Source organism: Somniosus microcephalus, unplaced genomic scaffold, assembly GCF_052327205.1.
Source record: "Somniosus microcephalus isolate GS21.2 unplaced genomic scaffold, FLI_Smic_1.0 unresolved_chr1, whole genome shotgun sequence".
NCBI lineage: Eukaryota > Metazoa > Chordata > Chondrichthyes > Squaliformes > Somniosidae > Somniosus > Somniosus microcephalus.
This window is the reverse complement of record NW_028225179.1, coordinates 130,907,765-130,978,339: the sequence shown is the minus strand read 5'-3', so window position 1 is coordinate 130,978,339 and position 70,575 is coordinate 130,907,765. Positions and strand designations below refer to the sequence as shown.

The following is a 70,575-nucleotide window of genomic DNA, read 5'->3' as shown; positions in this document are numbered from 1 at the left end:
GGTAACTGGGGAGGGGCTGAGTAACTACGGATGGGCTGGGTCACGGGCGGGGTTGGGTAACTAGGGGAGGGGCTGGGTAATTAGGGGAGGGGCTGGGTAACTGGGGAGGGTTGGGTAACTAGGGGAGGGGCTGGGTAACTAGGGGAGGGGCTGGGTAACTGGGGAGGGTTGGGTAACTTGTGTGGGGTTGGGTAACTAGGGGAGGGGCTACATAACCAGGGGAGGGGCTGGGTAACTAGGGGAGGGGCTGGGTAACTGGGGGAGGGGCTACATAACTAGGGGAGGGGCTGGGTAACTGGGGGAGAGGCTGAAGTTCTGGCACAGTGTTGTTCCCAGTACCCTGATACCCTAAGTGTTGCCAAATTCTAGCCTCATGTTCCAACTTGTTATATCCGTGTATCTTAATGTTGTGTCCTTCAATAATCAGACAACAGACTGCAGGGAACAATTCAACAGGTGTTTACTGAATGAGGGTTACTCTAGAACTAACTATACAGATCGCTACTCAGGGTTTATATACAGGTGTGGTCACTGCCGGTACTACAGTATACAGGAGCTGTAAAAAGTAGTTCTCTCCCTTAAGGTATATATACATTACATACATTACAATTCCTCCCCTTTTAGATTAACAGCACCATAATACTCATTTAACAATTAACATTTTTAATATACAATGTTATATGAAAATAGTCCATTCATATATTCAGTCTCTGGGAAGGCTTCCTGATTCTTTCTGGATAGCGCCTTTCCCGAGTGTCTCGCTCTTGGTGCGGAGGCGATTCTAGCACCTTGTCGTCAGTTGATTCATCAGCTTCCAATGCTATTGTTTCTGAGGTAGATGCGACCTGTACGTCGGGTTCCTCACCAGGTACGTATGGCCGAGACATGGGGTTGACTCGTTCCTGTGACTCTAGGATCTAGTCAGCATGGCATCTCACAATGTTCTCCCCAACATCCACTGCGTACATTAGTGGCCCCTGCCGTGTGCATATCGTTCCTGGTTGCCATTTCTCTGTTCGGTAGTCACGGGCCAAGACTGGTTGCCCTACATTGAAGCTCCTTGTCGGCTTCTCATTGATGTGCTGGAATTGCTTACTCTCAACATCTCTTCGTACATTTGGTCTGAGCAAATCCAGACGAGATCTCAACCTTCGGTTAAAGAACATCATGGCCGGGGCCTGGTTGGTGACTGCATGTGTCGCATTTCTGTAGGCTAACAGGAAATTGTCCACCTTATGCTGCAGTGGAATGTCGTCATCGCACATGGCCTTTACTGCTTTTTTAAAGGTTTGTACGAACCTCTCAGCCAATCCATTTGTGGCTGGATGATACGGGGCGGATGTGTAATGCCTTACCCCATTCCTTTTCATAAATCTTCGAAACTCTTCGGACACAAACTGTGGTCCGTTATCAGAGCAAATCTGCTCTGGCAAGCCGTTCCTGGCAAATATGGTCCATAGGACTGCAATAGTTTTCTCCGTGGTGGTGGAGGACATTTTGATCACCTCAGGCCATTTCGAGTGCGCATCCACGGCTATTAAAAACATTGAGTCCATGAATGGACCAGCATAATCAATATGCACCCATTGCCATGGAGTGGGACTAGGGACAGGGTCACTGGCAAGGCTTAGAAGCTAAGCAGAGCCAGGCCTGGTTAGTACCTAGAGGGGTGACCATCAGGGAAGACCAGGTGCAGAAGTGGCACGGAAGGAGCCCCGAGGAGGGGCGGTTGGTGAGAAGGTCACGGAAGGAGGAGCGGCTGGTGAGCAGGCCCGGGCGTTGGGCTGAAGATTGTCGGACAGGAGGAATGGTGGAAATGGAATGGCGGCGCGCACCGACGCAGCGGCTTTGCTTCTCCCAGTCATGGGAGCTTGCAAGATCACATTTCGTTGTTCATGTACTTGTGCAATGGCAATAAAGTTGAATTATTATTATTATGAGGGCCACTCCCATGGGTGTAGAGGGGCATGTGGTGGTGCATTTTGGACCTTCTGGCATCCTGAGCAGCTCTTTGTCAGGTCCTCGATTTGCTGATCGATCCCCGGCCACCACACATAAGCCCTAGCAAGGCTTTTCATTTTCACCCCTCCCAGATGACCTTCGTGAAGCTCATTGAGCACTCTCTCCCTTAACTTGGGTGGAATTACCACTCGGGATCCACACATCAAGGTCCCCTGGCATACTGACAGCTGTTCTCTTCTGGATGAGAATGCTGGCAACAGTGAGTCGCCATGTGCTGGCCATCCCTTCACCGTTAAATCATATACCCGAGACAGTGTCGGGTCATTTCGGGTCTCCTTCTCTATACCAGCGTTAGTTACTCGCAAGCATTCAATTATAGTCGAATGAAATATTTCAACAGGATCCACTGCTGGTGCTTCCTCCGCAGTAGGCAGTGGCAGGCGTGATAGCCCATCAACGTTTCCATGCTGTTTCGTGCCCTTATACTCGATTTCATATTGGTGCACCCCTAGAAAAAGGGACCATCTTTGTAGCCGTTGCGCAGTCATCACCGGAACGCCCTTCTTTGGATTAAAGATGGAGACAAGTGGTTGGTGGTCAGTCAGCAAGGTGAACTTCTGCCCGTGCAGATAGTGATTGAACTTTTTCACTCCCCACACTAGGCTGAGGGCCTCCCTGTCAATCTGGGCATAGTTACGCTCGGCTGAGGTTAGTGACCGAGACGCAAAGGCTACTGGCCTCTCCAAGACGTCTGGGAATTTGTGCGACAGCACCGCTCCAATGCCATAGGGTGATGCATCACACGCCAACCAAATTGGTAGTGCTGGGTTGAAATGAGCCAACACCTCTTTTGATGTGATCAATGCTTTGCTCTTCTGGAAAGCTCGTTTACATTCGTCACTCCACTTCCATGGTACCCCCGTTTGCAGTAGGGTGTTCAGTGGGTGTAGTACGGTAGACAAATTCGGCAAGAACTTATGGTAGTAGTTCACCAGCCCGAGGAACGACCTCAGTTGTGACACATTTTCCGGTGCTGGAGCCTTGACTACTGCCTCAATCTTTTCAGGGAACTTATGTAACCCCTCTTTATCAATAACGTGGCCACAATACGAGATCTGCTTCTGGAAAAACTCGCATTTGTGGCGATTAGCTCGGAGCCCATATTCCTTCAACCTAGTGAGCACCTGCTCCAGGTTGGCGAGGTGATCACTGTCATTTTTGCCCGTGACCAGGATGTCGTCCAAATAACACTGGGTCCCTGGAATCCCTTGCAGGACTTGTTCCATTGCCCTTTGCCAAATAGCCGGAGCTGATGCTACCCCGAACACCAGCCGGTTATATTGGTAGAGACCTTTATGAGTGTTGATCGTGAGGTACTGTTTCGAGGCTTCTTCTACCTCCATTTGCAGGTACGCCTGGGCCAGATCAATCTTAGTGAAACGTTTCCCACCAGATAGTGAGGCGAAAATATCTTCAATCCGCGGAAGCGGATATTGTACAGTGTGAAGGACTGGGTTCACTGTCACCTTAAAGTCCCCACAGATGCGAACCTTCTTTGGTTCCCCAGGCGTATTACTCAATGACCTCTTCATTACAGGAACGATGGGTGTAGCCCACTCGCTCCAGTCCACTTTGGACAGTACTCCTGAACGTTCCAAACCTTCCAGCTCTGCTTCGACGGCTGGGCGGATCGCATAAGGTACCGGTCTGGCCTTAAAAAACTTTGGGCTTGCATTTTCCTCTATTTTGATCATCGCTGTTATGCCTTTTAGTGTTCTGAGTCCCTGCTGGAACACTTCTTATGCGTCAGTTAGCATTTTTGACAGTCGTCCAGGTGTGACATCGTCATCCTTTTTGGCATCTACAGTCAGTGTTTGTATGGAATGCCAATCTAGCTGTATCTTCCGGATCCATTCACGTCCTAGTAGTGGTGGTCCTCCATCTGGCAATACATATAGGTCATTTTTGGTGTTTCCTTGCCATTATATATAACGTTCACCCTTATTTTTCCTATGGGGTAGACTTTTTGCCCCATGTATGTCTTCAAGACAATCTTTGTATCTCTCAAGGGTATATGTGAGAATAGCCGCTTGTAGTCCCTTCGGTTTATGACTGTTAGGGCTGATCCTGTGTCCAATTCCATTTTCACTTGGACTCCTGCTATCTTGAGCGTGACCCAGATAGTTTGGTGATCCTCCGTTTTGATCACATTATGTAGTTTCAGGCAACCCAGCTCCTTGCTTCCGGAGTCTGTATCACTCTTCTGTTCGTCTGAACTACTCTCCGCCACCTTATGTACCTTCTTGTACTCCTCCTGTGGAGATTTCTTGCTGCTGGTTTTCTTTCCCCACCTGCAGACTCTTGCTATGTGTCCTACTTTTCCACACTGTCTGCACACTTTGTCCTTGAACCAGCAATCATTATGGTTGTGTGTTCTGCCACAGCGATAGCACTTCACTGTTCCATATGACATTTCATTTGTGCCATATTCTTGCGGTCTCCGTTGTATCTCTGCAGCGCCCCGTGCTGCTGCTTCGTGTGATACTGCAATGCTGAATGCCTTGTCCAGCGTAAGATCCTTTTCTGATAGAAGCCGTTTCTGGGTTCCTTCACTTTGAAGCCCACACACAAACTTGTCCCTTAAAGTATCTGCTAGTCCCGTTCCAAACTGGCAGTGTTTCGATAGCTTGCGCAGTTCCATTAAATACTCAGCATTACTTTCTTCTTTATGCTGGTTCCTTTTGTGAAACTTAAATCTTTCTGCTATCAGCAGCAGTGTGGGGTTTAAGTGGTCCTGTAGGATTGACACTATGTTTTCAAAATCCTTTTCTACTGGCTTCTCTGGGGTTACTAGGTTTCGTAGTAAGCCATACGTTTTTGCACCCATTGAATTCAACAATACCAGCGCTTTCTTGTCATCTGGCACTTAATTCGCCTTGCAGTATACTTCTATGCGTTCGACATATGTCGTCCAATCTTCGACTTCATTGTCGAACGCTGTGATACTGACACTCTTCGGCATTTTTGGGTGTGGTTAGACTGGCTTAAAATGGCGTCTCCCGCGCTTTCCTTTCTTCCCCGCTGCGGCTTAAAATGGCGTCTCCCGCGCTGCTGCCAACGCCGCTCTCGGCGGTCCTCGTGGCAAATGGCGACGCCCTGTGGGTTTCGTGCGCTGCTCCTGCACTGCTGCCAACGCTGCTCTCTGCGGTCCTCGTGGCAATGGCAGCGCCTCGCGTTTTCCTGCGCGCCTCTCTCCCCCGTTGACGCTGCTCGGCCCTTGAACACCGGCTGCGCTCTGCTCTCTCTCGCCTCTCTCCCCCGTTGACGCCGCTCGGTCCTGAACACCGGCTGCACCCTGCGCGCTCTGCCCTCTCTCTCTCCCCCGTCGACGCTGCTCGACCTTTTTCTGTGCCGCTCGGTCGGGCTCTAGCCCACCGCTGTCCGGGAAGGGTCTGCGCAGTACCTGTTGCCAGCCCGTTTCGCTGGACCACCGTGACTGGAAAGCCAAGCCTGGCTCTCGACAGCCTCCCCTGCGATGCTCAAATCTCCGCTGGATGACTGGGCGGTTGCCCATGGTCGACGCCTGTGCTTCTGGACTCGACCTTCTTCCACTGTTCTCCAGGAGCGAATCCCTGGGAGGTGATGCAGAGTTGCAGGTAGGTTCGAATCTGCCTCGTCGCCAATGTTATATCCGTGTATCTTAATGTTGTGTCCTTCAATAATCAGACAACCGACTGCAGGGAACGATTCAACAGGTGTTTACTGAATGAGGGTTACTCTAGAACTAACTGTACAGATCACTACTCAGGGTTTATATACAGGTGTGGTCACTGCCGGTACTACACTATACAGGAGCTGTAAAAAGTAGTTCTCTCCCTTAAGGTATATATACATTACATACATTACACAACTGTCCTAAATCTCTTGGCCTAGAAATTGAGTGGGGTTAGCGCCCATTTTGAGGCGCTAGAGGGCCTAGCGCCGCAAGTACAGCCGATTGAGAAATTCACTTGGGCGCTGCCATCGGCGTTAGCCGGTTGCGCTGTGCCGGCACCGATGACGTCATCGGTGTGTGCAGCGTCCCGGTTGCCGTGGCAACGCGCCCGAACGCCGAAATTGAGTTGCGGCTGCCTCGCCCGTGGCAGCTGCAACCAACGATTTTTCAAAAGTTCGCTACGGGTCTTAGCGCCGGCGCATTAAGGTCGCGCGGCGGCCGGCCGCTTTCCCGGCGGCCGCCTGCCCGCACCTCCCTCCCCGGACTCCTCCAACACCCCCCCGCGGCACAGATGCGTGTGGGCCGCGAGCCCGGCACTTCTCCGAGGTGCCGGGCTCATTTTTCTCCACAGATCAACGGCCAGCGGTCGGGTGCAGGCAGCTCCTCCTTAACGGAAGGAGGAGGCCTGCACTTCCCCAGCCTGCCGCACCGCATTGGGTGCCGCAGCGGCGGATTAGCGCCGCAATGTGGCAGTCAGCGCCCATTGCGAGGCGCTGACACCCTCCAGTAGCGCCGGCAGCCGTCTGGGCGCGGCGCTACTGAATTTTTGGCGCGCGCAGGGGGACTTAGCGCCGGCGCTAAATTTCCGGCGCTAAAGCCCTGGCCCGGCGCCAACTCAATTTCTAGGCCCTTATGTTTAATCTTATATCTGTGTCCCCTCATCCACTGGAAACAGTCTGTTTCTATTTACCCTGTCCCACCTCTTCATATCTTTTAAGCACCTCTATCAAATCTTCCCGTTACCTCCTCTGTTCTTACAAAAACAGCCCAAATTTTTCTTCATAGTTGTATCACATCCTACCAGGCGCCATACCGAGTCACTCTGTACCCTCTCTATTGTCTCAAAATCCTTCCTATAGTGTGGAGCCCGTAACTGCACGCAGTACTCTGACTGTGGTCTTACTAAGGTTTGACATAGTTCACCATTAAATCTCAGTTTTTACCTTCTATACCTCTTGCCATAAAACCCAGAATTCTGAGCATTTTTTAAATGGCCTCAGCAACAGAGCGGTGGAGGTGTTGCGGTGGGGCGGCGGGGGAGCGGCAGTGGTGGGGAGAGGTAGTAAGCCAGAGTCGGACAAGGTTCAGTAGTTTTGGTGACGGATCAAGCATGGGAGTGGAAGCTGAACTCAGCGGCGAGCAGTATGTCAAGGATCGGCGTCTGAGTCAGAATGCTGGGCAAATGATTTCGCCTGATGATGACGCAGTGCAGTGCTGAGGGAGCGCTGCATCGCCGGAGGTGCCATTCTTCCAGATGAGACGTTAAACCGAGGCCCCGTCTGCCCCCTCAGGTGGACGTGAAAGACCCCGCGGCATTAGGCCAAGCATAGCGGGGGGGGACCTCTCCTGGTCCAACGTTCCTCTTTCAACCAACGCTGACAAAAATAGATTGGCCTGGTCATTTATCTCCGCACTGTCTGTGGGATCCTGCTGTGCACAAACTGGCTGCTGTGTTTGCCTATGCAGAGGAGGAAAATCAATAGCCGTGGACGGGATCCTCATTGAAGGGCATTTGTGAACCAGTCAGGGTGTTTTTTTCACAAAAATCCAGGATTTTATTTTGCTGGTTCAAGTCCACAATGACCAGATTTGTTGGATTCAGGTTGCCGCAACTTGTCCTGGCGGGTTTCGAATTCACAACTGGTGCGTTGGCTGGTCCAGTACTACGACCGTAACATGGTGTACCAGCCGTGGCGCAGTGGGTAGCACTCCTGGCTTTGAGTCAAAAGGTCAAGTCCCACTCCAAACACACGAGCACAAAGATCTAGGCTGACGCGCCCAGTGCAGTGCTGAGGGAGTGCTGCGCTGTCGGAGGTGCTGTCTTTCAGATGAGACGTTAAACCGAGGCCCCGCCTGCTCTCCCAGGTGGACGTAAAAGATCCCAGGGCACTATTTTAAATAGAGGTATTGAGCACAAAAGTAGAGAGGTTATGCTGAACCTTTATAAAGCGCTGGTTAGGCCACAACTGGAGTATTGCATCCAGTTCTGGTCACCACACTTTAGGAAGGATGTGAAGGCCCTTGAGAGCGTGCAGAGGAGATTTACCAGAATGGTTCTGGGGATGGGGAATCTTAGAGTCATAGAGTTATACAGCACAGAAAGAGGCCCATCGTGTCCGCACCGGCCATCAAGCCCCGTCTATTCTAATCCCATTTTCCAGCACTTGGTCCGTAGCCTTGTATGCTAAGCATTTCAAGTGCTCATCTAAATGCTTCTTGAATGTTGTGAGGGTTCCTGCCTCTACCACCCTTTCAGGCAGTGAGTTCCAGATTCCAACCACCCTCTGGGTGAAAAAGTTTTCCCTCAAATCCCCTCTAAACCTCCTGCCCCTTACCTTGAAACTATGTCCCCTGGTTATTGACCCCTCTACTAAGGGGAAAAGTTCCTTTCTATCTACCCTCATAATTTTGTACATTTCAATCAGGTCCCCTGCTCTAAGGAAAACAACCCCAGCCTGTCCAGTCTCTCTTCATACGATAAGGGGTAGGCCATTTAGGACAGAAATGAGGAGGAATTTCTTCACCCAGAGAGTGGTGAACCTGTGGAATTCTCTACCACAGAAGGCAGTAGAGGCCAATTCATTAAATATATTCAAGAAGGAGTTGGATATATTTCCTAAGGCTAAAGGGATCAAGGGATATGGGGAGAAAGCAGGGACAGGGTACTGAATTTGGATGATCAGCCATGATCGCATTGAATGGCGGAGCAGGCTCGAGGGGCCAAATGGCCTACTCCTGCTCCTATCTTCTATGTTTCTATGTTTCTATAGCTGAAGCGCTCCAGCCCAGGTAACATCCTGGTGAATCTCCTCTGCACCCTCTCCAATGCAATCACATCCCTCCTATAGTGTGGCGACCAGAACTGCAAACAGTATTCCAGCTGTGGTCTAACCAGCGTTTTGTACAGCTCCATCATAACCTCCCTGCTCTTATATTCTATACCTCAGCTAATGAAGGCAAGTATCTTAGCTACGAGGACAGGTTGGAGAAGCTGGACTTGTTTTCATTAGAGCAAAGGAGGTTGCGGGGTGATTTGATAGAGGTGTACAAGATTATGACAGGTTTAGATAGGCTAGACAGGGAAAGGCTGTTCCCACTAGTTGATGGTACAAGGACCAGGGAACACAGGTTTAAGGTTTTGGGGATGAGATACAGGGGGGATGTGAGGAAAAACTTTTTTACGCAGCGAGTGGTGAGGACCTGGAACTCGCTGCCGACGGAAGTGGTGGAAGCGGAGACACTCAATGTTTTCAAGGGGAAACTGGATAGGCACTTGAGGGAAATAAACTTGCAGGGCTACGGGGATAGAGCGGGGGATGGGACTGACTGGATTGCGCTGCAGAGCGCCAGCACGGACTGGATGGGCCGAATGGCCTCCTTCTGTGCCATTATGACTCTATGACTCTATGACTAAGAGCAGGGGGATTCTCCCCGGTGTCCTGGGCCAATATTTAATCCCTCAATCAACGTCACTAAAGAAACAGATTCTGGTCACTATCATATTGTTGTTTGTGGGATCTCACTGTGCACAAATTGGCTGCCGCGTTTCCTACAGACTGATACCTGGGATGGCAGGAATTACATATGAGGAGAGATTGGGTCGATTAGGCTTATATTCGCTGGAGTTTAGAAGAATGAGAGGGGATCTCATTGAAACTTATAAAATTCTAACAGGACTAGACAGACTAGATGCAGGAAGGATGTTCCCGATGGTGGGGTGTCCAGAACCAGGGGTCACAGTCTAAGGATAAGGGGTAAGCCATTTAGGACAGAGATGGGGAGGAATTTCTTCACCCAGAGAGTGGTGAACCTGTGGAATTCTCTACCACAGAAGGCGGTGGAGGCCAATTCATTAAATATATTCAAGAAGGAGTTAGATATATTTCTTAAGGCTAAAGGGATCAAGGGATATGGGGAGAAAGCAGGGACAGGGTACTGAATTTGGATGATCAGCCATGATCTCATTGAATGGCGGAGCAGGCTCGAGGGGCCGAATGGCCTACTCCTGCTCCTATCTTCTAAGTTTCTATGTTTACATTAGAACAGTGACTACACGTCAAAAAGTATTTAATTGGCTGTAAAGCGCTTTGGGACGTCCGGTGGTTGTGAAAGGCGCTGTATAAATGCAAGTTCTTTCTTTCAATGTCAAAACTTGCTGTGGCAGATTTCGAACTCGCAACTTGTGCGTTACTGTTCCAGTACCGCGACCGTAACACCGTGTCAGCCATGGCTCAGTGGGTAGCGCTCCTGCCTCTGAGCCAGAAGGTCGTGCGTTCAGAGTCCCCACTCCAGGGACTTGAGCACAAAATCCAGGCTGACTCTCCCAATGCAGTGCTGAGGGAGCGCTGCACTGTCGGGAGGTGCCGCCTTTCGGATGAGACATTAAGCCGAGGTCCCCGTCTGCCCTCTCGGGTGGACGTAAAAGATCCCATGGCCACTATATCGAAGAAGTGCAGGGGAGTTCTCCCCCGGGGTGTCCAGGGCCAATATTAATCCCTCAACCGACGTCGCTAAAACAGATTATCCAGTCATTTTATTCGTTTATGGGATGTGGGTGTCGCTGGCAAGGCCAGCATTTATTGCCCATCCCTAATTGCCCTCGAGAAGGTGGTGGTGAGCCACCTTCTTGAACCGCTGCAGTCCATGTGGTGAAGGTGCTCCCACCGTGCTGTTAGGGAGGGAGTTCTAGGATTTTGACCCAGCGACGATGAAGGATCGGCCGATATACTTCTAAGTCAGGATGGTGTGTGACTTGGAGGGGAACTGGGAGGTGGTGGTGTTCCCATGCGCCTGCTGCCCTTGTCCTTCTCGGTGGAAGAGGTCGCGGGTTTGGGAGGTGCTGCCAAAGAAGTCGTGGCGAGTTGCTGCAGTGCATCTTGTAGATGGTACACACTGCAGCCACAGTACGTCGGTGGTGGAGGGAGTGAATGTTTAAGGTGGTGGATGGGGTGCCAATCAAGCGGGCTGCTTTGTCCAGGATGGTGTCGAGCTTCTTGAGTGTTGTTGGAGCTGCACTCATCCAGGCAAGTGGAGAGTATTCCATCACACTCCTTACTTGTGCCTTGTAGATGGTGGAAAGGCTTTGGGGAGTCAGGAGGTGAGACACTCGCAGCAGAATACCCAGCCTCTGACCTGCTCTTGTTGACACAGTATTTATGTGGTTGCTTGTGGGAGCTTGCTGTGCGTTTCCCTATATTACAACAGTGAGGACACTTCAAAAAAGCACAGGATGTGAAGCGCTTTGGGACGTCCTGAGGTGGTGAAAGGCGCTATAGAAATGCAAGACTCTCTTTTTCCCCATACCCAGTGGCTGGGTTTGAATTTCCAGGGTACTTCTGCAGGTAAATTCACCGACCCTTGCGCTCTCAAGAGTTAAGAGCTACAAGCTTGTGAGGCTGATTCTCCCAGTGATTCATTGGCAGGTCGAACTCCGAGCGTGGGATTGGCGTATTTCCCCTTTGTAAATGCCGATTGTGGGGAGGGGTGTCATGCTGGAGTGTGGGTGTTTCGGGAAGCCTGTCAGTTTCAGGTTATATTTCCCTTAAAAGCGTGAGTCGCATCGCAGGAATAGAAAGTGAAAGTGAAACTTAACATCCAAGGCTGAGCTTCTGAAACCAGTGTTCCCTCCCACCGCCACCATCATCATCACGTATCGACAGCGAGACAACACATTAGCTGTAAGCCGGTCGGTCCGTCAAGCCCTATGGCATCGTCCTCTCGCTTCAAGTCCGACCTGACCTGCTCCGTGTGCCTGGACTACTTCGAGGACCCGGTGCTGACCCGCTGCGAGCACACCTTCTGCCGCCGCTGCCTGCTGGAGTTCTGGCGTCAGCAGCAGAGGAACATCTGCCCCATCTGCCGCAAGATCTGCCCCTCCGACAACCTGCCCAGGAACCGGGCCCTGGCCGGTGTCATCGAGTCCCTCCGGGGCCAGGAGGACGTGCAGGTCTGCCCCCAGCACCAGCAGAAGCGGGCCTTGTACTGCAAGGATGACCAGGCGCTCATCTGCTGTCAGTGCCGAGACTCCCAGCAGCACCGCAGCCACAGAATAATCGGCATGGAGGAAGCCATGGCTGAGTACAAGGTGAGGAGAAACCACGGTTTTAATTCAATTCCAAACACCATCAATATGAAATAAGCCACCAAGAAGTCCAGCAAGGAATTCAGGAGAAACTTCTTTACCCAGAGAGTGGCGAGAATGTGGAACTGGCTACCAGATGGAGCGGTTGAGACAAATAGTGTCGTGTATTTAAGGAGAAGCGGGGTCAGTAGGAACATAGGAACAGGTAAAGGCCGTTTAGCCCCTCAAATATCTTAACTCCATCTACCCGCCTTGGTTCTGTAACCCTTAATACTCCTATCTAACAAAAATCTATCAATCTCAGTTTTGAAATTTTCAATTGACCCGCTGCCACCTCAGTGGCTTTTTGGGGAGAGAGTTTCACAGATTTCCACTATTTCTGTGAAGAAATGCTTCCTGACATCACCCTGAACCTAATTTTTAAGGTTATGCCCCCCCCTCTCTCCGTTCTGGACTCTTTCCCCCCTGCCGAGGAAATAGTTTCTCCCTGTACCCTATCAAATCCTTAAATCATCTTAAACACCTCAATCAGATCACCACTTAATCTTCTATACTCGAGGGAATACAAGCCTAGTCTAAGCAACCTGTTCTCATAATTTAATCATTTTAGCCCCGGTATCATTCTGGTGAATTTTAAGTATATGAGGGAAAAAAGAAAGGCTTGCATTTATATAGCGCCTTCCACGACCACCAGATGTCTCAAAGCGTTTTGCAGCCAATGAAGTACTTTTGAAGTGGAGTCACTGTTGTAATGTGGGAAACGCGGCAGCCAGTTTGCACACAGCAAGCTCCCACAAACAGCAATGTGATGATGACCAGATAATCTGTTTTGGTTTTGTTGATTGAGGGATAAATATTGCCCAGGACACCGGGGAGAACTCCCTTGCTCTTCTTCGAAATAGTGCCATGGGATCTTTTACACCCACCTGAGAGAGCAGAGAAAGGAATAGAAGGATATGCTGATAGAGTGAGATGTAGTAGAGAGGGAGGAGGCTCGTGTGGAGCATGAACACCGGCACGGACCAGTTGGGCCGAATGGCCTGTTTATGTGCTGCAGATTCAACACAATTTAATTTGATCTAAGTTAATTTAATGTCATTTATTTTCTATTTTAACATTAGAGTTCAGGCCATTCAGGGGTTAAAAAAAAACAGGCATCACTTTTTCCACACAAGGGGAAGTGGAAATCTGGAACTCTCTCCACCAATATAATTAAACGGCAGGACAGGCTGAGGGGCTGAATGGCCTGCTTCTGTTCCTATAGATATGCTGGCGTTGCTCACAGGTAGCCTGGGGTCTGCTTAGTTATTTCACCGTTAGTGTAGGTTTAACCTGGTCTATTCCTTCAAGCCCACGGTTCATGTGGTCTTAACTTCAGCTGGGTGCAGACTTTAAATTAAACCAGTGGACCAGTTGCTTCCTTCTCTCCTACTCCACTACCCCCCCCCCCCCCCCCGTCTTTCTGTCTATGTGTAACTCGCTCTGTCTCCATGTTTGTCTGCTGTATCTTTATCTCTCTACCTGCCTGCATGTATACCACCCTGTCTTTCACTCTCTCTTATTGTATGTGTATTCATCTTAGTCTTCAGAATTGGCGTCTTATGAGAATTCCTCCCAGTAAGAAAGACTTGCATTTATATAGCGTCATTCACAACTTCAGGACGTCCCAAAGCCCTTCACAGCCAATGAAGTACGTTTTTTTTTAAAGAAATGTAGTCACTGTTGTAACATAGGACTGTACAGTAATAACACAATAATGGACAGTGCGAGGGTTGAACACAGAGCTCAGTGTTTGATATTGACACTGAACAGAGCCATTAGGGTGTGGGCTTGTACTCCACACTTCCAACTCTTGCATGAACCTCTCTCGCTCTCTGTCTCGCTCTCTGTCTCTCTGCCCCCTACCCCTCTGTGCTTTTTCCAACCCTTTCTCTAAATTCCTCTGCCGCCCTACTCCTCTCCCTCCAACAGCCTCTCTGACTGTGGCTCAGTGGGTGGAACTCTCGCCTCTAGTGTGACCAGCTTCGTGATAGTTCAACGAAGGAATGCTCTGCTTTATAAGGGAAGAAGAATAAACCTGAAAGAGTATTCCAGATATAGACTAAAAGAGCACTATAAGGCCTTGTGGATTTATTATTTGGAAAAGAATTTAAGGATAGCATTTTTTTGACCGGTTTTATATGTCATGGGTGACAAATTGAACTATAATTTCTGAAGTTAGTAAATGGTTTAAGGAAAGACTGTACAGTATAACAGAATAATGATTAATGTCTTTAATGATGACTTTAATTGCTGTGTCTAAAAACTGATAAAGGAATGATCACGGTGTTGTAAATGTGTTTAATGTTGAATAGATCCAATAATTTTTTTAAAGCACTCTCGCCTCTGAGTCAGCAGAGAGTCGCTGGAGAGACATGAGCACATAATCTAGGCTGACGCTCCAGTGCAGTACTGAGGGAGTGCTGCACTGTCGGAGGTGCCGTCTTTTCTGGACGTAAAAGATGCCATGGCACTATTTCGAAGAAAAGGCCAGGTGTCCTGGCCAACATCTATCCCTCCGCCAACATCACAGATGAACTGTCCCACTACCTCCTTTTTGCCTGGCACTATCCTCCCTTTTGTCAGTCAATCTCTCCTGTCTTCCATCCTATCACAGACCTTCCCTTTGTTCTTTCCTCCCCTCCTCTCTGCCTCTGCTTAAAAATCTCTCCTCCCTAACCTTTTCCAGTTCTGACGAAGGGTTCGACCCGGACGTTGACTCTGTTTGTTCTCTCCTCCATGCTGCCCGACCTGTTGAGTGTTTCCAGCACTTTCTGTTGTTATCACAGATGAACTGCTCATTGTCACATTGCTGTTTGTGGGAGCTTGCTGTGCGCAAATTGGCCGCCGCGTTTCCTACAACAGTGACTACACTTCAAAACTACCTCATTGGCCGTAAAGCGCTTTGGGACATCCTGAGGTTGGGAAAGGCGCTGTAGAGATGCAAGTCCTTTCTTCCCTTGTGCTTTCAGTCGTCTCCCCTGACTTCTGTCCCGCTACTTGTTCAGTGCCTGCCGCGGTCCTGGTTAAAGACCCTTGGGATGTTTCATGGGGTGAGGGAGCACTGTGCGAATGCATGGTGCTGTTGAAAGGGTGAGTGACAAAACCCGATTTTTAAACCAAACTGGAAGGCATCAGGGAGCTGAGGCACTCGGCAGCACTGACCCTGAAAGTGCCCCAGTTTATTTCACAGTTACTACAGGATATTTTAACGTGGAATATTGTGAGGGCAGTGGGATGGAGCTCCACCTGTGCTGCTCAGTGCCTCAGCTTTCTGATGCCTTCTAGTTTTTTTCAGGCGCTTCTCTCCTGAGTGGCGCCGAATCTCGCTGGGGTACAGTTCTGCAGGTACCGGCCGCACGCCAGCATCTGCACTGTTGTTCTTTGTGTGTGAGCCCAGAGTGAGAGTTAGCTGCCATTCCACTGTGGGAGGCATCGCAGAAATGCCGATCTTGTCCACACACAAGGTTAACTCTCCCATCAAAGTCCGTCTCTCTAATACATTAACTCTCTCATCGAACCCTGTCCCTCTAGTACATGAACTTTTCCATTGAAGCCCATTCCTCTAGCACATTAACACTCCCTTCTAAATATTGCACTGAGAAAATGGCGGCTGTGGTGAAAGGAACATTAAGTGCGCTGACCTGTTTACGCGGTGTCCCCAGGCACTTTCTAGCAGGTAAGAATGATACTGGGGCTAAAAGGTGTTAAATTATGAAGACAGGTTGCACAGACTGGGCTTGTATTCCCTTGAGTATAGAAGATTAAGGGGCGATCTAATTGATTAAGGGAGTTGATAGGGTAGATAAAGACAAACTATTTCCTCCATGGGGGAGTCCAGAACGAGGGGGCATAACTTTAAAATTAGAGCAATGCCGTTCCAGGGTGATGTCAGGAAGCACTTCTTCACACAAAGGGCAGTGGAAATCGGGAACTCTCTTCCCCCAAAGAGCTGTTGAGGCTGGGGGTCAATTGGAAAATATTCAAACTGAGATTGATAGATTTTTGTTAGGTAAGGGATAGGGAACCAACGGGCGAAGAACCAGACTTCACCAATAATCAGGGAAACAATTACATTTTCGGGAATAACCACTTTGACATCCCTTCCCTTCCATACAGGCATAACTGCGACAAGCAGTCAAATACCAACGGAAAACAGCTACTACAGCTCTGTCGAAACCTGGGTCTGTACATTGTCAATGGTAGGTTCATAGGAGACCTCCTAGGAAGATCGACCTATTGCTCACCTCTTGGCTGCAGCACAGTAGACTATATGATTACAGACTTAGACCCATCCTCTTTCAGAGCATTCACAGTCAAACCACAAACAACACTGTCAGATCACAGTCAAATTACTATGTTCCTCAAAAAGACAGAAACAAACAACATAGAAACACAACCCAGTAAACTGTACAACACCAAAAAATCGTACAGATGGGCCAAAAACGACACGGAAAAATACCAGAAAACAATTAGCAATGCATCAACTCAAGCTCTCTTGGACACCTTTCTGGATAACATATACACTCACAATAAAGAAGGCGTAAACCGGGCAGTTAGTAAACTAAACAATATTTTTGATAATTTGGCAACAAATGCAAACTTGAAAGCTCGCAAGAACAAACCCAAAACAAAAAACTATGAAAAATGGTTTGACCGAGATTGCCATAACATGAGGAAAAAACTTAGAAAAATATCAAACCAAAAACACAGACATCCAGAAAACGAGGAACTACGCCTTACTTATTGTCAGACACTAACACAATACAGAAACACACTCAGAACCAAAAAAGAGCAATATATTAAGAATACACTCAGCTCCATGGAGGAATCCATTGATTCCAATTGTTTCTGGGAAAACTTGAAAACACTACACAAAAAACAACACGACGATTTGGCCATTCAAAATGGGGACACATGGGTAAACCACTTTGAAAAATTATACCAGAAAAACACACTAAGACCAGAGCAACACCAAATATGCAAAAAACTGGAAAAGCTAGAAATGGCCATAAAAGATAACCAAAACCCGCTGGACGCCATAATAACAGAAAAAGAACTTCTTGAAAAACTCAAGGACCTGCGACCAGGAAAAGCCTGCGGGACAGACGGCATACTAAACGAGATGATTAAACACACAGACAACAAAATGAAACTGGCTATCCTAAAACTCTTCAACTTGGTTCTGAGTGTCGGTTATTTCCCTGATATCTGGAACAAAGGACTCATAACGCCCATATACAAAAGTGGGGACAAAATCGACCCAAACAACTATCGAGGCATCTGTGTAAACAGTAACCTGGGGAAGGTATTCTGTAGCATCATAAACAGAAGACTTATAAACTTCCTTGAGGAGCACAATGTCTTGAGTAAAAGCCAAATTGGATTCCTGCCAAACTATAGAACATCCGATCATATCTTCACCCTACAGACCCTAATTGACAAACACGTTCACCATAGCAAAAGCAAAATCTACGCATGCTTTGTAGATTTCCAGAAGGCTTTCGACTCCATCTGGCATGACGGTTTATTCCTGAAACTTATCGAAAGTGGGGTAGGAGGGAAAACATATGATGTAATTAAATCAATGTATACAAACAACAAATGTGCAGTTAAAATTGGAGACAAACAAACAAAATACTTCCCACAGGGGCGGGGGGTGACGCAGGGCTCGCCAATCTCACCGACACTCTTTAATATTTACATAAATGGATTGGCAAAACTACTTGAACAATCTACAGCACCCGGCCTCACCCTATATGAATCCAAGGTTAAATTCCTCCTCTATGCAGACGACCTGGTTCTGCTGTCACCTACTAAAGAGGGGCTACAGCAAAACCTGGACCTGCTGGAGTCGTACTGCCAGACTTGGGCCCTGACAATAAATCCCCAAAAAACCAAAGTCCTTGTGTTCCAGCAAAGATCCAAACATCAGGGACCCAAAATAAATTTCACAGTAGGAACAACCAAAATTGAACAAACCACTAACTACACATACTTGGGCTTAAAAATCAGTTCTACGGGAAACTTCAAACTGGCTGTGAATGAACTGAAAGAGAAAGCAAGAAGGGCTTTCTATGCCATCAAAAAATCAATCCAAATAGAAATCCCAATTAGCATTTGGCTCAAAATTTTCAAATCAGTAATTGAACCAATTGCACTCTATGGCAGTGAGGTATGGGGACCGCTAACTCAACAAGAATTTGCAAAATGGGACAAACACCCAATTGAGATCCTACATGCAGAATTCTGTAAAAGTATCCTCCGGACTCAAAGGAAAACAGTAAACAATGCATGCAGGGCGGAACTAGGCCAATATCCATTAATAATCACTATCCAAAAAAGAGCCACCAAATTTTGGAATCACCTACAAATGAGCAATCCCCAATGCTATCACTACGACGCCCTGAAATGCCAAGAGCTGACCATAAAGAAGAATACCCTCAGTCAACTAGTCCTGGGACTCAGTGAAGTAACTACTAACAATACTAACAATAACCAGCCCCAGGACAGTGACAGGGTAACACAAAGAATTCGACCCAACACAATCGTCGCTAAGCAAAAGGAAAAATATCTGACATATTGGGCAGAAACAACAAAAACCCAAAGCAAACTCAATTGCTACTTGGCCCTAAACAGACAATACAACATAGCTGATTACCTGACCATGGTGAAGGATAACAAACTGAGAAGAACCTTGACAAGGTACAGACTTAGCGAACATAGCCTAGCGATCGAAAAAGGCAGACACAGGCAGACCAGGCTGCCAAGAGAGGACAGGATATGCTCTCACTGCAGTCAGGGAGTGGTGGAGACAGAGATGCACTTCCTCACAGCTTGTGGAAAATACCAGGGCATCAGGGAGAATTTCTACCAAAAATTCTCACAAATATGCCCTGATTTCAGAAATCTGAATGACAACCAAAAACTCCCATTCCTACTGGGAGAGGAGAGAAGCTGTATAACACTGGCGGCACACTATGTTACAGCTTGCCATGAACAGAGGGACAACCAGTAAACTAAGAAAAGAATATATATAAACAATGCGAATGTATATTTATACACTCAGGGATATACCTGTTTATACAATGTATGAATAGAACTGCGTTTATGTGCTAAACCATAAATGTATTTTGATGCTTTGGCAACATAAGATGTAACTTATCATGCCAATAAAGCGATTTGAATTGTGAATTGTGAATTGGGTAGATGGAGTTAAGATATAGATCAGCCATGATCTAATTAAATGGCAGAACAGGCTCGAGGGGCTGACCACCTCCTGTTCCGATGGTATGGGTTTCTGGACAGTGATCGGGAGGGGGAACATTAAGTGATTTTTTTTTCCCCTATTCCAAATCAAGGGGCCCTGTAGACAATTGCTGCAGCTCATCCGCCTGAGAATGTTCAAACACATCTTATATGGGTAAAAAGGCAATATCTGACCTACTGCACCACCCAGTCCCAGAGGGGGAAAGGACAGTGTCTGACCCGCTGCACCATCCAATCCCAGAGGGGGAAAGGACAGTGTCTGACCCACCGCACCACCCAGTCCCAGAGGGGGAAAGGACAGTGCCTGACCCACCGCACCACCCAGTCCCAGAGGGGGAAAGGACAGTGTCTGACCCACTGCACCGCCCAATCCCAGAGAGGGGGAAAGGACAGTGTCTGACCCACCGCACCACCCGGTCCCAGAGGGGGAAAGGACAGTGTCTGACCCACTGCACCACCCAGTCCCAGAGGGGGAAAGGACAGTGTCTGACCCACTACACCATCCAATCCCAGAGGGGGAAGGGACAGTGTCTGACCCACTACACCATCCAATCCAAGAGGGGGAAAGGACAGTGGCTGACCCACTACACCATCCAATCCAAGAGGGGGAAAGGACAGTGTCTGACCCACTACACCATCCAATCCCAGAGGGGGAAGGGACAGTGTCTGACCCACTGCACCACCCAGTCCCAGAGGGGGAAAGGACAATGTCTGACCCACTGCACCACCCAGTCCCAGAGGGGGAAAGGACAATGTCTGACCAAATCCTTGTTTTCAGTTATTTTGAGCCATCACATGCAATGATACCCGGAGATAAAACAAGCTCTTTCTCTGTTTGTTTAGGAAGAAATAGAAAACACCCTGAGGTCCCTCCAGGACAGAAGAACCAAGTGCGACGCACTGAAAACAAAATCGGAGAAGTACTTGACAAGATTACAGGTAACAGAATGTGTGATGCAGTGAGGCGCCAGCAGAGGGAGTCCTCTCCCTGGGGAGTCTGCAGTTCTTAAAGTGCATGGGACGATCCAATTACTTGTATGCATCTGCTTAATTAACCCGACCATTTAATGAGCAGAATGCTAATTACATACTTTCCATTTAATGAAACCATTTTTCACAAATTGCCACTCACTGCTGAATACAGTAACGCCAAGCTGGAAAGTGTGTAATAAATCTTGAAGAGTAATCGCACATGATCAGCTTTAATTAATTGTTCATTATTGCTCCACTCTCACCTTTTTCCCCCCCCCTCCTTTCACTGAAGGTGCTGACTCCCGTCGGGCTCCAGTTCCACGAGTGTCACTCGCCCTCCGCTACCTCGCCTAACTGGCCCTGATTCTTTGTGGGCCCCGGCAGGATATTTGGCTGTGGGGGGCATCGCAGCCAATCCCCGAACACATGTAGTTTCCTGCAGTGTCACCGGATGGCGATCATAGGGAGCACTGGCTGATTTCTCCCCTTTCAGAGGGAAGTTGAGGCTGGTGCCAGTTGTGGCAGCTCTACCGCTTGAATGAGAGAGAGAGAGAGAGAGAGAGAGAGAGAGACTTGAGCACAAAATCCAGGCTGACGCACCTGGTGTGGTACTGAGGGAGTGCTGCACTGTCGCAGGTGCCATTTTTCAGATGATCCATTGAACTGAGGCCCCATCTGCCCTCTCAGGTGGATGTAACAGATCCTGCAGGACAGGTAGATAAGGTGGTTAAAAAGGAATATGGGATACTTGCCTACATTAGCCGAGGCATAGAATATAAGAGCAGGGAGGTTATGATGGAGCTGAACAAAATGCTAGTTAGGCCACAGCTGGAATACTGTGTGCAGTTCTGGTCGCCACACTATAGGAAGGATGTGATTGCATTGGAGAGGGTGCAGAGGAGATTCACCAGGATGTTACCTGGGCTGGAGTGCTTCAGCTATGAAGAGACTGGACAGGCTGGGGTTGTTTCCCTTAGATCAGAGAAGGCTGAGAGGGGACCTGATTGAGGTGTACAAAATTATGAGGGGCATAGATAGGGTAGATCGAAAGGAACTTTTCCCCTTTAGTAGAGGGGTCAATAACCAGGGGGCATAGTTTCAAGGTAAGGGGCAGGAGGTTTAGAGGGGATTTGAGGGAAAACTTTTTCACCCAGAGGGTGGTTGGAATCTGGAACTCACTGCCTGAAAGGGTGGTAGAGGCAGGAACCCTCACAACATTCAAGAAGCATTTAGATGAGCACTTGAAACGCTATAGCATACAAGGCTATGGACCAAGAGCTGGAAAATGGGATTAGAATAGACAGGGCTTGATGGCCGGCGCGGACATGATGGGCCGAAGGGCCTTTTTCTGTGCTGTATAACTCCATGACTACTTTGAAGAAGAGTAGGGGGCAGAAGTTTCCCCCCCCCACTGTCCTGGCCAATATTTATCCCATAACCAACATCATTAAAAAAACATTATCTGGTCATTATCACATTGCTGTTTGTGGGAGCTTACTGTGCGCAAATTGGCTGCCGCGTTCCTTGCGTTACAGCAGTGACGTCACTTCAAAAGTACCTCGTCGGCCCTGAAAGGCACGATAGAAATGCAAGTCCGTTCGTTCTTACCCCAGCTCAGATCAGCTAACTTTACCCAACTAGGGGATGGAATATGGGACTTGAGATTTGAAAACAAGTGTGAAAGAGCTGTTCAATTAGTTCCACTCGGGGACTCGGGGGGGGGAGCCAGTGAAAATCGGCAAGGACTGGGGGTGATGCTGGATATGGGTGAAGGGGCTCTCCTGCGTTGGAGTTGATTGTAGCCCGGTGCCCGCGTAGTGGGCAAGCAGAGTGCTGGAGAAGTCAAGCCTGGAGTGACCCAGGGCGTAAATGAGGGTTTCTGCAGTGGCGGAGGTGAGGTAGGGGTGGAGACGGAGGTGGAGTCTGGGCCATCGATAGGACGTGGGTGTGAAGCTCGGCTGGGGGAGTCGAGCAGGGCACCCCAGGGTGGGCACCGTCTGGAGCGAGCGGGCGGATGGGATCGAATTGGGGGGACCACAGGCACCATTTGTGGAAGAAGATAAACAGTGCATCTTTGGTGATGCCAATGTTAAGTGGGAGAAGCCGCTGGTTCATCCACAACAGGTGGCCAGGCGGTGGAAAGATACAGCAATGGACAGGGAGTTGAGGGTGGTGGAAGAGAGGTGCCTGAGGGTTGGGGGGGCGGAATAGATAACAACAATAAGTGAGGGGCAAGTAGATGAGGGACACAGAATATTCCAGGGCACATGAGGGTGAGAGAATAACGCTGGGTGTATAGAAAGAGAGAACGGGGTGTGCCAATACCATAAGATACATGAGGGGGTTGAGAGAATAGCGGGAAGTACACAGGAGTAAGAGAATAACAGCAGGTACTTGGGGTGCAGTAGATAATGTGGGGTACGTGAGGGGCAGAGAAAAACATCGGCGACATGAGAGTTAGGGAATAACATGGGGTGCACAAGGAGCTGAGTGAAATAATATGGGGTACACGGGACACCAAGGTGATGATATGAGGGGCCGAGGGAATAACACGAGGGGGCTCATTCTAACCTTGGGTGAGAGTGTAAAGTGGGCGATGGGGAATTGGCTTTAATATCAATTTAATTTCGAACTGACTTCAGTGGAAAGGAAATGCTGCGGCTAATGGATTTCCATGCAGGCAAATGTGAGGTCATCCACGTTCGACCTAAAAAGGATAGAACAGGGCACTTTCTAAATGGTGAAAAGCTAAAAACAGTGAAGGTCCAAAGAGATTTGAGGGGTCCAGGTACATTAAAATGTCATGAACAGGTACGGAAAATAATCAAAAAGGCTAATGGGATGCTGGCCTTCATACAGGTACACTATCCCTTATCCGAAAGCCTTGGGACCAGCTGAGTTTCGCTTTTCGGAATTTTGCGGATTTCAGAAGGTATTATTATAAGACTGGGAAATTTGTATTTAATATAAATTTTAAAAGTTCAGGCTACCTCTTGCGACTGTTCCGTGTCTCATTCCCCTTCCTGCTTCTCTGGAAAGCCGGATATCGGCTGACTCCTACTAAGCTGGCCCGCAAATCAGGTCGGGGGTCGGGTGGGGGCGGGGGGAGAAAAGAATATTGGACGGGCCGCGGTTCAGGTCGGGGGTGGGGGGGTCGTCGGGGGTCGGTGGGGGGGAGAAAAGAATATCGGACGGGCCGCGGTTCGGTTCGGGTCGGGGTGGGGGGGGGGGGGAGAAAAGAATATCGGACGGGCCGCAGGTCGGGTCGGGGGCGGGGGGAGAAAAGAATATCGGACGGGCCGCGGTTCGGGTCGGGTCGGCGGCGGGGGGGGAGAAAAGAATATCGGACGGGCCGCTGCAGCTATCGGGCGGGCCGCTGTATTGTTGGGTTCACTCTCCCGGTACCTCCTTCACACTGCCCGGCTCGGCCTGCAATCTCCTACCCAGGAGGGAACTCTGTGACCCTCTGCCCTGCTCAGCGTAAGTCGTGCGCCACTCTGGTCATGTCGTGCGCACGACTTACGCTGAACGAAAAAACTTTCGGTTTTTAGAGGTTTTCGGAAGTTCGGATAAAGGATAGTCTACCTGTATCAAGAGGACTAGAATACAAGGGGGTAGAAGTGATGCTGCAACTATACAAAACCCTGGTTAGACCACACCTGGAGTCTTGTGAGCAGTTCTGGGCACCACACCTTCGGAAGGATACATTGGCCTTGGAGGGAGTGCAGCGTAGATTTACCAGAATGATATGCAAACTCCAAGGGTTAAATTACAAGGAGAGATTACACAAACTAGGGTTGTATTCCCTAGAATTTAGAAGGTTAAGGGGTGATCTAATCTAAGTTTTCAAGATATTAAGGGGAACTGTTGGGGTAGATAGAGAGAAACTATTTTCGCTGGTTGGGGATTCTTGGACTAGGGGACATAGTCTAAAAATTAGAGCCAGACCTTTCAGGAGTGAAATTAGGAAACACTTCTACACACAAAGGGTGGTAGAAGTTTGGAATTCTCTTCCGCAAACAGCAATTGATGCTCGATCAATTGTTAATTTTATATCGGAGATTGATAGATTTTTGTTAACCAAAGGTATTGAGGGACATGGGCCAAAGGCGGGTGTATGGAGTTAGATCACAGATCAGCCATGATCTCAATGAATGGCGGAGCAGGCTCGAGGGGCTAAACGGCCTCCTCCTGTTCCTATATTACTAAATGCGGCTGTTGTGTATGACGGGCAGTTAATTCCATACTGCCCATTTTACACCGTTGTCCCTGAGAGGTTGCCAGGAAGAACATGGGCGCCTGAGAGAGTCTAGAAATTAATATAGGGTACATGGCGGGAGATAAAGGGTGGTCTAGCGAACTCCTGACTCCCCATTCTGTAAACAGTTGCCCAGCTGTTGGCAATGCACTAATTCGTTGCGCCACTTTGTGTGATGTCTACTGCAGGACTGGGCGCGGCAGACGGAGTCTCAGATCAAGAACTCGTTCCGTAAGCTCCACGTCTACCTGAACGATGAGGAGAGCTGCCTGATCCAGCAGATCCGGCAGGAGGAACGGGAGTCCAGCCGCAAGCTCCAGAGCATGACCGAGGATCTGTTCCAGGAGTTGACTGCCCTGCGGAATAACATCCAAGAAATCGAGAGGCAGATGAAGGACAGTGTTCTCAATCTGAAGGTGAGGTTGGCCTGGTGTTAATAAGGGAACTCCGCAATGGTTGGGCTCCTTCAGCCTCCAAATTGCGTACATTTACGGACCCTGCCTTTGCTCATCTGCCGCTGAAACCCCTCATCCAGGCCTTTTTTACCTCGAGACTCGACTGTTCCAACGCTCTCCTGGCTGATCTCCCACCTTGCAGCCTCCGTAAACTTACGGTCAATCCAAAACTCGGCTTCCCGTATCCCAACTCACGTCAACTCCCATTTCCCCCATCACCCCGTGCTCGCTAACCTACACTGGCTCCCGGTCCGGCAACGCCTCGATTTTTAAAATTCTCATCCTTGTTTTCAAATCCCTTCCATGGCCTCGTCACCTCATTATCTGTAGGACCTCCTCCAACCCTCCGAGATATTTCCGCTCCTCCACTTCTAGCCTCCTGAGCATCCCCGATTTTAATCGCTCCACCATTGGCGGCCGTGCCTTCAGCTGCCTGGGCCCTAAGCTCTGGGATTCCCTGCCTAAACCTCTCCGCCTCTCTCTCCTACTTTTAAGACGCTCCTTAAAACCGAAGTGTCAGCTGTGGCTCATTGGGTAGCACACTTGCCTCTGAGTCAGAAGGTTGTGGGTTCAAGTCCCACGCCAGGGACTTGAGCACATAAATCTACGCTGACACACTCCAGTGCAGTGCTGAGGGAGTGCTGCAGTGTCAGAGGTGCCGTCTTTTGAATGAGACGTTAAACCGAGCTCTCTCAGGTGGACGTGGCATATTTCAAAGACGAGCAGGGGAGTTCTTCCCAGTGGCCTGGCCAATATTTATCCCTCAATCGACAACAAAACAACAGATTATCTGGTCATTATCACAATGCTCTTTGTGGGAGCTTGCTGTGCGCAAATTGGCTGCTGCGTTTCCCACATTACAACAGTGACTACACTCCAAAAAGTACTTCATTGGCTGTAAAGCACTTTGAGATGTCCGGTGAAGGGCTTTCTTGCCTCTTTGACCAAGCTTTTGGTCACCTGTCCTAATATCTACTTATGTGGCTCGGTGTCAAATTTTGTTTGATCGTTTGATAATGAAGCATTTTGGGATGTTTTACTACGTTAAAGGTGCTATATAAATGCAAGTTGTTGTTGTGCACGGTCACATGCAAGGTTTTGGTCTTCATGAGTCTTGTAGGCGCGCGCCTTGAAACCACAGCAGCGGGAGGGTAGGGGAATAATTGTAAAACTCCCGGCATGATTAAAGAAATGGGCGAACATAGGGAGAAGGCAAAAGAGAGTGAAGAAATTAAGTAGGAGCCAAAGTTGCTGGAGATTAGGGGGCAAGAATTTCTGCAGGGATCTCCCAATCTCCTGCCATATTTTTCAGCCGGAAGATTGGCAGAATCTCTGAGAAAATGGGGTAAATGAGCCCTTTACGGCATTTCTCCGGGGCTGAGGGGGTGGAGTTCTGCCAATGTTATGGCACGAGATCAGGAGAATTCCCCCTTCCACATCTCCCCCTCCCCAAAATTCCAAGTGAGGGATTGCAACAAATATGTATTTATCAAAAGGTGAAAAGTTTCTCTAAATATACGCAGGGCGTGACAAAGGAAACAGATGGGCCTTGAGTGGGACGTGACAACAAAAGGCCCAGCCATTGCAGACATCCTTAATAACTTCCTCGCACCAGTGATTGCAAATTAATCTGAGGATTGCACGCCACCCCCGCCCCCCCTGGCCTCGCGTACAGGGTTACAATTTAAAGGGCAAGAGGAACAAAAGACATAAGGCATGGGTTGCCAGCGGAAAAGATCGAGGAATTTCAAGCGCAAGTTACGCCCCGCGCAGCTCGAGCTTCCGTGATCAATTACGCTGGTTTAAGCAACCTCGCGCTACAAAACTGGCCACGCCCCGAGATCCAATTAATCAACGTGATGAGTTTCCGCTAAAAAGAACCAGAGGCGACATTGAGAGGAAGAAAATTTATGCAGCGAGTTGTTATGATCTGGAATGCGCTGCCTGAAAGGGCGGTGGGAGCAGATTCAATAGTAACTTTCGAAAGGGAGTTGGATAAATACCTGAAGGGGAATAAATTTGCATGGCCCTTCGAGGGGGCTCTAAAAATTCAGCATTTTTTTTTAAAGGCGCAAAGGCACTATTAGGCACTTTAAAAGAAAAAGTTTTTAAATATTAAAAAATATTGGCCCAGAATTTGCGGTGGGGAATGATGATGAGCTCTCCGCATTGGCCGTCGTTATCCCTCCGAAACTGACCGCAACGTCAGGATTTGGCGCACGCGCATCTAAACGAGGAAGTCCCGATGTTGCGGTCAGTCATTCACTGCTCCGACACGGGCTGCGCTGTGGACCCTCCCCGCCTCCACCAGCCCATAGCCGGTAATCAGTGAGATCAGTAAAACTGACAAAAACTTGGGCTTTTCCACGCTAATATCACTGTAGAATACCCCAGTCAATGTTCAGCCTTGTTGGAATAAGTGTAACTGGGGTTTTAACTGCGTACTGACTGCGAAACTACCGTTCTAAGAACATAAAAAATAGGAGTGGGAATAGACCACTTGGCCCCTCGAGCCTGCTTCGTCATTCAATGAGATAATGGCTGATCTTGGGCTCAAAGCCACTTCCCAGCCCGCTCCCCATAACCCTTCACTCCCTTATCTTGCAAAAATCTGTCTCTCTCCACCTTAAATGTATTTAATGACCCAGCCTCCACGGGTCTCTGGGGCAGAGAATTCCACAGATTTACGATCCTCTGAGAGAAGAAATTCCTCCTCATCTCAGTTCTAAAAGGGCGACCCTTTATTCTGAGACTGTGCCCCCGAGTTCTAGATTTCCCCATGAGGGGAAACATCCTCCCTGCATCTACCTTGTCGAGCCCCCTCAGTATCTTATATGTTTCGATAAGATCACCTCTCATTCTTCTAAATTCCAATGAGTATAGGCCCAGCCTGCTCAACCTTTCCTCATAAGTCAATCCCCTCATCTCTGGAATTAACCTAGTGAATCGTCTCTGAACTGCCTCCAATGCAAGTATATCCTTCCTTAAATAAGGAGACCAAAACTGTACGCAGTACTCCAGGTGTGGTCTCACCAATACCCTGTACAGTTGTAGCAGGACTTCCCTGCTTTTATACTTTAACCTTTTATACTTCTGACCCTGAAAAGCTAATTTTTATATCTGTGGAGTGTCAAATTTCTCCTTTTTTTTAAAAAAAAAAAATTTTTTTTAATTTAAAAGTTTGTTCATGATATTTCAGCTTCTACCTTAATCCCCATGTGAAAGTCCCAATCTTTATTTCGCTCTCTGTAACATTTTTAAAAATTCCAGATAAAAGCAGTTTCTCTTTGCCTGGTTTGCTGGCTGAGAATTCTTCAGTGTGATTGGCTGCTTCGACAGCTTGTTGATGTCACTGCAGCTCTTCGCTGGGAATCCCCTGTTCACAGCACTGCGATCAATTGCACATCGAAAAGGGCAAACTTCTCACCACAGAGATCGCCGCTGACTGCAAATGACGTGCCATTTAATTTACTCAGAAACCAGTGTTATTAGTAAATTAGTAAATGGTTCTATCAAGTCCATGTTCAGTTATTTAAAATCGGGTTACTCACCGGTAGTGGGCTGACATTCTTGATAAAAATGCTGATTTTTTTGTGATAAACTCATTTTCAGCTGTATTAATAAAATTGCGCCAGGTTATCACTCTTAAACACATCAAGGAATATTCATTATTGCAAGGGGGAAAAATAAACAATTACATTCTAAAACGCTGCCCGATTGCGTTGGTTCATGGAACATAAGAATTAGGAGCAGGAGTCGGCCATTCAGCCCCTCAAGCCTGCTCCGCCATTCAATAAGATCATGGCTGATCTTCTACCTCATCTCCACTTTCCTGCACTATCCCCATATCCCTTGATTCCCTTAATATCCAAAAATCTATCGATCTCTGTCTTGAATATACTCAACGACTGAGCCTCCACAGCTCTCTGGGGTGGAGAATTCCAAAGATTCACCACCCTCTGAGTGAAGAAATTTCTCCTCATCTCAGTCCTAAATGGCCAACCCCTTATTCTGAGACTGTGACCCCTGGTTCTAGACTACCCAGCCAGGGGGAAACATCCTCCCTGCATCTACCCCAATGAGCCCTGTAAGAATTGTGTGTTTCAACGAGAATGGAAGATTTTACGTTTGTGATTAAGCAAATGAGTTTGAGCGTAAACTTGGACCATAACTTCACTTCGGAAAACTAGGGCAATTTCGAGCCCAATTTGCGCCCAGATTGCCGATTGCGCCCAAAGTGGACGCTCTACCCCATAGAAATGGCCTACAAAGTTCTGATAAGTGGCCATAGGATACTGAAGGGAGCAAGACCCTGTCAGACATCATAATGGAGTATTAAAGGAGGTGGCAAACTGAAATTGGGGAGTGGGCCAAGGGACTAGACGTTGGAGAGCCAATTTATAAAACCCACCAAACCATAGACCTGTGAGTTTGACATCAGTGGGTGGGTAAAATAATAGAAAGCATCGAGAGAGAGAGAGAAAATAGTGAGACTTGAAAGTGGTGGTCTCTACATTGGGGAGACCAAACGCAGATTGGGTGACCGCTTTGCGGAACACCTCCGTTCAGTCCGTAAGGGTGACCCCGAGTTTCCGGTCCCCTGTCACTTTAATTCTCCGCTCCACTCCGAATCTGATCTCTCTGTCCTCGGCCTCTTACACTGTTCCAATGAAGCTCAACGTAAGCTCGAGGAACAGCACCTCGTCTTTCGATGAGGCACTTTACAGACTTCTGAATTCAACATCGAGTTCAACAATTTCAGACAATAACCCCCACCTCCCCCATTTTTTCAGGCGGCTGTTGATGATTCTGCCATCCCCATTTGCAACATTTTCTCCCTCCTGAGTTCAATCCTAGCACAGGCTGGGCCTTCAGTTCCTTCCCCCCCCCCCCCGCCCCCTTTCCCTGCCTCTGCACCTGCTTCAAACCTGTTACATCTCCAACTTTTACCAGTTCTGACCAAGGGTCCCAGACCTGAAACGTTAACTCTGTTTCTCTCGCCACGGATGCTGGCCTGCTGAGTGTTTCCAGCATTTTCTGTTGTTATTTTGGATTGATAGGTGGCAGGTCTTGCTTGACAAATCTCTTTGGGCATATAACTGAGTTAGTCAACAAGGGAGCTTAGTAGGTTTAATCTACCTAAGATTTTAGCAAAATCTTTATTGGAAGATTGAAGTGGGTAACTGGTTGAGTCAGGATGAAATGGGTAGTTAATGAGAGAACGAAAGAAAGACTTCCATCTTTATAGCATCTTTCACGACCACTGGACGTCCCAAAGCGCTTTACAGCCAATGAAGTACTCTTTTTTTTTTTAAGTGTAGTCGCTGTTGTAAATGTAGGAAACGCGGGCAGCCAATATGCGCACAGCAAGCTCCCACAAACAGCAATGTGATAATGACCAGATAATCTGCTATAGTGATGTTGGTTGAGGGATAAATATTGGCCAGAACACCGGGGAGAACTCCTCTGTTCTTCTTCGAAATAGTGCCGTGGGATCTTTTACGTCCATCTGAGAATTCAGACAGGGCCTCGGTTTAACATCTCATCTGAAAGACGGTACCTCCGACAGTGCAGCGCTCCCTCAGCACTGCACTGGGAGTGTCAGCCTATACTTTTGCGCTCAAGTCTCAGGAGTGGGACTTGAACCCACAACCTTCTGACTCCGAGGCGAGGGTGTTACTCACTGAGCCACTGACTGACCTGAGGGAGCAGTATCTACTTGGAAAGAGCTGACTTATGGGGTATCTCTCAGGGGTTGGTTCTGAGGCCATTGTTGTTTCGATGCATATTAATGTATTGGAGGCGGGGATGGTTACAAAGCTCTCCAAGTTGGCCGGTGATACCAACTTGGGAAGGGTCGTAAATAGTACGAAAACATCCGTAGAGGGATTGGGAGATTGGTCCAGAAAGTGGGAGATGCTGTGCACTGTAAAGAATTGCAAACTCTTCATGGAACATGAAGAACAGTCTGCAGGAAATGGCACAGGAGGGGGATTGGGTTGGCAGGCGGTGCAGGAGGTGTGGGTGCGAAGGGCTTCAGTAGCAAGCCCTCATAAACCATCAGCAAAATGTGCAGCGGTGGTGAAAAAGGCAAATGGGATCTTTGGATGCGTAGCTCAAGGGGTAGAGTGCAGGTCCCAGGGCGTTTGTGCAAGGCATTGCTCCAGCCCAGCTTGAGTGTTGTGTGCAGGCCTGGGCACTGTACCCCAGGGCGACATCCCGGCCTTGGCGAGAGTACAAGGAAGGGTGACCAAGTTGATGAATGGGAATGGGCACTTGAGTTTTTTTTAATTCATTTTTATGGGATGTGGGCGTTGCTGCAAGGCCAGCATTTGTTGCCCATCCCTAATTGCCCTCGAGAAGGTGCCGGTGAGCCGCATTCTTGAACCGCTGCAGTCCGTGTGGTGAAGGTACTCCCACAGTGCTGTTAGGGAGGGAGTTCCAGGATTTTGACCCAGTGATGATGAAGGATCGGCGATATACTTCTAAGTCAGGATGGTGTGTGACTTGCAGGGGAACTTGGAGGTGGTGGTGTTCCCACGCGCCTGCTGCCCTTGTCCTTCTAGGTGGAAGAGGTTGCGGGTTTGGGAAGTGCTGCTGAAGAAGCCTTGGCGAGTTGCTGCAGTGCATCTTGTAGATGGTACACACTGCAGCCACGGTGCGCCGGTGGTGGAGGGAGTGAATGTTTAAGGTGGTGGATGGGGTGCCAATCAAGTGGGCTGCTTTGTCCTGGATGGTGTCGAGCTTCTTGCGTGTTGTTGGAGCTGCACTCATCCAGGCAAGTGGAGAGTATTCCGTCACACTCCTTACTTGTGCCTTGTAGATGGTGGAAAGGCTTTCGGGAGTTAGGAGGCGAGACACTTGTCGCAGAATACCCAGCCTCTGACCTGCTCTTGTTACCACAGTATTTATGTGGCTGGTCCAGTTAAGTCTCTGGTCAATGGTGATCTCCAGGATGTTGATGGAAGGAAAGACTATGGGGTGGACTTTAGTCTTCACTGCCTGGGCAGGATTGCGGTAGAGCAGATCGCCCGTCCGTTTTAGAGCCTGCCTGATTTTAATTCTATGGATTTCGATGGAGTAAAAATCAGACGGGTTCTATGCAGGCCAGATAGTCCACTGCACGAGAGCGGCACTCAGGCAATGAAGTCGAAAATTTACCCCTTTTGGTACCAGGGATGTTTAAACAAAGGCAGATTGGGGGTGGTCCTATTGAGGTGTTTTAGATCTTCTGGGCAGTAGATAAACTGGATCCCAGAGAGCTGTTCAATAATAGGACATGCGTTCAAACGTAAACGAGAAAAGATGGATGCACAACTAACGTAAAACAGCCTAAATTTTCCAGTAGGCACTTATTTTGTTGCCGGTGTTAAAATGTAACCCTGGTTCCCTGACCTGTACCCCCAGCCCCAGCAAGCGTGGCTCCCCACTCTGGAGCCCTGATTTTAACCCAACGCGTCCGGCAGGAACGGGCCAAGTTCGGGTGAGAGGCCCGGTTTACATCCTGTTGAAGTCAGCGGAGCGTGAAATCGGACCGGGAGTAAAACGGTTGTCCGCCCCATGAGGCTAAAATCGGGCCTCCCCAGTGGGGAGCCAGGCTTGCCTGGAGGGTGGGTTTGGGGATTCAACCTGAATGTGTAAATATTCGCAGTGCCCGTGTTTTATCCATGACATTACCCTGTACAACTTCTAAACTTGTCCCCTCTCCCATTCCCTCTCTCTCCCCTCTCCCATTCCCTCGCTCTCCCCCCTCCGATTCCCTTGCTCTTTGACTCGGTGATCCTGTGCTCCCCGGCACTAACTGAGGTCTTTTGTTTCTTTTACAGGGCCTAAAGGACATACAAGTAAGGTAAGTACGCCCTGGCAGATGAAGAGAAGTGTGAAGTGATGCATTTTGATCGGAAGAATGAGGAGAGTCAATACGAACTAAATGCTGCAATTTTAAAAGGGGTGCAGGAACAGAGGGACCTGGGGGTGTACGTACACAAGTCGTTTAAGATGGCAGGACAAGTTGCGAAGGCTGTTAAAAAAGCCTATGGGATCCTTGGCTTTATTAATACAGGCATAGAGTACAGAAGCAAGGAAGTTGTGCTAAACTTTATAAAACACTGGTTAGTCCTCAGCTGGAGCACTGTGTCCAATTCTGGGCACCACACTTTAGGAAGGATGTCAAGGCCTTACAGAGGCTGCAGAAGAGATTTACTAGAATGGTACCAGGGATGAAGGACTTCAGTTATGTGGAGAGACTGGAGAAGCTGGTGTTGCTCTCCTTAGAACAGAGAGGATGAAAGGAGATTTGACAGAGGTGTTCAAAATCATGAAGGGTTTTGATGGAGTAAATCTGGAGAAACTGTTCCCAGTGGCAGAAGGGTCGGTAACCAGGGGACACAGATTTAAGGTGATTGGCTAAAGAACCAGAGGCGACATTGAGAGGAAGAAAATTTACGCAGCGAGTTGTTGTGATCTGAAATGCGCTGCCTGAAAGGGCGGTGGAAGCAGATTCAATAGTAACTTTCAAAAAGGAGTTGGATAACTACTTGAAGGGGAATAAATTTGCAGGGCTATGGGGAAATCTGCTGCCGTGAGTGGGACTAATAGGATGGGATTTTCAAAGAGCCGGCACAGGCACGGTGGGCTGAATGGCCTCCTTCTGTGCTGTGGTTCTATGATTGTGTGCGGCTCTGTATTCCCTCCCCAATACTCCATTGAGAAACCCAGATACAGAGAGAATGCCGACAGTGCATGAATCCTCCGAGGTTGGAAAGAGTGGGAGGGGTGGGGAAGATGAGGTAAATCCAGCTCAACATTGGGCGTGGGGGTAGATGAAAGCATCTCCTTGGGTCATGTCCTCAAACTCTGCTCCCTCGTCTCCAGGCCACTGTCTCAGCTACAACTAGAGTCTTCACAACCTCAGTGTCTTGTTTGACCCGCGCCTCGTATCTTCTCCATCATCAAGACCTCCACCTCTGTGATGTTGCCCAGCTCCGTCCCAACTTCAGTCCCTCGTACCTGTCTCCCATCACCTCCAGACTTGACTACTCCAATCCTCTCCTTGCCGGCCTTCCTCCTTCCGCCCTCCATAAACTCCAATTTGTCCACGACTCCGCTGCAAGCCTAGTCCCACACTAAACCCTGATTGTAACCATCACTCAGGCCCCTGCGCCGAAGAGAACAAGGCATGTGGGGTGGGTGGGGGGTAGGTGCGGGGTGATACGCTTATCAATTACTCCATAAAAGGCGATGAATTAGGAAGGTAATGAAAAGGCTTTTATTAACTAAAGAACCGAGCATGCCTCTCGTGGACGACTGGTTCCAAGAAGGAAGTGGGTTGCCGAAACACCCACCTTTATACCTGGTCATGTGGGCGGAGCCAGCTGAGGCATGCATTGGTACACAGCGCCAACCAGAGGTAACAATATGCAATAACAGTGGTTTACCACACGGGGAAAGAGCGGGGGGGTGGGGGGGACTAATGGGATAGCTCTACCAAAGAGCCGGCACTGGCACAATGGGCTGAATGGCCTCCTGTGCTGTATCATTCCATGATTGTGTGTGGCCCTCTATCCCTCCCCAATACTACATGGTGAAACTCAGATACAGAGAGAATGTCGAAAGTGCATGAATCCACCAATGTTGGAAAGAGATGGGGGGAGGAGAGAAGCTCCCTCCAGCCTCCGCTCCACCGCTGACTCTTGCTCTCCTTTTCCTCTCTCTCTGGGCCGTCAACAACTCTTGTCCTTTCTTGCTCAGTTCTGGCATCTTTGTCTCCCCACCCCCCTGCTCCGCTGCCCCTTGAGGCTCCTGCCACGTGCGCCATTTCAACAGGCCCACTCTGTGCAGCGTGCTGGGCCCTCTAGGTGGTGGAAGTCGCGGGTTTGGGAGGTGTTGTCGAAGAAGCCATGGCGAGTTACTGCAGTGCATGCTGTGGATAGGACCCACCATAGGAGTAAGGATGAAATAGAGATGAGTGGAGCTGTGACAGACAGATCGAAGGTTAGAGGTCAGCGAGGGTTCACTCATCAGATGACTGGACGTTTCGCATCTAAGAGTGCAAGCGAGATGTGAGAACAGCCTCTCGAGATACAGGAGCAGGGAATGTTCCACCAGACTGCAGCTGAAGAAAACAATGTGACATTTGACGGGTTCAGAAGATTGAGAGACTTTTGTTAGGTGAGGGCATCAAGGGATATGGAGCAAAGGCGGGTAAGTGGGATTGAGGTGCAGATCAGCCATGATCTAATTGAATGGCTGAACAGGCTCGAGGGGCTGAATGGCCTCCTCCTGTTCCTACGTTCCTAGAATTGTGGCATTACACTTAACCCATCCGGTTGCCAACTTGCCATTTAGGACTGAGATGAGGAGACATTTCTTCACTCAGAGGGTGGTGAATCTTTGGAATTCTCTACCCCAGAGGGCTGTGGAGGCTCAGCCGTTGAGTATATTCCAGATCGAGATGGATAGATTTTTGAATATTAAGGAAATCAAGTGATATGGGTGACGGAAGAAAACTTGGTCTAAGCGTTAAACAAAGCTTTAATCAACTGTTTTACAACATGGAGGTCTAGTTGTGTCCTTCACTAGTCCCTGTTAAGAATGTCCTGCACAAGCTGGGCCCGTGCCCGAGTATTTATACTCTCCCTGGACAGTGCCACCTGCAGGCCGCTCAGTTGATTCATGTCAATGGGGATAGAGCAGGAAAGTGGAGATGAGGTAGAAGATCAGCCATGATCTTATTGAATGGCGGAGCAGGCTCGAATTCTTATGTTCTTATGTTGTCTTGCAGACTGGCCTGCACTCTGCCCACCCCGGTACTGATCATGCACAAGGTGCCGTTTGGGAAGTTTTCGGGACCCATGGAATACAGGGTGTGGAAAAAGCTGAGGAGGCTCCTGGATACAGGTGGGTGATGCGTGAGCGGAGCGGCAGAGTGAGTGACAGGGCTTCGTAGCCTCCCTTCCTTTAGAGAGGTGACAATTGGCAGTCTGATTGCGAGATTGTTCCCAACCGACTGGTTTTGTTGAATAGCCAGGGGCTTTGCTTTGGCAACACGTTTGGTATGTTGCATTAAAAGAAGGCAGAGTTAATCAGGATAAAGATCCTGTTGAATAGTGCAGCGGTAAATTGCCACAGGGCTCTGACAATGGCCAGGAACAAAGCTGAGGAAATGTGATACAAAAGGCTGCACCCAGTGCCTCACTCGGGTCGACACACTGCCCAGTGTGGTAATGAACCAGAAAGAGCAGGAAAATCCCAGGGTTCTGTGCTCGGTTAAGCTGGTCCCAGCTGAGGGCAGCATTACCGGCACAAAGTTCCCCTGAAAAGGGAATATCAGCCAGAGCTTCTGTATCAGTGTTGGCCGTGGCTTGGTGAGCAGCACTGTCACCTGAGTCAGAAGGTCGTGGGTTCAAGTCCCACTCCAGAGACTTGAGCACAAAAATCTGGGCTGACACTCCAGTACAGTGCTGAGGGAGCGCCGCACTCACAGAATCACAGAAACCCCACAATGCAGATAGAGGCCATTTCGGCCCATCGAGCCTGCACCGACACATATCCCACCCGATCCCCGTAACCCCTACACCAACACATATCCCACCCTATCCCCGTAACCCCACGTATTTAATCCCCCTAACACTAAGGGTCAATTTATCATAGCCAATCAACCTAACCCGCACATCTTTGGACTGTGGGAGGAAACCGGAGCACCCGGAGGAAACCCACGCAAACACGGAGAGAATGTGCAAACTCCACACAGACAGTCACCCGAGGCCAGATTCGAACCCGGGTCCCTGGTGCTGTGAGGCAACAGTGCTAACCACTATGCCACTGTGCTGCTCCTGTCGGAGGTGCTGTCTTTCAGAGGAGACGATAAACTGTCTGCTCTCTCATGTGGATGTAAAAGATTCCTTAACACTCTTGCGGTAGAAGAGCAGGGGGGTTCTCCCCGGTGTCCTGGCCAATATTTATCCCTCAACGTGTTTGCGTGGGTTTCCTCCGGGTGCTCCGGTTTCCTCCCACAGTCCAAAGATGTGCGGGTTAGGTTGATTGGCTATGATAAATTGACCCTTAGTGTTAGGGGGATTAAATACGTGGGGTTACGGGGATAGGGTGGGATATGTGTTGGTGTAGGGGTTACAGGGATTGGGTGGGATATGTGTCGGTGCAGGCTCGATGGGCCGAAATGGCCTCTATCTGCACTGTGGGGTTTCTGTGATTCTGTGAACCAACAGCATTAAAAAACAGATATAACCACAGAAAATGCTGGAAAAACTCAGCAGGTCAGGCAACATCCGTGGAGAGAAATTTGAGTTGACGTTTCGGGTCGAAACCCTTCTTCAAAACTGAAAAGAAAAGAAAATAGATCGAAGGCAAGACTGCGATCGAACAGAAGAAGAAAAAGAGACAATAAAAGGTATTCCTTTTTCACCATGGACGTACAATCCCTCTACACCTCCACCCCCCACCAGGATGGCCTGAGGGCGCTCCGCTTCTTCCTTGAACAGAGGCCCGTCCAGTCCCCATCCACCACCACCCTCCTCCGCCTGGCTGAACTTGTTCTCACATTGAACAACTTCTCCTTTAACTCCACTCATTTCCTCCAAATCGAAGGTGTTGCTATGGGTACGCGCATGGGTCCTAGCTATGCCTGCCTTTTCGTGGGCTATGTGGAACAATTTTTGTTCCAGTCCTACTCAGGTCCCCTCCCTCACCTCTTTTTCCGATACATTGATGACTGTATCGGTGCCGTTTCCTGCTCTCGCCCTGAACTAGACAATTTCATTCACTTTCCCTCCAATTTCCACCTTCACATGGTCCATCTCTGACTCTTCCCTTCCCTTCCTCGACTTCTCCGTCTCCATCTCTGGGGATAGGCTATCGACCAATATTCACTACAAGCCCACTGACTCCCACAGCTACCTGGACTACACTTCCTCCCACCCCGCCTCCTGTAAGGACTCTATTCCATTCTCCCAGTTTCTCCGTCTCCGCCGTATCTGCTCCGACGATGCCACCTTCCACACCAGTGCTTCCGACATGTCTTCCTTTTTCCGCAACCGAGGATTCCCCTCTACCGTGGTCGACACGGCCCTCGACCGTGTCCGTTCTATCTCCCGCACTTCTGCCCTCACCCCTGCCCCTCCCTCCCGGAACCACGATAGGGTTCCCCTTGTCCTCACCTTTCACCCCACCAGCCTCCACAATCAACGGATGATCCTCCGCCATTTCCGCTACCTCCAAAGTGATCCCACCACCAAACACATTTTCCCCTCCCCTCCCCTTTCAGCATTCCGTAGGGACCGCTCCCTCCGAGACACCCTAATCCACTCCTCTATCACCCCAAACAGTCCTTCCCTTTCGCCTGGCACCTTCCCGTGCAAGCGCAGGAGATGTAACACCTGCCCCTAGACCTCCCCCCTTCCCACTGTCCAGGGCCCCAAACACCCCTTCCAGGTGAAACAGCGATTTACTTGTACTTCTCGCAATTTAGTATACTGTATTCGCTGCTCACGATGCGGTCTCCTCTACATTGGGGAGACCAAACGCAGATTGGGTGACCGCTTTGCGGAACACCTCCGTTCAGTCCGTAAGGGTGACCCCGAGCTTCCGGTGGCCTGTCATTTTAATTCACCGCTCCATTCCCACTCGGACCTCACCGTCCTTGGCCTCTTGTATTGTTCCACGGAAGCTCAACGTAAACTTGAGGAACAGCACCTCATCTTCTGATTAGGCACTCTGCAGCCTTCCGGACTCAATATCGAATTCAACAATTTCAGATCATAACCTCGGCCCCTATTACTTTTTTACTTATAACTTTTTCCACCCCTTTGTTTTGGTTCCTCCTTTTCCCCCCCCCCCCGCCCCCCATCCTTTCCTTTTGTTTCTCTCTCCCACCTGGCAGCTGTCTCTTACCTACCAGTACACTTCACACCTAATCTCAGCTGCCTTTTGTCTCCACGGGCCTATTACCATCTCGCCTGGCTTCGAATACCTTTTATTGTCTCTTTTTTACTTCTTTTGTTCGATCGCAGTCTTGCCTTCGATCTATTTTATTTTCTTTCCAGTTTTGAAGAAGGGTTTTGACCCGAAACGTCAACTCAAATTTCTCTCCACGGATGTTGCCTGACCTGCTGAGTTTTTCCAGCATTTACTGTTGTTATTTCGGATTTCCAGCATCTGCAGTATTTTGTTATCGCATTAAAAAAAAGATTATGTGGTTATTATCACATTGCTATTTGTGGGACCTTGCTGTGCGCAAATTGGCTGCTGCGTTTCCAACATTACAACACCCCAAAAAAGTACTTCATTGGGGTGGCCTGAGGTGGTCAAAGTGGCTATATAAATGCAGGTTCTTGCTTGCGTTCTTTCTTTCAAATCACTTGACTCCCATTGGGAAGTGCATGTGTTCAGGATCCAGATGTTGGATGTTGGGCAGGATCAGGCACTGATGCCCTCACAGCTGATAAGCCACCTGACACTTAGGCCTTGATATTTGTGGGAAGCCAGGGAGCGAGCGGAGGCGACATCAGCGGCCGAGAAAGACGGAGGTCCTGTTCAACTTAAAGGAAGTTTTTTGTTTTTTCAAGTATATATCCAATTCTCTTCAAGTCTCTCAGACCAGGGGGCTGCAGGGGGGGTCACTCTCACAGTCCGGGGGGGAGGGGGTCACTCTCACAGTCCGGGGGGGGGGGAGGGGTCACTCTCACAGTCCGGGGGGAGGGGTCACTCTCACAGTCCGGGGGGGGGAGGGGTCACTCTCACAGTCCGGGGGGGAGGGGTCACTCTCACAGTCCGGGGGGGGTGGGAGGGTCAATCTCTCAGTCCGGGGGGGGGAGGGGTCACTCTCACTCTCTCCGGGGGGGGGGGAGGGGTCACTCTCACAGTCCGGGGCATGGGGAGGGGTCACTCTCACAGTCCGGGGCGTGGGGAGGGGTCACTCTCACAGTCTGGGGGGGGGGGGGAGGGGTCACTCTCACAGTCCGGGGGGGGAGGAGTCACACTCTCTTGGGGGGGGGGGGGGGGAGGGGTCACTCTCACAGTCCGGATGGGGGGGAGGGGTCACTCTCACAGTCCGGGGGGTGAGGGGTCACTCTCACTCTCCGGGGTTGGAAGGGTCACGCTCATAGCCTGGAGGGGGGAGGGGTCACCCTCACTCTCCGGGGGGGAGGGGGTCACTCTCCGGGGTGGGGGGGGGGAGAGGGGTCACTCTCTCTCCGGGAGGAGGGGTCACTCACAGTCCGGTGGGGGGGGAGGGGTCACTCTCACAGTCCGGGGGGGGGGGGAGGGGTCACTCTCACAGTCCGAGGGGGGGGGGGGGGAGGGGTCACTCTCACAGTCCGGGGGGGGTGCGGAGAGGGGTCACTTTCACTTTCCGGGGGGGGGAGGGGTCACTCTCTCCGGGGGTGAGGGAGGGGTCACTCTCACTCTCCTGGGCGCGGGAGGGGTCACTTTCACAGTCCGGGGGTGGAGCGGTCACTCTCTCAGTCCGGGGGGGGGAGGGGTCACTCTCTCAGTCCGGGGGGGGGCGTGGTCAATCTCACAGTCCGGGGGGGAGGTGTCACTCTCACAGTCCGGGGGGGGGAGGGGTCACTCTCACTCTCCGGTGGGGGAAGGGTCACTTTCACAGTCCGGGGGGGGGAAGGGTCACTCTCACTCTCCGGGTGTGGGAGGGGTCACTCTCACAGTCCGGGGGGGGAGGGGAGGGGTCACTCTCCGGTGGGGGGAGGGGTCACTCTCTCAGGCCGGTGTGGGGGGGGGGGAGGGGTCACTCTCACAGTCCAGGGGGGGAGGGGTCACTCTCACTCTCCGGGGGGGGGGAGGGGTCACTCTCCCTCTCCCGGGGGGGGAGGGGTCACTCTCACAGTCCGGGGTGGGGGAGGGGTCACTCTCGCAGTCCGGTGGGGGAGGGGTCACTCCGGGGGTGGGGGAGGGGTCACTCTCTCACAGGCCGGGGGGGGGGGGGGGAAGGGGTCACTCTCGCAGTCCGGTGGGGGAGGGGTCACTCTCCGGGGGGGGAGGGGGTCACTCTCACAGTCCGGGGGGGGGGGCGGAGGGGTCACTCTCACAGCCCGGTGGGGGGGGAGGGGTCACTCTCTCAGTTCGGGGGGGGAGGGGTCACTCTCACGGTCCGGTGGGTGGGGGGGGGGAAGGGGTCAATCTCACTCTCCGGGGGGGGAGGGGTCACTCTCTCAGTCCGGGGGGGGGGGAGGGGTCACTCTCACTCTCCGGGTGGGGGGGAGGGGTCACTCTCACAGTCCGGTGGGGAGGGGTCACTCTCACACTCCGGGGTGGGGAGGGGTCACTCTCACAGTCCGGGGGGGGAGGCAGAGAGAGAGAGGGAGGCGGCGGCGGAGAGAGCTAGCGAGAGGGAGGCGGCGGCGGAGAGAGCGAGCGAGAGGGAGGCGGAGAGAGCGAGCGAGAGGGAGGCAGAGGCAGAGCGAGCGAGAGGGAGGCGGAGGCAGAGAGGGTGAGCGAGAGGGAGGCGGAGGCAGAGAGAGCGAGCGAGAGGGAGGCGGAGGCAGAGAGAGAGAGCAAGCGAGAGGGAGGCGGAGGCAGAGAGGGTGAGCGAGAGGGAGGCGGAGGCAGAGAGAGCGAGCGAGAGGGAGGCGGAGGCAGAGAGAGCGAGGGAGGCGGAGGCAGAGAGAGCGAGAGGGAGGCAGAGGCAGAGGGGGGAGGCAGAGGCAGCGAGAGGGGTGGAGGCAGAGGCAGCGAGGGGGTGGAGGCAGAGGCAGCGAGGGAGGGAGGCAGAGGCAGCGAGGGGGGGAGGCAGAGGCAGCGAGGGGGGGAGGCAGAGGCAGCGAGGGGGGGAGGCAGAGGCAGCGAGGGGGGGGAGGCAGAGAGAGGGGGGGAGGCAGAGGCAGAGCGAGGGTGGGGGAGGCAGAGGCAGCGAGGGGGGGAGGCAGAGGCAGCGAGAGGGGGGGAGGCAGAGGCAGCGAGAGGGGGGGAGGCAGAGGCAGCGAGGGGGGGAGGCAGAGGCAGCGAGAGGGGGGGAGGCAGAGGCAGCGAGGGGGGGAGGCAGAGGCAGCGAGGGGGGGAGGCAGAGGCAGCGAGGGGGGGAGGCAGAGGCAGCGAGAGCGGGGGAGGCAGAGGCAGCGAGGGGGGGGAGGCAGAGGCAGCGAGGGGGGGGGGAGGCAGAGGCAGCGAGGGGGGGGAGGCAGAGGCAGCGAGGGGGTGAGGCAGAGGCAGCGAGGGGGGGAGGCAGAGGCAGCGAGAGGGGGGGAGGCAGCGAGGGGGGGGAGGCAGAGAGGGGGGGGAGGCAGAGAGGGGGGGGAGGCAGAGAGAGGGGGGGAGGCAGAGGCAGAGCGAGGGTGGGGGAGGCAGAGGCAGAGCGAGGGTGGGAGGCAGAGCGAGGGTGGGAGGCAGAGGCAGCGAGGGGGGGAGGCAGAGGCAGCGAGGGGGGGAGGCAGAGGCAGCGAGAGGGGGGGAGGCAGAGGCAGCGAGAGAGGGGGGAGGCAGAGGCAGCGAGGGGGGGAGGCAGAGGCAGCGAGGGGGGGGAGGCAGAGGCAGCGAGGGGGGCGGAGGCAGAGGCAGCGAGGGGGGGAGGCAGAGGCAGCGAGGGGGGGAGGCAGAGGCAGCGAGAGGGGGGGAGGCAGCGAGAGGGGGGAGGCAGAGAGAGGGGAGGGGGGAGGCAGAGAGAGGGGGGGAGGCAGAGGCAGAGCGAGGGTGGGGGAGGCAGAGGCAGAGCGAGGGTGGGGGAGGCAGAGGCAGCGAGGGGGGGGAGGCAGAGGCAGCGAGGGGGGGAGGCAGAGGCAGCGAGAGGGGGGGAGGCAGAGGCAGCGAGGGGGGGGAGGCAGAGGCAGCGAGGGGGGGAGGCAGAGGCAGCGAGAGGGGGGGAGGCAGCGAGAGGGGGGAGGCAGAGAGAGGGGAGGGGGGAGGCAGAGAGAGGGGAGGGGGGAGGCAGAGAGAGGGGGGGAGGCAGAGGCAGAGCGAGGGTGGGGGAGGCAGAGGCAGAGCGAGGGTGGGGGAGGCAGAGGCAGCGAGGGGGGGGGAGGCAGAGGCAGCGAGGGGGGGAGGCAGAGGCAGCGAGAGGGGGGGAGGCAGAGAGAGGGGGGGAGGCAGAGGCAGAGCGAGGGGGGGGGAGGCAGAGGCAGCGAGGGGGGGGAGGCAGAGGCAGCGAGGGGGGGAGGCAGAGGCAGCGAGAGGGGGGAGGCAGAGGCAGCGAGGGGGGGGAGGCAGAGGCAGCGAGGGGGGGAGGCAGAGGCAGCGAGGGGGGGGAGGCAGAGGCAGCGAGGGGGGGAGGCAGAGGCAGCGAGGGGGTGGAGGCAGAGGCAGAGAGGGGGAGGCAGAGGCAGCGAGGGGGGGCAGAGGCAGCGAGGGGAGGGAGGCAGAGGCAGCGAGGGGGGGAGGCAGAGGCAGCGAGGGGGGGAGGCAGAGGCAGCGAGAGGGGGGGAGGCAGCGAGAGGGGGGGGAGGCAGAGAGGGGGGGAGGCAGAGGCAGCGAGGGGGGGAGGCAGAGGCAGCGAGGGGGGGAGGCAGAGGCAGCGAGAGGGGGGAGGCAGAGGCAGCGAGAGGGGGGAGGCAGAGGCAGCGAGGGGGGGGAGGCAGAGGCAGCGAGGGGGGGAGGCAGAGGCAGCGAGGGGGGGGAGGCAGAGGCAGCGAGGGGGGCGGAGGCAGAGGCAGCGAGGGGGGGAGGCAGAGGCAGCGAGAGGGGGGGAGGCAGAGGCAGCGAGGGGGGGGAGGCAGAGAGAGAGAGGGAGGCAGAGAGGGAGGGAGGGAGTGAGAGAGAGAGAGAGAGAGAGAGGCAGAGGCAGAAAGGGGGGAGAGAGAGAGAGACAGTGTAAGGGGCTTTCTCCGATACCGGTCCCCTGTTACAGTTCTTGGACGTCAGGATTTATAAGAACAAAATACACACGGCACAGGGTTTTGGCTCAACCTTTGATTCATTTGTTTATTGAACACACACAATTACTTCTCCAGTATAAATCCCTACGATTTATATCAGGCTAACAACCCCAAAATACAACCCCCTACGCAAGGGTCATTTGCATCGACACAATATGAAACAGTTAAACCCATCCGCGATTTGACTGAGTCTGGGTAACTTTATATGTAACAATCACAAAGCCCTTATTGTGACCTGACAGAAACGCACAAACTTACTCAGACTCAATCATAAAAGCCCCCTCGATGACTTGGCTGAAACATACAATCACCACTCCCGATTGGCTGTCTCTTGGAGTTGATTGTAGGCCCGAATCTTTCTGTTCGCTGTTCTGCTGTTGGCTTCCCACACTGTCTTCGAAGTGATCTTACTTTAAACCAAAACCAACCTTCAGTATTTCCTGGCCCCGTCTGAGCGTACGATTCATTTCAAAATGTGTGAATTCTTCCTGGTGTTGCCCATTGATGTGAGATATCTTTTTGACAATGCAACCCTCCCAAAGTGACATCATGTGCGAAGTTGTAGGTTTCTGTTAGCATTCGTATTCAAAAGGTTCGAGGCCCGGCCCATTGTCTAGGCCTGCACTGAAACTAGTTATTCGGGGGCCATGGTCTAAGGTGGATAATGTAACCCCTTAAGGTAAATGAATATGCAAATGTTCTTGTATCTTCCCTTTAAATTCATATATTAGATTGTCTGTGATCCAGTCTCTTGAAGGTTCGTAGTTTTGGCTGCAATGTTTGATTTAACCCTTTATTGCCCAGCTCTTTTTGCGGGCTGTGCACTTCTTGGTTTTTATCTTTCATAGTCCAATATTTTTACTGTTTGGGGGGGAGGAATCGATCCTACAGCAGAGAGACAGAGAGAGAGAGAGGGGGCAGAGAGAGAGAGAGAGAGGGGGCAGAGAGAGAGAGAGAGAGGGGGGCAGAGAGAGAGAGAGAGAGGGGCAGAGAGAGAGAGAGAGAGGGGGCAGAGAGAGAGAACATCGGATCATATCTTCACCCTACACACCCTAATTGACAAACATGTTCACCAAAACAAAAGCAAAATTTTTGCCTGCTTTATAGATTTCCAGAAGGCTTTCGATTCTATTTGGCACGACGGTCTATTCTTAAAACTTATTGAAAGTGGTGTAGGGGGAAAAACATATGATGTAATTAAATTAATGTATACAAACAATAAATGTGCAGTTAAAATTGGAGACAAACAAACAAAATACTTCCCACAGTGGCGTGGCGCAGGGCTCGCCCATCTCACCGACACTCTTTAATATTTGCATAAATGAATTGGCAAAACTACTTGAACAATCTGCAGCACCCGGCCTCGCCCTATATGACTCCAAGGTTAAATTCCTCCTCTATGCAGATGACCTGGTTCTGCTGTCACCAACTAAGGAGGGTCTACAGCAGAACCTGGATCTGCTAGAGTCGTTCTGTCAGACCTGGGCCCTGACAATAAACCCCCAAAAAACCAAAGTTCTTGTGTTTCAGCAAAGATCCAGACATCAGGGACCCAGAATAAATTTCACACTGGGAGCAACTAAAATTGAACAAACTACAAACTACACATACTTAGGCTTAAAAATCAGTTCTACGGGAAATTTTCATCTGGCTGTGAATGAACTGAAAGAGAAAGCAAAAAGGGCTTTCTATGCCATTAAAAAGTCAATCCAAATAGAAATCCCAATTGGCATTTGGCTCAAAATTTTTAAATCAGTAATTGAACCAATTGCACTCTGTGGCAGTGAGGTGTGGGGTCTGCTAACACAACAAGAATTTGCAAAATGGGACACACACCCAATCGAGATCCTACATGCAGAATTCTGTAAAAGTATCCTCCGGACTCGGAGGAAAACTGCAAACAATGCATGCAGGGCAGTACTAGGCCAATATCCATTTCTAATTAATATCCAAAAAAGAGCCATCAAATTTTGGAAACACCTAAAAATGAGCAACCCCCACTGCTATCATTACGAAGCCCTGAAATGCCAAGAGATGATCATAGAGAAGAGTCCCCTCAGTCAACTAGTCCTGGGACTCAGTGAAGTAACTACTAACACTACTAATAATAATCAGCTCCAGGACAGTGACAGCGTAACACAGAGAATCCGACCCAACACAATTGTCACGAAACAAAAGGAAAAATATCTGACCTATTGGACAGAAACAACAAAAACCCAAAACAAACTCGATTGCTATTTGGCCCAAAACAGACAATACACCATGGCTGAATACCTGACCATGGTAAAAGATAGCAAATTGAGAAAAACCTTGACTATGTACAGACTCAGTGAGCATAGCCTGGCCATCGAAAAAGGCAGACACAGGCAGACCTGGCTGCCAAGAGAGGACAGGATATGCTCTCACTGCAGTCAGGGAGTGGTGGAGACAGAGATGCACTTCCTCACAACTTGTGGAAACTATCGGGACATAAGGGGGAATTTCTACCCAAAATTCATAAAAATATGCCCTGAATTCAAAAATTTGAATGACGATCAAAAACTCCCATAGCTATTAGGTGAACAGAGAAATTGTGTAACTTTAGCGGCAAACTATGTTACAGCTTGCCATAAGCAGAGGGACAAACATTAAATATAAGAAAAGATTATATGCACATTATATGTGTGTATATTTATACATACATCTGTTTATATACTGTATGGCTAGATCTGCGTTTACGTGTTCAATCATACATGTTTTTCGGTGCTTTGGCGACATAAGATGTACCTTGTCATCATGCCAATAAAGCAAATTGAATTGAATTGAGAGAGAGAGAGGTAGAGAGAGAGAGAGAGGGGTAGAGAGAGAGAGAGAGAGAGAGGGGTAGAGAGAGAGAGGGGTAGAGAGAGAGAGAGGGGGGTAGAGAGAGAGAAAGAGGCAGAGAGTGAGCGAGAGGGGCAGAGAGTGAGGGGGGGCAGAGAGAGAGAGAGAGAGGGGGCAGAGAGAGAGCGAGAGGGGCAGAGAGAGAGAGCGAGAGGGGCAGAGAGAGCGAGAGGGGCAGAGAGAGAGCGAGAGGGGCAGAGAGAGTGCGCGAGAGGGAGGGCGGGGCAGAGGGAGGGCGGGGCAGAGGGAGGGGCAGAGAGCGAGGGAGGGAGGAGCTGAGAGAGGGGGAGGGGCAGGGCAGGGGCAGAGAGGGGGGGAGGGGCAGAGAGGGGGGAGGGGCAGGGGCAGAGAGGGGGGGAGGGGCAGGGCAGGGGCAGAGAGGGAGGGAGGGGCAGAGAGAGGGAGGGAGGGGCAGAGAGAGGGAGGGAGGGGCAGGGAGGGAGGGAGGGGCAGAGAGGGAGGGAGGAAGGGAGGGGCAGAGAGAGAGAGAGGGAGGGAGGGGCAGAGAGAGGGGGAGGGAGGGGCAGAGAGAGAGGGAGGGAGGGGCAGAGAGAGAGGGAGGGAGGGGCAGAGAGGGGGAGGGAGGGGCAGAGAGGGAGGGAGGGGCAGAGAGAGGGAGGGAGGGGCAGAGAGAGAGGGAGGGAGGGGCAGAGAGAGAGAGAGAGGGGCAGAGAGAGAGAGGGGCAGAGAGAGAGAGGGGCAGAGAGAGGGAGGGGCAGAGAGAGAGGGAAGGAGGGCAGAGAGAGAGGGAGGGAGGGGCAGAGAGAGGGAGAGAGGGGCAGAGAGAGAGGGAGGGAGGGGCAGAGAGAGAGGGAGGGAGGGGCAGAGAGAGGGGCAGAGAGAGGGGGAGGGAGGGGCAGAGAGAGAGGGATGGAGGGGCAGAGAGAGAGGGAGGGAGGGGCAGAGAGGGAGGGAGGGGCAGAGAGAGAGGGAGGGAGGGGCAGAGAGGGAGGGAGGGGCAGAGAGAGAGGGAGGGAGGGGCAGAGAGAGAGAGGGAGGAGGGGGCAGAGAGAGAGGGAGGGAGGGGCAGAGAGAGAGGGAGGGAGGGGCAGAGAGAGGGAGGGAGGGGCAGAGAGAGGGAGGGAGGGGCAGAGAGAGGGGCAGAGAGAGAGGGAGAGGGAGGGGCAGAGAGAGAGGGAGGGAGGGGCAGAGAGAGGGAGGGAGGGGCAGAGAGAGGGAGGGAGGGGCAGAGAGAGAGGGAGGGAGGGGCAGAGAGGGAGGGAGGGGCAGAGAGAGGGAGGGAGGGGCAGAGAGAGGGAGGGAGGGAGGGGCAGAGAGAGGGAGGGGCAGAGAGAGAGGGAGGGAGGGGCAGGGAGGGAGAGAGAAGGGGGGGGAGGGCCAGAGAGCGAGCGAGGGGGAGGGCCAGAGAGCGAGCGAGGGGGGGGGGAGAGGGCCAGAGAGCGAGCGAGGGGGAGGGCCAGAGAGCAGGAGGGGCAGAGAGGGGGAGGGGCAGAGATGGAGCGCGAGGGGTAGAGAGAGAGCGCGCGAGGGCGGCAGCGAGCGAGAAAAAGAGGGAGAGGCACTGAAAAAGAGAGTCACAGAACGAGAGAGAGAGAGAGGGAGGGAGGGGCAGAGAGGGAGGGAGGGGCAGGGAGAGAGGGAGGGGCAGGGAGAGGGAGGGAGGGGCAGAGAGGGAGGGAGGGAGGGGCAGAGAGAGAGGGAGGGAGGGGCAGAGAGAGGGAGGGGCAGAGAGAGAGGGAGGGAGGGGCAGAGAGAGAGGGAGGGAGGGGCAGAGAGAGAGGGAGGGAGGGGCAGAGCGAGAGGGAGGGAGGGGCAGAGCGAGAGGGAGGGAGGGGCAGAGCGAGAGGGAGGGGGGGCAGAGCGAGAGGGAGGGAGGGGCAGAGCGAGAGGGAAGGAGGGGGAGGGGCAGAGAGAGAGGGAGAGGGAGGGGCAGAGAGAGGGAGGGAGGGGTAGAGGGAGGGAGGGGCAGAGAAGGGGAGGGGCAGGGGGCGGAGAGGGGGCGGGGGCGGAGAGAGGGATGGGGCAGGGGCGGAGAGAGAGAGAGGGGGCGGGGCAGAGAGAGGGGGAGGGGCGGAGAGAGAGAGAGAGGGGTGGCGGAGAGAGAGCGAGCGAGGGGGAGGGCCAGAGAGCGAGCGAGGGGGAGGGCCAGAGAGCAGGAGGGGCAGAGAGAGCGAGGGGGAGGGGCAGAGAGGGGGAGGGGCAGAGATGGAGCGCGAGGGGCAGAGAGCGCGCGCGAGGGGGGCAGAGAGAGCGAGAAAAAGAGGGAGAGGCACTGAAAAAGAGAGTCACAGAACGAGAGAGAGAGAGAGAGAGAGGGGCACAGAAAAAGAGAGAGAAAGAAAGACTGAAAGGCAGCGAGAGAGAAAGAGACAAAGGCTGAGAGAGATGTCACTTGGTGTCAGATTGTGTTTGATGATAGCTCCTGTGAAGGACCTTGGGGTGTTGTTTGCCATGTTAAAGGCACTATATAAATGCAAGTTGCTGCTGTTGTCGGATTGAAAGGCTTGGCTTCCGGCATTAGGCAGGGATTGAGCAGATTATCCGCTCCCGGACCAGCATTAACAGGCTTTCCGTCTCATTTCTCAGTGCCGACCACGGTGACCTTGGACGCGGAGACTGCCCACCCCAACCTGATCATCTCAGCCGACCGCACCTCGCTGAGGCTGGTCGACCCGCGGCTGGCCCAGGACGTGTGCAGCAAGGTCAGCCTGGAGCCCTGCGTCCTGGCCTCCGAGGGCTACTCCAGCGGCAGCCACTACTGGGAGGTGGAGGTGGCGGGCGAGAGGTGGGCGCTGGGGGTCACCAGCCGCTCGGCCGTCCGGGAGGGCCGGGTCACCCTGACGCCGCAGCAGGGGAACTGGCCGCTGACCTTCCGCAATGGGACGTACGAGTGCTTCTACCCACTGCACACACTGCCGGCCGCCGGCAAGCCCCAACGCATCGGGGTCTTCCTCAACCTGGAGCGAGGGTACCTGTCGTTCTACGACGCCGAGGACATGTCGCACATCTTCACTGTGCCCAGCAAAAGCACCGAGCAACTCTACCCTTGCTTCGTGCCCCCTGTGTCGGGCAAAGCCATGTCCCTCGCTCGCTCTGACCGCTGTCAGCCGTACTGAGCTCGCCTGCCCGGGGTGGTGGTGGGTGGTGGGCGGGGGGATGGTTTGCCAGCCAGATCCGGCGCGGCTCGAATTCAGGGCAGTGCTGGCAGCTCCTGTTCCCCTGTGGCGGGAGTTGGTCCGTCCCTTCACACGGTGTCTCTGTGGTGAATATCCCCGAGGTCATTTACAGGTTAATTACTGTCGATGGCTTCGAGCTTGCCGAGTGGGAAGTGCTGGTACATTTCTGGCACCAGTGTGGAGTGACGGCTTTCCTTTTCCTGAAATGTAAAGGACACTCTCAAAACTCCGAACTCTCTATCTCTATCCATCTCTCTCTGTTTCTGTATCTGTATCTATCCATCTCTCTCTTTCACTGAATCTCTCGTGCTCTCTCTCTCTCGTGCTCTCTCTCTCTCTCGTGCTCTCTCTCTCTCTCGTGCTCTCTCTCTCTCGTGCTCTCTCTCTCTCGTGCTCTCTCTCTCGTGCTCTCTCTCTCTCGTGCTCTCTCTCTCTCGTGCTATCTCTCTCGTGCTCTCTCTCTCGTGCTCTCTCTCGTGCTCTCTCTCTCTCGTGCTCTCTCTCGTGCGCGCTCTCTCGTGCTCTCTCTCTCTCGTGCTCTCTCTCGTGCTCTCTCTCGTGCTCTCTCTCTCGTGCTCTCTCTCGTGCTCTCTCTCTCTCGTGCTCTCTCTCTCTCGCGCTCTCTCTCTCTCGCGCTCTCTCTCTCTCGCGCTCTCTCTCGCGCTCTCTCTCTCTCGCGCTCTCTCGCGTGCTCTCTCGCGCGCGCTCTCTCTCGCGCTCGCTCTCTCTCTCGCGCTCTCTCGCGCGCTCTCTCTCTCTCCCCCGCGCTCTCTCGCTCCCTCTCTCTGTCTCTCTCTGTCTCTCTCTCTCTCTCTCTCTCTCTGTCTCATGGAAACATAGAAGATAGGAGCAGGAGTAGGCCATTCGGCCCCTCGAGCCTGCTCCGCCATTCAATTAGATCATGGCTGATCATCCAAATTCAGTACCCAGTCCCTGCTTTCTCCCCATATCCCTTGATCCCTTTAGCCTTAAGAAATATATCCAACTCCTCCTTGAATATATTTAATGAATTGGCCTCCACTGCCTTCTGTGGTAGAGAATTCCACAGGTTCACCACTCTCTGGGTGAAGAAATTCCTCCTCATTTCTGTCCTAAATGACCTACCCTTTATCCTTAGACTGTGTCCCCTGGTTCTGGACTCCCCAACCATCGGGAACATCCTTCCTGCATCTAGTCTGTCCAGTCCTGTCAGAATTTTATAAGTTTCAATCAGATCACCTCTCATTCTTCTAAATTCCAGCGAGTACAAGTCCAATCGACCCAATCTCTCCTCATACGTCATTCCTGCCATCCCAGGTATCAGCCTGGTGAACCTTCGCTGCACTACTTCTATGGCAAGAACATCCTCTCTCTGTCTCTCTCTCTCTGTGTCTCTCTCTCTATCTATTTATCTATATGTTTATTTATATATTTATCTATCTATATTGATCATCTGTATTTATCTCTGGTTAGCAATCTGTTTCGATCTAACTGTCTATTTGTATCTGTCTCTCGATCTCTATCAGTGTCTTTTTATTTAATCTGTATCTGTCTATCCATCTATTTATCTATCTGTGTCTCTCCATCTCTCTAGCCATTTGTACCTCTCTCTATCTTTCTATTTATATCTATCTCTGTCTCTATCTTCCTATCTGTTGGACCTATTTCCCTTAGCAGAGGGGTCAAAAACCAGGGGGCACAGATTTAAAGTAATTGGTGGAAGGTTTAGAGGGGATTTGAGGGGAAATTTCTTCACCCAGAGGGTTGTGGGGGTCTGGAACTCACTGCCTGAAAAGGTGGTAGAGGCAGGAACCCTAACCACATTTAAAAATGTAGGAAGTCACACAACACCAAGTTATAGTCCAACAGCTTTATTTGAGATCACAAGCTTTCGGAGCGCTGCTCCTTTGTCAGGTGAAGTGGAGAGAAGCATGGCTTCTTTAACGTGGTTAGGGTGGAAGCTGGAGAAGTGGAGCATCGTGAGGTTGTCCGTGGGTGACCCCAGCATCTGCAACATTTGACCCCTTGTGACCCCACCTCATTGTTCTTCAATGTAATGTTTTCCTGACTGACCTGTTTGGACACCATTCACACCTTTGATTGCTGTGATTATCTCTCTGCTGAGGTGTGATAAAGGGCAGTTAGAAAGATTACCTGTAATCATCTGACGGTTTTCTCTGACTATATATGCTGTGCCTGTATGCTTCTCTGCACTTCACCTGACAAAGGAGCAGCGCCCCGAAAGCTTGTGATCTCAAATAAAGCTGTTGGACTATAACTTGGTGTTGTGTGACTTCTTACATTTGTCCACCCCAGTCCAACACCGGCATCTCCACATCATCACATTTAAAAAGTACTTGGATGTGCACTTGGGATGCTCTAACCTGTACGGCTACAGACCAAGAGCTGGGAAGTGGGATTAGGCTGGATAGCTCTTCGTTGGCTGGCGCGGACACAATGGGCCGAAATGGCCTCCTTCTGTGCTGTAACTTTGTATGATCCTATGCTGTGTCTTTCGACTGTATTCATCTCTGTATCTGAAACTGTATCTTTCGAGTATATTTATCTACCTGTACACCTCTCTCTATCCATCTCTTGTCTTTCTATCTGTGCCTGTCCATCTCTGTGTCTGTCTTTTTCTCTCTATATAATAAATATGTTACAAGCCTTGCGCACAACACGCACCATTACTCACTTCCTGTGACGCATTTCTTTTTCTAGCTTCCTCTTTGATTCTTTTTGTGATTAACTCAAACTTGTGTCCTCTTGTAACTGTTACGGTTTCTGCTGACTGCCAGCTAAACCACTCCAAATGGCAGGAAGCAGCAAAATCAATTTGTGAGTCCTCCCCTCCACCCTCCCCCTCCCCCATCTCACACTTCCCTCCCCGTACTGGGAAAAGTTTGCATACAGTTTACCTCGTGAATGAAATGTGTAATGGTACTTTTAGATTTAAACGTCTTTAATCACTTTAACGCCCGCCCTATATATTAACGCTCCGCACTCTACGGAAATTATTGGGGAAAAGTTTGCATACGGTTTACCTCACGAATGAGAATTGTACAACTGAACCTGTTGATTATTAAATAAAGATGGTAGAGATTAAAGTTTGGCTCCAGGGGCTTTCATTTAAATGGCTTTTATTTAAGGTGTCTGCCGTGGCTCAGTGGGCAGCACTGTTGCCTCCGAGTCAGAAGGTCGTAGCTTCGAGCCCCACTCCAGAGACTTGAGCACATAATCTAGGCCGACACGCCAGTGCAGTGCTGAGGGAGTGCTGCGCTGTCGGAGGTGCCGTCGTTCAGATGAGACTTTCAACTGAGGCCCCGTTTGCGCTCTCAGGTGGATGTGAGAGATCCCATGGCACTATTTCGAAGAGCAGGGGGAGTTCTCCCCAGTGTCCTGGGCCAATATTTATCCCTCAACCATCCATCACCTGAAAAAAAAATTATCCGGTTATTATCTCATTGGTGTTTGCGGACGCTTGCTGTGTGTAATTTGGTTTCCTACATTACAACAGTGACTACACTCTCTAAAAGAACTTAATTGACTGTAAAGCGCTTTGGGGCAACCCGCAGCTGTGAGAGGCGCTATAGAAATGCAAGTCTTCTTTCTCTTAAATGTCAGCGTGATTCAGTTAGTAACATTTTTACCTCCGGGTCACAAAGCTGTTCTTCAAACTATGTCAGGACTTGAACACATAATCTAGGCTGACACCCCAATGCAGCACGGAGGGAGTGCTGCTTTGTTAGAGGTGCCACATTTCAGATGAGACATTAAACCGAGGCCCCGACTGCCTCTGTGGATGTTAATGAATCCCATAACACTACTGGTAGAAGAGCAGAGCGTTCTCCTGGTGTCCTGGACAACAGCTATCCCTCAACCATCACCATCAAAGAACAGATTGTCTGTGGGATCTTGCATTGAAGTACTTCACTGCCTTTGAAGTGCCGAGGGAAGTTTCTGGGACCAAGATGGAGGCTACATAATTGCAAGTTTTCCTATCTATAATTGAGGAGCTGGAACGCTTGGAGCAGATTTCTGCTAATGCGAGTGTCCTGTGCTGATCCGCCTTGCTCCGACCGCTCTCTGGAACAGAGCCGGAGAGGGAGGGACCCAGGTGAGGCCAGGTGGAGATCTCCAACCAGAGGGGGGGTCCATGAAGAGCAGCAGAGAGGCCCAGAGACAATGCAAGAGAGTGACCCTGAGAGATAGAGAACCAGAGACAGAGCAAGAGAGAGTGACCCTGAGAGAGAGAGATTATGAGAGTCAGAGACATAACGGCACAGAAGGAGGCCATTCGGCCCATCGAGTCCTTGCCGGCGCTCTGTAGAGCAATCCAGTCAGTCCCATTCTCCCACTCTATCCCCGTAGTCCTGCATGTTTATTTCCCTCAACTGCCTATCCAGTCTCCCCTTGAAAACATTGAGTGTCTCCGCTTCCAACACTTCCGTCGGCAGCAAGTTCCAGGTCCTCACCACTTGCTGTGTAAAAAAGTTCTTCTCACATACCCACCTGTATCTCTTACCCAAAACCTTAAATCTGTGTCCCATAGTCCTTGTACCATCAACTAGCGGGAACAGCCTTTCCCCGTCTAGCCTATCCAAACCTGTCATAATCTTGTACACCTCTATCAAATCACCCCTCAAACTCCTTTGCTCTAGTGAAAACAAATCCAGCTTCTCCACCTGTCCTTGTAGCTAAGATCCCCCATCCCTGGAACCATTCTGATAAATCTCCTCTGCACCCTCTCAAGGGCCTTCACATCCTTCCTGAAGTGTGGTGACCAGAACTGGATGCAATATTCCAGTTGTGGCCCAACCAGCACTTTATAAAGGTTCAGCATAACTTCTCTACTTTTGTACTCAATAACTTCTGAAGCCCAAGATCCCATATGCTTTGTTAACCACTCTCTCACTGTGTCCTGCCACCTTCAGGGACCTATGCACATTAACTCCCAGGTCCCTCTGTCCCTGCACACTCTTTAAAACTGTGCCATTAAGTGTATATTAGTTCACCCTGTTCCTTCTGCCAAAATGCATCACCTCACATTTCTCTGTATTAAATTCCATCTGCCACTTGTCTGCCCACTCTGCTAGCCTTTCTATGTCCTGTTGCAGTCGATTGATATCATCATCACTGTTTGCCACAGCCCCAGGTTTGGTGTCATCGGCAAATTTAGAAATTCTACTCTGTATTCCAATATCCAGGTCATTGATATATATTAAATAAAATAGTGCCCCCAGCACTGACCCTAGGGGAACACCACTGTCTACCATCCTCCAGTCTGAAAAACAACTATTTACCACAACTCACTGTTTTCTGTCCTTAAGCCAAATCCTTATCCAAGCTGCCACTGACCCAGCTATTCCATGAGCCTCAATTTTGTTAACCAGCCTTCTATGTCTATTATCTATGTCTATACTCTCTCTCTGTCTATTCTCTCTCTCTCTATCTGTCTATTTTCTCTATCAGTCTATTCTCTCTCTCTCTATCTGTCTATTCCCTCTCTCTATCTGTCTATTCCCTCTCTCTATCTGTCTATTCCCTCTATCTGTCTATTCCCTCTCTCTATCTGTCTATTCCCTCTCTCTATCTGTCTATTCTCTCTCTATCTGTCTATTCCCTCTCTCTATCTGTCTCTTCCCTCTCTATCTGTCTATTCCCTCTCTATCTGACTATTCCCTCTCTCTATCTGTCTATTCCCTCTATCTGTCTATTCCCCCTCTCTCTATCTGTCCATTCTCTCTCTCTCTGTCCATTCTCTCTCTCTCTCTGTCCATTCTCTCTCTCTCTGTCCATTCTCTCTCTCTCTCTCTCTGTCCATTCTCTCTATCTGTCTATTCTCTCTCTGTCTATTCCCTCTCTCTCTCTGTCTATTTCCTCTCTATCTGTCTATTCCCTCTCTCTATCTGTGTATTCCCCCTCTCTATCTGTGTATTCCCTCTGTCTCTCTCTCTCTCTCTCTCTGTCTATTCTCTATCTGTCTATTCTCTATCTGTCTATTCTCTCTCTGTCTATTCTCTCTCTGTCTATTCTCTCTCTGTCTATTCTCTCTCTGTCTATTCCCTCTCTCTGTCTATTCCCTCTCTCTGTCTATTCCCTCTCTATCTGTCTATTCCCTCTCTCTATCTGTGTAATCCTCCTCTCTCTCTATCTGTGTATTCCCTCTGTCTATTCTCTCTCTCTCTCTCTCTGTCTATTCTGTCTATTCTCTATCTGTCTATTCTCTATCTGTCTATTCTCTCGCTCTCTGTCTATTCTCTCTCTCTCTCTCTGTCTATTCTCTCTCTATCTGTCTATTCACTATCTGTCTATTCTCTCTCTATTCTCTCTCTATCTGTCTATTCTCTCTCTCTGTCTATTCTCTCGCTCTCTCTGTCTATTCTCTCTCTCTCTCTGTTCCGTCTCTCTCTGTCTGTTCCCTCTCTGTTCCCTCTCTCTCTATCTGTGTATTCCAATTCCAATTTCCAATTCAAATGCTTTATTGGCATGAAAGTTTACAGAGAACCATATTGCCAAAGCTTGCATAGCAAAAAGGTACAGTTTTCCAACATTCTGTAGGTGTCAATCGATTTGACATTTGTTGGGTGCATACAATATTACTTTTAAACAATATTAATTTTAAACGGTCTTTGTACTTCATTTGGTACGTTCAATATTAATTTTAAACAGTCTTAATTTTAAACAGTCCTCTCTGTGTATTCCCTCTCTATCTGTCTATTCTCTCCCTCTCTCTGTCTATTCTCTCTCTGTCTACTCTCTCTCTCTCTCTGTCTATTCCGTGTCTCTCTCTCTCTGTCTATTCTCTCTCTCTCTGTCTATTCTCTCTCTGTCTATTCTCTCCCTCTCTCTGTCTATTCTCTCTCTGTCTCTCTCTCTCTCTCTGTCTATTCCGTGTCTCTCTCTCTCTCTGTCTATTCTCTCGCTCTCTGTCTATTCCAATTCCAATTCCAATTCAAATGCTTTATTGGCATGAAAGTTTACAGAGAACCATATTGCCAAAGCTTACATAGCAAAAAGGTACAGTTTTCCAACATTCTGTAGGTGTCAATCGATTTGACATTTGTTGGGTACATACAATATTACTTTTAAACAATATTAATTTTAAACAGTCTTTGTACTTCATTTGGTACGTTCAATATTAATTTTAAACAGTCTTAATTTTAAACAGTCCTCAGGTTGTGACATGTTGTTACATATTTGGCCCCAAGGTATGGTCTGTCTCCTTCTCCCAGGACTAATCTCAATTTTGACAGGTCATCCAATTCCTTGAAATCTGGGGTTGTTTGGCTTAGCTTGTTGAATAATATGTTTCTTGATGTGTTGAATTTTTCGCATTTTAGGAGGAAATGCATTTCTGTTTCAACCTCGCCGGCCAGACATTGATCGCATATTCTATTCTCTCTAGGCTGCCAGGATTTCTTGTATCTGCCCTTTTCAATTTCCAGTTGGTGGTCGCTTAGTCTGTACCTGGTGAGGGTCTGTCTCTGTTTTGTGTCTCTGATGGTCGTGAGGTAGTCTGCCAGTTTATAGTCTCTTTTTAGGGCCCGGTAACATTCTAATCTGCTTTGGCTTTCGGTTATTTTGTTCCAATGTTCCAGGTAGGTTTCTTTGCGTTGTTTAATGATTTGGTTCACTCGGATTGGTGTTTGGACGGCTGTGTTGGTCTGGGGCTGGTCAGTGTCCAGCTGAGTACTTAGTTTCAGTAGCAGCTGACTCAGGGGACTCTTTTCTGGGTTTAGCTCTTGGGTCTGAAAGGCTTTGAAATGAAGGGTGTCTGGGGAGCTAGATTTGAGGTGATTTAGGAAGTTTAGTGCTCGTTTTTGGATGTTTATTATCAGTGGGTATCTGCCTAGTTCGGCTCTGCATGCATTTGTTGGCGTTTTTCTTTGGATGCGAAGGATGCTTCGGCAGAATTCTACATGTAGGGCTTCTATTGTGTGTTTTTCCCATTTAGTGTAGCTTTGGTGATTTAGCGGGCCCCATACTTCACTACCGTACAGTGCAATGGGCAGGATTATGCTGTCAAATATTTTGAGCCAGATTTTGATTGGGATTTGGATGTTGTAGAATTTTCTTTTTATTGCATATAGGGCTCTTCGGGCTTTTTCTTTTTGTGCATTCACTGCTATGTTGAAGCTCCCTGATGCTGTAATAGTTAGACCAAGGTAGGTGTAGCTCATAGTGTGTCCTATAGTGGTATCACTGAGGGTAAACTGGTATTTGTTTTCCTGACATCTGGGCCTTTTTTGAAAAATCATGATGTTGGTTTTCTTTAGATTTACTGTTAGAGCCCAATTTTGGCAGTATTTGTCGAGTAGGTCTAGTTGTTGCTGTAATCCCTGTTCTGTGGGAGACAGCAGAACCAGGTCGTCCGCATAGAACAGGGATTTCACTTCTCCATCCAGGAGACGGAGACCTGGTGACTCGCTTTGCTCCAGCATGTCTGCTAATTCATTTATGTATATGTTGAACAGGGTCGGGCTCAAATTGCAGCCCTGCCGGACGCCTCTTCTCTGGGTGAAGAAATCGGTGCGTTTGTCTCCAATTTTGACCCCGCATTTGTTTTTCAGATACATTGATTTAATAAGGTCATAGACTTTGCCCCCTATTCCACACTGAAGAAGTTTATAATAGAGCCCTTCATGCCATATAGAGTCAAAGGCTTTCTTGAAGTCGATGAAACAGGCGAATATTTTCCCATTTTTTGTTTGGTGTATATGTGTATTCCCTCTCTCCCTATCTGTCTATCCCTCGCTCTAGCTGTCTATTCCCTCTCTCTAGCTGTCTATTTTCTCTCTCTAGCTGTCTATTTTCTCTCTCTAGCTGTCTATTGCCTCTCTCTAGCTGTCTATTCCCTCTCTCTAGCTGTCTATTCCCTCTCTCTAGCTGTCTATTCCCTCTCTCTAGCTGTCTATTCCCTCTCTCTAGCTGTCTATTCCCCCTCTCTCTCTGTCTATTCCCCCTCTCTCTCTGTCTATTCCCTCTCTATCTGTCTATTCTCTCTCTAGCTGTCTATTCTCTCTCTCTCTCTCTGTCTATTCTCTCTCTCTAGCTGTCTGTTCTCTCTCTCTAGCTGTCTATTCCCTCTCTCTAGCTGTCTATTCCCTCTCTCCAGCTGTCTATTCCCTCTCCCTATCTGTCTATTCTCTCTCTCTATTCTATATCTGTCTGTCCTCTCTATCTATCTGTCTATTTAATCTCTCTCTGTCTATTCTCTCTCTCTATCTGTCTATTTTCCCTCTCTCTGTCTATTCTCTCTCTGTCTATTCAATTCAATTCAATTCAAATGCTTTATTGGCATGAAAGTTTACAGAGAACCATATTGCCAAAGCTTACATATCAAAAAGGTACATTTTCAAACATTCTGTAGGTGTCAATCGATTTGATATTTGTTGGGTACATACAATATTACTTTTAAACAATATTAATTTTAAACAGTCTTTGTACTTCATTTGGTACGTTCAATATTAATTTGGTACGTTCAATATTAATTTTAAACAGTCTTAATTTTAAACAGTCCTCAGGTTGTGACATGTTGTTACATATTTGGCCCCAAGGTATGGTCTGTCTCCTTCTCCTAGGACTAATCTCAATTTTGACAGGTCATCCAATTCTCTCTCTCTGTCTATTCTCTCTCTCTCTCTGTCTATTCTCGCTCTCTCTGTCTATTCTCGCTCTCTCTGTCTATTCTCGCTCTCTCTGTCTATTCTCGCTCTCTCTGTCTATTCTCGCTCTCTCTGTCTATTCTCGCTCTCTCTGTCTATTCTCGCTCTCTCTGTCTTTTCTCGCTCTCTGTCTTTTCTCGCTCTCTCTGTCTTTTCTCGCTCTCTATCTGTCTATTCCCTCTATCTATCTGTCTATTCCCTCTCTCTCTATCTGTCTATTCCCTCTCTCTCTATCTGTCTATTCCCTCACTATCTGTCTATTCCCCCTCTCTCTCTCTGTCTATTCTCTCTATCTGTCTATTCCCTCTCTCTCTATCTGTCTATTCCCTCTATCTGTCTATTCCCTCTCTCTATCTGTCTATTCCCTCTCTCTATTCTCTCTCTATCTGTCTATTCTCTCACTCTCTGTCTGTTCCTTCTCTCTCTCCAATTCCAATTCCAATTCCAATTAAAATGCTTTATTGGCATGAAAGTTTACAGAGAACCATATTGCCAAAGCTTACATAGCAAAAAGGTACAGTTTTCCAACATTCTGTAGGTGTCAATCGATTTGACATTTGTTGGGTACATACAATATTACTTTTAAACAATATTAATTTTAAACAGTCTTTGTACTTCATTTGGTACGTTCAATATTAATTTTAAACAGTCTTAATTTTAAACAGTCCTCAGGTTGTGACATGTTGTTACATATTTGGCCCCAAGGTATGGTCTGTCTCCTTCTCCTAGGACTAATCTCAATTTTGACAGATCATCCAATTCCTTGAAATCTGGGGTTGTTTGGCTTAGCTTGTTGAATAATATGTTTCTTGATGTGTTGAATTTTTCGCATTTTAGGAGGAAATGCATTTCTGTTTCAACCTCGCCAGCCAGACATTGATCGCATATTCTATTCTCTCTAGGCTGCCAGGATTTCTTGTATCTGCCTTTTTCAATTTCCAGTTGGTGGTCGCTTAGTCTGTACCTGGTGAGGGTCTGTCTCTGTTTTGTGTCTCTGATGGTCGTGAGGTAGTCTGCCAGTTTATATTCTCTTTTTAGGGCCCGGTAACATTCTAATCTGCTTTGGCTTTCGGTTATTTTGTTCCAATGTTCCAGGTAGGTTTCTTTGCATTTTTTAATGATTTGGTTCACTCGGATTGGTGTTTGGGCGGCTGTGTTGGTCTGGGGCTGGTCAGGGTCCGGCTGAGTACTTAGTTTCCGTAGCAGCTGACTCAGGGGACTCTTTTCTGGGTTTAGCTCTTGGGTCTGAAAGGCTTTGAAATGAAGGGTGTCTGGGGAGCTAGATTTGAGGTGATTTAGGAAGTTTAGTGCTCGTTTTTGGATGTTTATTATCAGTGGGTATCTGCCTAGTTCGGCTCTGCATGCATTTGTTGGCGTTTTCCTTTGGGTGCGAAGGATGCTTCGGCAGAATTCTGCATGTAGGGCTTCTATTGTATGTTTTTCCCATTTAGTGTAGCTTTGGTGATTTAGCGGGCCCCATACTTCACTACCGTACAGTGCAATGGGCAGGATTATGCTGTCAAATATTTTGAGCCAGATTTTGATTGGGATTTGGATGTTGTAGAATTTTCTTTTTATTGCATATAGGGCTCTTCGGGCTTTTTCTTTTAGTGCATTCACTGCTATGCTGAAGCTCCCTGATGCTGTAATAGTTAGACCAAGGTAGGTGTAGCTCATAGTGTGTCCTATAGTGGTATCACTGAGGGTAAACTGGTATTTGTTTTCCTGACATCTGGGCCTTTTTTGAAAAATCATGATGTTGGTTTTCTTTAGATTTACTGTTAGAGCCCAATTTTGGCAGTATTTGTCGAGTAGGTCTAGTTGTTGCTGTAATCCCTGTTCTGTGGGAGACAGCAGAACCAGGTCGTCCGCATAGAACAGGGATTTCACTTCTCCATCTAGGAGACGGAGACCTGGTGACTCGCTTTGCTCCAGCATGTCTGCTAATTCATCTCTCTCTCTCTCTCTCTCTCTCTCTCTTCCTTCTCTCTCTATCTGCCTGTTCCTTCTCTCTCTATCTGTCTGTTCCTTCTCTCTCTATCTGTCTGTTCCTTCACTCTCTCTCTCTGTCTATTCTCCCTGTCTGTCTATTCTCTCTCTTTCTGTCTATTCTCTCTCTCTCTGTCTATTCTCTCTATCTGTCTGTTCTCTCTCTCTGTCTATTCTCTCTCTCTCTCTGTCTATTCTCTCTCTCTCTCTGTCTATTCTCTCTCTCTCTCTGTCTATTCTCTCTCTCTCTCTATTCTCTCTCTCTCTCTATTCTCTCTCTCTCTGTCTGTTCCTTCTCTCTCTCTCTGTCTGTTCCTTCTCTCTCTCTGTCTATTCCCTCTCTCTCTGTCTATTCCCTCTCTCTCTGTCTATTCCCTCTCTCTCTATTCTCTCTCTCTATCTGTCTATTCTCTCTCTCTATCTGTCTATTCTCTCTCTCTATCTGTCTATTCTCTTTCTCTATCTGTCTATTATCTTTCTCTCTGTCTATTCTCCCTCTATCTCTCTATTCTCTCTCTCTCTATCTGTGTATTCCCCCTCTCGCTATCTGTCTATTCCCCCTCTCGCTATCTGTCTATTCCCCCTCTCGCTATCTGTCTATTCCCCCTCTCGCTATCTGTCTATTCCCCCTCTTGCCATCTGTCTATTCCCCGTCTCGCTATCTGTCTATTCCCTCTCTCGCTATCTGTCTATTCCCTCTCTCGCTATCTGTCTATTCCCTCTCTCGCTATCTGTCTATTCCCTCTCTCGCTATCTGTCTATTCCCTCTCTCGCTATCTGTCTATTCCCTCTCTCTATCTGTCTATTCCCTCTCTCTCTATCTCTCTGTTCTCTCGGAGCAGGTCGCGTTCCTTGCAGGGCAGCGCGCCCTCGGGTGTTTCGCCTGGCAACAGAAGAAGCAGCAGGTGGCCCGATCGCGGGGCTCCGCTGCCGCAGCCGGTCCCGGGGGTGGCGGTCCCGATCGATTCCGGGACACCAACGCTGTGGTAGGTCCCAGGGGCGGTGGTGCGAGGGGTATTGCGGCCGGAGTTGGGCCCGAGTCCCAGGGTCGCGCAGCACTGTACCTGGAGTACGCCTCGAGGTCCCGATGGGCCACTTCCAAGGAGCGAGCGAGGATAGCAGCTGTTTTCAGGTCGAGGTCCTTTGATTCCAGCAGTCTTTGCCGTGAGTAGTCTGACCGAAGGCCTTTCACGAAGGCATCGCGGATATTTCCATCGGTATATTCTGCAGCTGTTACGGCTTTAAAGTCACAGTCCCTGCCGAGTATTTGCAGCGCCCGTAAGAAATCATCAACCGACTCTCCTGGCTGTTGCGAGCGGGATCTTAGGAGATGCCTGGCGTACATTGAGTTTACTGGGCTCCGGTACTGCTCTTTTAGCAGGTCGAGGGCCTCCTCGTATCTAGCAATGTCCCGGATGCGTGCAAATACTTTAGGGCTCACCTGGGCGGTCAGAACTCTTAGTTTAGCTTCCGAGGGCACGCCGGAGGCTGCCAGGTAGGATTCAAAACAGCTCAGCCAGTGATCGAAGTCTAGGGCTGAATTCGCAGCCTGTGGGTTTAGATCCAGGTACGGCGGTCGGAGGACTCGCAGCCAGGTCGGTTGTAGCTGGCCGTTTGGCTGTGGCTGTTGTGGTTGGTCGTTTGGATCCATTTCAAAATTTAGCCAATAAAATTGATATACCTATCAATTCATTCCATGAAAAGCGACGAGTTAAGATTGTAACTATAGGTTTTTATTGGCTAAATAACAGAGCCCACCCTCATGGGTGGTCGGTTCCAACAAGGAGGAATACCAGCCAGTCGATCACCTTTATACCTGGGCAAGCAGGCGGAGCCATGGGCGGAGTCAGCTGAGGTCAGCCCAGGTATAACAGCATGGCAAGAGGTAACCTTGTGTAGTGATACAACAGTGTAAACAGTGATAACCATAGTGTAACGATATAAACAGTGATAACCATAGTGTACGATAGTGAACGATAACAGTGGTTTACCCAGACGGGCGGGAGGACTCGTCCTGCCCCAGCTCTGCGCTGCCGTCCTACTAGGGCTGGATTTCCAATGCCACCTCCAAAGTGTCACCCTGGCATACGGTGGACCCCTCCCCCCACTCACAGTCTACAACCAGCAGGTTTTAAACCGCCCGCCGCATACCACCTGCGGCCTCTCCACTCTCAAAGTCCCGCCCCCCCTCCTTGTTCGCTAACCTCACCCGCGACTGTAAACCCGTCGCTACCAAGAGCAGGCGGTACAGCGCCGGGGACAGAGCTTTTATTAGCTCTGAGGTGCAGCGACTTCTGAAGGAGGGCATCATCGAGAGGAGCAACAGCCCCTGGCGTGCCCACGTCGTAGTCGTTAAGACCGGCGATAAACACCGCCTAATCATCGACTACAGCCAAACCATAAACCGATACACCCAGCTGGACGCATACCCCCTTCCCCGCATATCTGATATGGTCAATCAGATTGCACAGTACCGGGTATTCTCTACCATCGACCTTAAGTCTGCCTATCACCAACTCCCTATCCGCCCTGAGGACCGCCAGTATACCGCCTTCGAGGCGAATGGCCGCCTCTACCACTTCCTTAGGGTTCCCTTCGGCGTCACCAACGGGGTTTCGGTCTTCCAAAGGGAGATGGACCGGATGGTTGACCAGAACGGGCTGCACGCCACGTTCCCCTATCTAGATAATGTCACCATCTGCGGCCACGACCAGCAGGACCATGATGTTAATCTGGAGAAATTCCTCCGTACGGCCCAACGGCTGAACCTCACCTACAATAAGGAGAAATGTGTGTTTAACACCTCGCGCCTTGCCATCCTCGGCTGCGTAGTAGAGAACGGAGTCATCGGCCCCGACCCCGAAAGAATGCGCCCCCTCATGGAGCTTCCCCTTCCCCTCTGTCAAAAGGCACTGAAGAGAACCCTGGGGCTCTTCGCTTACTATGCCCAATGGGTGCCCAATTATGCGGACAAAGCCAGACCCCTCATGAAGTCCACCTCCTTCCCCCTGACAGCAGAAGCATGCGCAGCCTTCTCCCTCTGATGCGCCATCAATTACTCAAAAGACTGAGGTTGAGCGAGTAACAATCAGGCTTTTATTAACTAAAGAATGAAGGTCTTGTCTCGAGTGGTCGACCCGTCCAGAATACTAAGGGACTGGGAGGTAGTCACTTATATACCTGGAATAGTGGGAGGAGTCAGCCGAGGCATGTCCAGACCTGTACCGAGTGGAATACACATACAGACACAGACAGGTTATAACAGTGGTTTACCACACCCTCATAAAAGGAGACATTGCTAAGGCCACAATGCATGCGGTGGATGAGTCTATCCCTTTCCAAGTGGAGAGCGATGCATCCGACTTCGCCCTAGCTGCAACCCTTAACCAGGCGGGGAGACCTGTGGCCTTCTTCTCAAGGACCCTCCAGGGCCCTGAGATCCGACACTCTTCTGTCGAGAAGGAGGCCCAGGCGATCGTGGAGGCAGTACGACGCTGGAGGCATTACCTGGCAGGCAAACGATTTACCCTCCTCACCGACCAGCATTCGGTCGCTTTTATGTTTAATAACAAGCTGAGGGGCAAAATCAAGAATGACAAGATCTTGAGGTGGAGAATTGAGCTCTCCACCTATGATTACGATATCTTGTACCGGCCTGGTAAACTGAACGAACCCCCAGATGCTCTATCACGAAGTACATGCGCCAACGCGCAAGTTGATAGACTGCAGACCCTCCACAACGACCTCTGCCACCCCGGGGTCACCAGACTTTACCACTTCATTAAGGCCCGCAACCTGCCCTACTCCATCGAGGAGGTCAGGACCATGACCAGGAACTGCCAAACCTGTGCCGAATGCAAACCGCATTTCTATAGGCCGGACAGAGCAAGCCTGATCAAGGCCACCCGCTCCTTCGAGCGCTTGAGCATCGATTTTAAGGGGCCCCTCCCGTCCTCTGACCGTAATGTGTACTTCCTCAACATTATTGACGAGTACTCCCGTTTCCCCTTTGCCTTCCCCTGCCCAGACATGACCAGTACCACGGTCATCAAATGCCTGAACGACCTCTTCGCCTTGTTCGGGTTCCCGAACTATATACATAGCGACCGGGGCTCCTCCTTCATGAGCGAGGAACTTCGCCAGTTCCTACTAGCGAGAGGTATTGCTGCAAGCAGGACCACCAGCTACAACCCCCGAGGGAACGGCCAGGTAGAAAGAGAGAACGCGACAGTCTGGAAGGCCGTTCTCTTAGCCTTAAAGTCTAAGGGCCTCCCAACCTCTCGCTGGCAGGAAGTCCTCCCGGCAGCGCTGCATTCCATCCGGTCACTGCTTTGCACTGCCATTAACGCCACCCCCCATGAGCAAATGTTTGTTTTCCCCAGGAAGTCGACTACGGGAACTTCGCTACCAACATGGCTGACTTCTCCGGGGCCCGTCCTGCTGCGGAAACACGTGAGGACCCATAAAATGGACCCCCTGGCCGAGAGGGTGGACCTCCTGCACGGCAACCCCCAGTACGCCTATGTGGCATACCCAGACGGGCGGGAGGACACAGTCTCCTTGCGAGACCTCGCACCCTCGGGCACCCCTGAGACACCACCGTTACCCCCCACCACTCCCCCAAATCCAGCCCCGGTAGACGGCATGCCGGAACCCCATGAGCCTTCGCCGACCACGCAGACACCAGCCTTAACTTCGAATACAGCACCTCCGCCGCCGCTGCTGCGCCGATCAGAAAGGCTTATGAGGCCTCCGGATAGACTGACATACCCGAACTGGTAGTACACTTCACCCCGCCGGACTCAAATTTAAACAAGGGGTGAATGTGGTAAACCACTGTTATCGTTCACTATCGTACACTATGGTTATCACTGTTTATATCGTTACACTATGGTTATCACTGTTTACACTGTTGTATCACTACACAAGGTTACCTCTTGCCACGCTGTTATACCTGGGCTGACCTCAGCTGACTCCGCCCATGGCTCCGCCTGCTTGCCCAGGTATAAAGGTGATCGACTGGCTGGTATTCCTCCTTGTTGGAACCGATCACCCACGAGGGTGGGCTCTGTTATTTAGCCAATAAAAACCTATAGTTACAATCTTAACTCGTCGCTTTTCATGGAATGAATTGATAGGTATATCACCCTCTATCTCTCTATTCTCTCTCTCTCTATCTGTGTATTCCCCCTCTCGCTATCTGTCTATTCCCCCTCTCGCCATCTGTCTATTCCCCGTCTCGCTATCTGTCTATTCCCTCTCTCGCTATCTGTCTATTCCCTCTCTCGCTATCTGTCTATTCCCTCTCGCTATTTGTCTATTCCCTCTCTCTATCTGTCTATTCCCTCTCTCTCTATCTCTCTGTTCTCTCTCTCTCTCTATCTGTCTATTCCCCCTCTCGCTATCTGTCTATTCCCCCTCTCGCTATCTGTCTATTCCTTCTCTCGCTATCTGTCTATTCCCTCTCTCGCTATCTGTCTATTCCCTCTCTCGCTATCTGTCTATTCCCTCTCTCGCTATCTGTCTATTCCCTCTCTCGCTATCTGTCTATTCCCTCTCTCGCTATCTGTCTATTCCCTCTCTCGCTATCTGTCTATTCCCTCTCTCGCTATCTGTCTATTCCCTCTCTCGCTATCTGTCTATTCCCTCTCTCGCTATCTGTCTATTCCCTCTCTCGCTATCTGTCTATTCCCTCTCTCGCTATCTGTCTATTCCCTCTCTCGCTATCTGTCTATTCCCTCTCTCGCTATCTGTCTATTCCCTCTCTCGCTATCTGTCTATTCCCTCTCTCGCTATCTGTCTATTCCCTCTCTCGCTATCTGTCTATTCCCTCTCTCGCTATCTGTCTATTCCCTCTCTCGCTATCTGTCTATTCCCTCTCTCGCTATCTGTCTATTCCCTCTCTCGCTATCTGTCTATTCCCTCTCTCGCTATCTGTCTATTCCCTCTCTCGCTATCTGTCTATTCCCTCTCTCGCTATCTGTCTATTCCCTCTCTCGCTATCTGTCTATTCCCTCTCTCGCTATCTGTCTATTCCCTCTCTCGCTATCTGTCTATTCCCTCTCTCGCTATCTGTCTATTCCCTCTCTCGCTATCTGTCTATTCCCTCTCTCGCTATCTGTCTATTCCCTCTCTCGCTATCTGTCTATTCCCTCTCTCGCTATCTGTCTATTCCCCCTCTCGCTATCTGTCTATTCCCTCTCTCTCTGTCTATTCCCTCTCTCTCTATCTGTCTATTCCCTCTCTCGCTATCTGTCTGTTCCCTCTCTCTCTATCTGTCTGTTCCCTTTCTCGCTATCTGTCTATTCCCTCTCTCGCTATCTGTCTATTCCCTCTCTCTCTATCTGTCTATTCCCTCTCTCTCGACCTGTCTATTCCCTCTCTCGCTATCTGTCTATTCCCTTTCTTTATCTGTCTATTCCCTCTCTCTCTATCTGTCTATTCCCTCTCTCTCTATCTGTCTATTCCCTCTCTCTCTATCTGTCTATTCCCTCTCTCTCTATCTGTCTATTCCCCCTCTCGCTATGTCTATTCCCTCTCTCTCTATCTGTCTATTCCCTCTCCCTCTATCTGTCTATTCCCTCTCTCTCTATCTGTCTAATCCCTCTCTCTCTATCTGTCTGTTCCCTCTCTCTCTCTATCTGTCTATTCCCTCTCTCTCTATCTGTCTATTCCCTCTCTCTCTCTGTCTGATCCCTCTCTCTCTATCTGTCTGTTCCCTCTCTCTCTCTATCTGTCTATTCCCTCTCTCTCTATCTGTCTAATCCCTCTCTCTCTATCTGTCTATTCCCTCTCTCTCTATCTGTCTATTCCCTCTCTCTCTATCTGTCTATTCCCTCTCTCTCTATATGTCTATTCCCTCTCTCTCTATCTGTCTATTCCCTCTCTCTCTATCTGTCTGTTCCCTCTCTCTCTATCTGTCTATTCCCTCTCTCTCTATCTGTCTATTCCCTCTCTCTCTCTGTCTGTCTATTCCCTCTCTCTCTATCTGTCTATTCCCTCTCCCTCTATCTGTCTATTCCCTCTCTCTCTATCTGTCTAATCCCTCTCTCTCTATCTGTCTGTTCCCTCTCTCTCTCTATCTGTCTATTCCCTCTCTCTCTATCTGTCTATTCCCTCTCTCTCTCTGTCTGATCCCTCTCTCTCTATCTGTCTGTTCCCTCTCTCTCTCTATCTGTCTATTCCCTCTCTCTCTATCTGTCTAATCCCTCTCTCTCTATCTGTCTATTCCCTCTCTCTCTATCTGTCTATTCCCTCTCTCCCTATCTGTCTATTCCCCCTCTCTCTATCTGTCTATTCCCTCTCTCTCTATCTGTCTATTCCCTCTCTCTCTATCTGTCTATTCCCTCTCTCTCTATCTGCCTATTCCCTCTATCTGTCTATTCCCTCTCTATCTGTCTATTCCCTCTCTATCTGTCTATTCCCTCTCTCTATCTGTCTATTCCCTCTCTCTATCTGTCTATTCCCTCTCTCTATCTGTCTATTCCCTCTCTCTATCTGTCTATTCCCTCTCTCTCTATCTGTCTATTCCCTCTCTCTCTATCTGTCTATTCCCTCTCTCTCTATCTATCTATTCCGTCTCTCTCTATCTGTCTATTCCCTCTCGCTATCTGTCTATTCCCTCTCTCTATCTGTCTATTCCCTCTCTCTCTCTCTGTCTATTTCCTCTCTCTCTGTCTATTACCTCTCTATTCTCTCTCTATCTCTCTATTCTATCTCTATATCTGTCTATTCTCTCTATAGATCTGTCTATTCTCTCTCTCTCTATCTGTCTATTCCCTCTCTCTCTATCTGTCTATTCCCTCTCTATCTGTCTATTCTCTCTCTCTCTATCTGTCTATTCCCTCTCTCTCTATCTGTCTATTCCCTCTCTCGCTATCTGTCTATTCCCTCTATCTGTCTATTCCCTCTCTCGCTATCTGTCTATTCCCTCTCTCGCTATCTGTCATAGAGTCATAGAGTCATAGAGTTTTACAGCACAGAAAGAGGCCCTTCGGCCCATCGTGTCTGCGCCGCCCATCCATCCCTGTCCAGTCTAATCCCATTTTCCAGCATTTGGTCCATAGCCTTGTATGCAATGGCATTTCAAGTGCTCATCCAAATGCTTCTTGAATGTTGTGAGGGTTCCTGCCTCCACCACCCTTTCAGGCATTGAGTTCCACATTCCAACCACCCTCTGGGTGAAAAAGTTCCTCCTCAAATCCCCTCTAAATCTCCTGCCCCTTACCCTGAATCTATGCCCCCTTGTTATTGACCCCCCCACTAAGGGGAAAAGTTCCTCTTTATCTACCCTATCTATGCCCCTCATTATTTTGTACACCTCAATCAGGTCCCCCCTCAGCCTTCTCTGCTCCAAGGAAAACAACTCCAGCCTGTCCAGCCTCTCTTCATAGCTGAGGCGCTCCATCCCAGGTAACATCCTGGTGAATCTTCTCTGCACCCTCTCCAAAGCAATCACATCCTTCCTATAGTGAGGCGACCAGAACTGCACACAGTACTCCAGCTGTGGCCTCACCAGCGTTTTGTACAGCTCCATCATAACCTCCCTGCTCTTATATTCTATGCCTCGGCTAATGAAGGCAAGTATCCCATATGCCTTTTTAACCACCTTATCTACCTGCTCCGCTGCCTTCAGTGATCTATGTACATGTACACCAAGGTCCCTCTGACCCTCTGTACTTCCTAGGGTCCTACCACTCATTGTGTATTCCCTTGCCTTATTTGTCCGTCCAAAATGCATCACCTCGCACTTTTCAGGGTTAAATTCCATTTGCCACCCGTTTATATCGTCCTGTAGCCGGAGGCTTTCCTCCTCGCAATTTACCACCCCACCAATTTTCGTGTCATCTGCGAACTTACTGATCATACCTTTTACATTTTCATCCAAATCATTTATGTAGATCACAAACAATAAGGGACCCAGCACCGATCCCTGAGGTACCCCACTGGACACAGGCTTCCAGTCACAAAAGCAACCTTCGACCATCACCCTCTGCCTCCTGCCACTCAGCCAGTTTAGGATCCAACGCGCCAAGGCACCCTGGATCCCATGGGCTCTTACCTTCTTGACCAG

General features: G+C 50.3%; 2 protein-coding genes across 2 annotated transcripts; one reads left to right on the top strand and one right to left on the bottom strand.

Annotated features, from left to right (window-relative positions):
• The first annotated feature begins 10,893 nt into the window (after window positions 1–10,893).
• On the top strand, window positions 10,894–52,571 carry LOC147095853 (E3 ubiquitin-protein ligase TRIM39-like). The gene is made up of 6 exons (XM_085974853.1): window positions 10,894–12,041; window positions 20,190–20,285; window positions 24,765–24,992; window positions 32,858–32,880; window positions 35,815–35,930; window positions 49,277–52,571. Exons 1-6 carry the CDS (start codon window positions 11,661–11,663, stop codon window positions 49,804–49,806), a joined length of 1,374 nt encoding a protein of 457 aa, XP_085830979.1. The 5' UTR covers window positions 10,894–11,660; the 3' UTR covers window positions 49,807–52,571.
• Window positions 52,572–52,945: 374 nt separating this feature from the next.
• Window positions 52,946–63,192, bottom strand: LOC147095852 (uncharacterized). Its single transcript, XM_085974854.1, has 2 exons — window positions 62,567–63,192; window positions 52,946–53,278 (listed from the first exon to the last, which is right to left on the bottom strand). The coding sequence occupies exons 1-2, from the start codon at window positions 63,151–63,153 to the stop codon at window positions 53,275–53,277; spliced, it is 591 nt and encodes a 196-aa protein (XP_085830980.1). The 5' UTR covers window positions 63,154–63,192; the 3' UTR covers window positions 52,946–53,274.
• Window positions 63,193–70,575: the final 7,383 nt, after the last annotated feature.

Coding starts and splice junctions, on each gene's coding strand:
- LOC147095852 (XM_085974854.1), bottom strand. CDS start 63,153: ATGGATCCAAACGACCAACCACAACAGCCACAGCCAAACGGCCAGCTA.
- LOC147095853 (XM_085974853.1), top strand. CDS start 11,661: ATGGCATCGTCCTCTCGCTTCAAGTCCGACCTGACCTGCTCCGTGTGC. Junction 12,042..20,189: donor AAGCCATGGCTGAGTACAAG/GTGAGGAGAAAC, acceptor CTGTTTGTTTAG/GAAGAAATAGAAAACACCCT. Junction 20,286..24,764: donor AGTACTTGACAAGATTACAG/GTAACAGAATGT, acceptor TGTCTACTGCAG/GACTGGGCGCGGCAGACGGA.